Raw genomic sequence first — 72,089 nt, 5'->3', positions numbered from 1 at the left:
CACGGATCTTGAGCAATTGGGGATCTGTTGGGAACATAGGCGCGTGTTCATAGAACCACGTGGCCTCACGCACCGCGGTCTAAGATTACCTTAGCCCGTGGATGAAAATAATTTCTCGTGCTAGATTCCCTTTCCTATTTCTAGGTCACCTATCTAAACTTTCTTCATCTTTGTTCGTTAGGCGACCAGATGGGACCCAGGAAGAACATGCCAAAAAAAAGCGCCGCCGGCTCGTCATCCCAGCAGGCTAGCAAGGGGAAGGAGGTGGTAGCTGAATCCCCGATCCCCCACTTTGGTCCCACCGTGGAGAAAGAGATCGAGGTGGGACCTAACGCCTTCTTCGAGGCTGAGAGGATAGTCTTGAAGGTTACAACTCAGGGGAAGGTCAACAAGATCCTGTTGTCCCATAACATCGAAATAGGGACAGGCGCTCTTGTTGCCTGACCTCCCCTCGAGGGCGAGCGGAGCTGCACACTGCTCGACAAGGAGTTCGCAGCCTGGAGTGACGAACACCTCAAGGCCGGGGCCTTTCTACCTCTGGACCAGTACTTCGCGGACTTTCTGAACTACGTGAAGCTGGGCCCCTTTCAACTCCCCCCTAACTCCTACCGCCTGTTAGCGGGGCTGAGGTATCTGTTCTTGAAGCAGGAATGGGAGGTCCCTACACCAGCAGACATTCTCTATTTCTTCTGCCTCAAAGCCAACTCGGATCAACGGGGGCGAGGTGACGGGTTCTACTGCTTGACCCGTTTTCCCAACTCTGCTACAGTCATCGAGCTGCCCAGCCACCCCAACGACTTCAAGGACCAGTTCTTTATGTCGACGTGGTTTCGCAACTGTGAACACCACTACTTCAACCGTCCTCGTAAGTTCTTTCTATCCTCAGCTCGCAAAATCATCATTGATTTGTTTCTTTCCATGCGTATTGAATTGAATACCATCGTGCAGCTATTTTTGCGAGGATGGCTAAATCGGTAACCCTCGGGGGTCAATATGAAACCTTGGCGGGGCTCCCTCCGAGTGAAAAAGACTACCGCCAGCTCGTGTCTAATGAGACGATGTTGGCGTGTAAGTTAATTTCTCTGGGCCAGACCCTGGCCTTGAGGAGGCCGCGGGCCGTCCCAGCAGCTTGCGAACTGGCGCCCATCCCCTAGGGGGGTGCTTCGGATGACGACGAGCAGGATTAGGAAGACGAGGTGTCGCTCGTGCATCGGAAGTGGGCTCTCGAGATCGCCTAAGGGGTCGACGCAGAGCGGATCCAGTCCGGGGCAGTAGCCGACCCCTCCGGCCAAGGTAACCCATACTTGTTTAAGGACTTAGACAGGGCTGCCACAGACCTACGGCTTGCTAGGTTTAACCCCATCCATCTCGTGCATCGTCATCAAAATGACCCAAACCATAACATAACTTTACTCCAGTGCGTTGATCAACTAGTTTTACGCCATGACATGGGCTGCTGTAGGGGCACTGTAGTAGTAGACAACACCCTGGCTTTTAGGTCAGCCTTTTTTGAGGAGTATGGGACCGACCTTAGGTCGTGGCCCTCCCTCCTGGAGGGTGTAGTAGCTCTGGGGCTTAGGCAGTATGTAGAGGAGTCCAGTCCTAAGGCAGATCTGGACCCAGAGCCCCCTCTCATTCGTGAAGTTATAATCTTAGACTCCCCCGTAGAAGCTCCACGGCTGGAGGTCGTGGCAATAGATTCCTACTTTAGCTCGGAGGGTAGGACCTTTTCAATACATTCTTAGTTTTGTTTTTGTGATCAAGTATTTTTACATGTATATTAATGCTTCCTTGTCTTTGTTTCAGGCGAGGAGATGTCACAACCCGGGGACAACGTCATGCGATCCATTTTCCAGGGGGGGAATCCTCCCTCCGGGTCGTCTGGACCATTGGTAAAGAAGCCCCTGCTGACCAAGAAAACTCCCCCTCCCGGGACCACCTCCAAGTCTCCCACCAAGGGGAGGGGCCAAGTCCCTCCCGCCGCAGAGAAGATGCCCCCACCTCCCCCGCGACCTCCGGTCTCTAATCGGGAACTGGAGGTACCAACTGGGACCTTGCCAGCTTCGACTCCCACTGTGCGCATCCCGGTCAACACTCAGGCCCTGGAGAAGATCCCCGAGGCCTTTCGAGGGACGGTTTACAAAACCATGAGCTATACGGTGGATCATTACTACAATGCCACCCCAAGGGACTTGTGGGAGATTGAGACGAGGAGCCCCGAGAACGTTATGGAGTCTTCATTGGGGATGACCATCACGGTAAGTTTGCTTAATCAATGGTTCTCTTTGCTTTTTCTAAAGCACATGTCTTATTATCTTTTGACCTTGCAGACAGCTTTGGCTCTACACCGAAGCATAGCTCGGTCCAGGGCCAGGTTTGACGAGATCAGGGGCAAGTTCCAAACTGCTTAGGTCGCTCTCGCGTCTGCTCAAAAATAAGAGCGAGATGCCAAGGCTGCCCTGGTGGCTGCCAAGGAAAGCGAGAAGGTCACGCATGCCGCCTTGGTCGCTGCGCAGGCTGATCTGGAGGCAAACCGGGCTAAGCTACTGGAGGCTGAGGCTACACAGGTCGCCTTGGATGCCGCGAAGGTCGAGCTTGAGGAGGCCAAGGCCGCCCTTATGGTAGAGAGGGCATCTTCCAGCTCCTCCATGGAGGCCATGCTTTATCATTGCTGGGCCTTCAACCAGGATGGCGATTTTTCCTTCCTGGCGCCGAAGGTGTGGGAGCCCTTCCTCGAGAAGTTCAAGGTTCGACTTCAACAGGAGGCACCCTCTGAGACTGGGGAGACTTCCGCTGCAGGCGAGCAGGATGCCGAAGGAGTGACTTCGTCGGAGCGGCCCGGGGGGGCCTAGGACTTTTGATCCTTCTTTTATTTTTATTTTTTTGTAATCTTCTACCACGAGGTTTTTTCTCCTCCAGACAATTGGTTTCCCCACATTTCACTTTAATATTTTTTTTTTACCTTTGTTGTTATTCATTTTCAACGCATTTGGTAAGAACTTAGTTCCTATTAGTGTTTTTATTGATATCGTGCTTTTTAAGAAAAACATCGATCAATCAATTTAAACCAACTTCTAAATGTTAGGACCTGGTCGTACCCAGGACATTAACTTTAAAAACTTAGTTCGCGTTAATTTTTTATTGATATCTCGCACTTTTTAAGAAAAACATCGATTAATCAATTTAAACCAACTTCTAAGTTTTAGGACCTGGTCGTATCCAGGACATTAACTTTAAAAACTTAGTTTGCATTAATTTTTTTATTGATATCTTGCGCTTTTTAAGAAAAACATCGATCAATCAATTTAAACCAACTTCTAAGTTTTAGGACCTGGTCGTATCCAAGACATTAACTTTGAAAACTTATTTCGTGTTAATTCTTTATTGATATCTCGTGCTTTTTAAGAAAAACATTGATTAACCAATTTGAATCAACTTCCAAGTTTTAGGACCTGGTCGTATCCAGGACATTAACTTTGAAAACTTAGTTCGCGTTAATTCTTTACTGATATCTCGTGCTTTTTAAGAAAAACATCGATTAACCAATTTGAATCAACTTCCAAGTTTTAGGATCTGGTTGTATCCAGGATATATGCCCCCCAAGTAACCAGGAAAGGACCTTTCGTGGTTACTTGAAACGTGCTTTTTTTTTTTTAACATTACATCCACAAACATACACGACAAAACGAAAAGACTATCTCTCATTATCTAATAAACAAAGGTGGCTTTTATAATTAAGCCTTACAAAAGTAATACTGATAATATTTCTTTAGGTGTATAGCGTTACAAGTCCGTGGGACCGCTTCTCCATTAAGTCGAGCTAGCTTAAAGGTTCCTTCTTTCACGACCTCTATTATTTGATAGGGCCCTTCCCAGTTTGGTCCTAACACTCCGTCCTTGGGATCCTTACCGGCCAAGAAAACTCTTCTGAGTACCAGGTCACCTACGCTAAAGATGTGTTTCTTGACCCTTTGAGTTAAAATAACGAGTAATCTTCTGTTGATAATGCGTGAGCTGTAGCTGTGAAGCTTCTCGTATTTCATCAATTAGGTTGAGGGACGCGCAGAGCAATTTGTCGTTCTGGTCTTGGTCAAATGTCTGGACTCTATGCGAGGCTACCTTTACTTCGACAGGAAGGACGACCTCACTCCCGAAAGCCAGGGAGAAAGGAGTGTGACCCGTCGAAGTTCGGTGCTAGGTCCGGTATGCCCACAGTACCTGGGGGAGCTGTTCGGGCCAAACTCCCTTGGCTTCATCCAGCCTCTTCTTAAGGCTTGCTTTTAGCGTCTTGTTGACAACCTCGACTTGCCCATTGGCCTGGGGATAGGCCACGGAGGAGAAGATTTTAACTATGTCGTGCCTCTCGCAGAATTCGGTGAAGAGATCGCTATCGAACTGTGTTCCATTATCTGACACGATCTTCTTTGGCAGCCCGAATCGGCAGACAATATTCTTGACCACGAAGTTGAGGACCCTCTTTGAAGTGATAGTCGCCAGGGGCTCTGCTTCTGCCCACTTTGTGAAGTAGTCGATAGCCACCACTGCGAAGTGAACTCCTCCTTTTCCTGCGGGAAGGGCACCAATTAAGTCAATCCCCTAAACCACAAACGGCCACGGGGATGAGATCATCCTCAGCTCGACTGGAGGAGCTCGGGCAATTGTGGCGAATCGCTGGCACTTGTTACACTTTCGGACGTAGGAGATCGAGTCCTTTGATAGAGTGGGCCAATAATACCCTTTCCTCAATATCTTCAAGGCCAAGTTTTGCCCCCCAGCATGATCTCCGCAAAAGCCCTCATGCACCTCCTGCAAAATGGTCTTCGCCTGGCCTGGCAGAACACATCGCAGAAGAGGTAAAGAGAGGCCACGCTGGTACAATATCCCATATATTATTATATACCTCGGAGCCTGGTATCCTTGCGTCGTTCTGTTCCTCGGGTAACTTCCCTGTTGTGAGGTACTCGAGGATGGGAGTCATCTAGGTTGGTCTGGTGTCAATCATCTCAACCTCCGCCCCGATTTCCTCTACGCTTGGTCTTTCCAAGAACTCTACCGGTACCAGCCCCAAAGTTTCTGCCTCCCCGGAGGTGGCGAGCTTTGTCAGGGCGTCAGCGTTGGCATTCTGCTCTCGAGGTATCTGCTCAATTAAGCCGTGCTCAAAGGCGGATAACTCTTTCTTTACCTTGGCTAGGTAAGCAGCCATCTTGATTCCCCGTGCTTGGTATTCTCCCAATACTTGGTTTACCATGAGCTGGGAATCGCTGTAACACTGGACGGAGCTGGCCTTCAGCTCCTGGGCCACCCTTAGCCCATCCAATAAAGCTTCGTATTCGGCCTCGTTGTTTGTCGCTTTGAATCCGAATCGCAATACAGAGTGGAATCGATGTCCCTCTGGGGATATCAATATGATTCTAGCCCCGGAGCCGTTCTCGTTAGACGAGCCATCTACGAAGACTTTCCATGAGGCCCGAGCTGGTTCTTCCACTGGGTCTTCTCGGAATCCTGTGCATTTTGCCACAAAATCAGCCAGGGCTTGGCTTTTTATAGCAGTTCACGGCACGTACAGTATCTCAAATTGGCTGAACTCGATAGCCCATTTCAACAGATGTCCCGATGCTTCAGGTTTCTGCAAAACCTGCCTTAAAGGATGATCGGTTATGACGTGTATTGAATGGGATTGGAAATACGGTCTGAGCTTTTGGGAGGCCGTAATAAGGCAGAAGGCCATATTTTCCATCAACGGGTATCAAGATTCAGCTCCGAAGAGCCTCTTGCTGATGTAATAGACTAGCTTTTGAGATCGATCTTCTTCTCAGGCTAGTACAGCGCTAGCCGCATCTTCCGTGACAACTAGGTAAAGGAAAAGAGGTTCTCCTGCTGTTGGTTTGGACAATACGGGCGGCTCGGCTAAATGTGCTTTCAGGTCGAGGAAGGCACGTTCGCACTCGTCGGTCCACTCGAATTTTTTATTTCCCCGGAGCAGGTTGTAGAATGGCAAACACTTGTCGGTAGATTTGGAAATAAACCGATTAAGGGCTGCCACCCTTCCTGTCAGACTTTGAACGTCTTTTCGCGACCGGGGTGAGGGCATCTTGAGTAGCGACCTAATCTTATCAGGGTTCGCCTCTATTCCTCTGGTATTGACAATGTAACCCAGGAATTTTCCTGATGCAACCCCGAAAGTACACTTTTGGGGGTTTAGCCTCATGCCGTATTCTCTCAAAATCTTAAAGCATTCCTTCAGATTGGATACATGGTTATCGGTAGTTTTTGACTTGACCAACATGTCGTCAACATACACTTCCATATTTTTTCCGATCTGATAGGTAAACATCCTATTTACCAACCTCTGGTATGTAGCTCCCGCGTTTTTTAGCCCGAAAGGCATGACCTTGTAATAATAAACGTTAGTTGGGGTCATGAAGCTAGTGTGTTCCTGGTCTGCCGGATTCATGGAGATCTGGTTATAGCCTGAGTACGCATCCATAAAAGACATGAGTTCGTGCTCCGCCGTGGCATCTACCAATTGGTCAATCCTTGGCAAAGGGAAGCAATCTTTGGGGCAGGCTTTATTTAGATTGGAAAAGTCGATGCAGGTCCGCCACTTCCCGTTGGGCTTCGGGACCAACACAGGATTGGCGACCCAGATCGGGAACTTTGCCTCGCGAATAAAGCCGCACTTTAAGAGCCAGGCTACTTCCTCCTCTAGGGCCTCAACTCGGGTCGTTCCCAGGCGCCTTTGTTTCTAGGACTTTGCAGGCACGTTTTTATCCAAGTGGAGGGCGTGCATGATGACGCTCGGGATGATCCCTACCATGTCTCCATGAGACCAGGCGAACACATCTAGATTTTCTTATAGAAACCTAATCAACTCTGCCTTCCTTTCGCTACATAGGTTTTTCCCGAGCTTTACCACCTTCGAGGGATCTTATGGGTTGATATTTACCTCCTCGAGCTCTTCGATGGACTGGAGCTCGAAACTATCCTCGCCTATTCTGGGGTTGATATCATTATGTAAGATGATACTCTCCCCCTGGTACTCTAAGATTTTTCTATCTCAGGAATAGGTACTATTTCCTGGGATTCCTCATTCCCGCCTGGATGGTCATCATCTGTTGCCCTGGTCGTGAATTTCCCTTCATGGAAATGCTATAACATTCCCTGGCAGTGAGCTGATCACCTCAGACCATGCATATCCCCGTGGAAGAGGGGAATTTTAGTGCGAGGTGGTGGATGGGGGTTATGGCTTCAAATGCTATCAATGTAGGTCGGCCCAGGATGGCGTTGTATGCGGCAGGACAATCGATGACCACAAACTCGAGGAGTTTAGAGACAGTCCGGGGTCCCTCTCCTAAGGTAATCACCAGCTCGATTGTTCCTATTGCTGCTGACCCTTCTCCGGAAAATCCATACAACATCATGGAGGTGGCTTTCAACCCGGTGACAGATAAACCCATCTTTTCCAGTGTAGACCAGAACAGCAGGTTCACCGAACTCCCATTATCGACCAGTATCCTCCTAACTCTTCGGTTGGTGAGCTGGGCGACTATGACCAGAGGGTCGTTATGGGGGAACTGGACGTGACTAGCATCTTCCTCGGTGAATATGATTGGTTGCCTCTCTAGTCGTTGCTGTTTGGGTAGATGCTGCTCTGGGACGAACTCCACTCCGTTATGAGCCTTCAACTCATTCACATATCTCTTCTGGGCACCCCTACTCGTGCCGGCCAAATGGGGGCCTCCGGAGATCATGGATATCTCTCCTCCTATCACAGGAGGAGGGGTGTCCTGATTTATCCGGGACCCGGGCTGACTTGCCGGAGCTTCTGGAGCTGGTTGACCGGCGGGAACTCTATTCTGCGCATATTGGACCAAGGGTCCGACTCTGATGAGAGTCTCGATCTCATCCTTCAAATGCCTACAATCGTCAGTGTTATGGCCAATGTCATTGTGGAATCGACAAAACTTGGAGGGGTCCCTCTTGGCCTTCTGGTGCTTCAAAGGCTTCGGCTTTTTCCAGGGAAGGCAGGCAGAGTTTGCTAGGAAAATGTTCTCCCTAGTGTTTGTGAGCTCGGTGTAAGTCGCGTAGACTGGCTTAAATTTTTCCACGGGCTTGTTCTTCTTTGGGCTGTGCTGGCCGCCCTCGCCGCTCCCTTTTCTCTTGCCTCCACCCAATTGGTTATTTTGTGTAATGGTTTGAGTCATTTTCACGACATCCGTTCCCACTCCAACGGGCTGATCAGGGGCTTGGCTGGTTCCCACGACCAATGCTCGCACCTCTTCCAGGTTTATCCATCCCTGGGCCTTGTTTAGGAATTCGTCCACGGTGCTGACACCTTTTCTTTGTATCTCTTTCCATAGTCTGCCTCCAACGAGGATTCCAGTCCTCAAGGCCATAAGCTTGGAACTATCGTCCACGTCCCTGACTCGAGCCGCGACGTTTGTGAACCTGCTCAGGTAAGCTTTCAAAGGTTCCTCGGGCTGCTGCTTTACGTTTGCCAGGGTGTCAGCTTTGACGCGGGCAGCCTGAGAAGCTCGGAATGCCCTCTTGAAGTCAGCAGAAAAGGTTTTCCACAAGCTAATGGACTGCTTTTTATTCTGCTTGAACCATTGCCTGGCCGGCCCAGTCAAGGTGGAAGGAAATATCAAACACCTTAGCTCGGGACTGATGTTGTGGGCCATCATCAGGGTGTTGAACATACCCAAATGATCCGACGGGTCTCCGTCTCCCTCGAACTTGGACAAGTGGGGCAAACGGAAACCGGGTGGATACGCCATGGCTGCTATACTGGGGGCGAAGAGCTCGAGTTCGTCCCCCAAATCGTACTCATCTTTTCCCTTTTCTGATAAGAGCTTCTTCATCAGCTCCTCCATCTGAGCTAGGCGCTCTAGGATTTGGTCCTTACTTCCTTGGTTGTTCTGGGGCTTTTCAACAGCTCCAGTTCCATTGTAAGCGTTAGGCGGGTTATTGTCCCTCCAATCTTGAGCTTGGTTAGGTGGGACATTCCTACTATCACGTACTTTCGACAGACCCTCCCCTTGGTGAGCATGACTACCATTTCTACCTGGATCTCCTCTCTGTGAGTTGAGGCGATCTCAAAGGTCGGCCCTCGGGGTGGCCGAGGGCTTTGTGCCGAGCTCAAACGATGGCGCAGGTCTTCACCGGACATGCCACTTCGATGACTCCCGGTCCAGTAACTCCCGTTTGAAAAACTTGGAGCCCGCTGCTGAGGGTGAGGATCCGGGATTTCCCCGTGTGCTCAGCTGCGACGGGAAGGACCGGCGGAAGGAGGATTTCTCCTGCTGCTCCTATGAGCCGGAATGTCCCGAACTGGACGGGGAGGAGATGGGTATCTTATTGGTGACGGGGGATGCCTAACTGGTGACGCGATCCTGGTCCTATCTGGTCGGATCAAGCTAGGTCGAGGCCGCTCCACTCTACCATTCCTCACGTCCTGCGCTCGGTGGTCTTACAGTGGTGCGTTGGTTGTAAGAGGGGGTAACCGAGCCAATACCTCTTCGATTTGCTTGTTCGCTTTTGACAGCTGACTTCTCAACTGTGCGTTCTCCATTTCTATTGCCGTGTAGAAATCCGGGTTCGGATTTGGCGGCCGGGGTGCCGAACTTCCGGTGTCGCCCTGGCCCATTGGCTACTTTCCTGGTCGCTGCTGAACCTCGGGGTTTTGTTCATCGAATATGGCGACATGGTGGGCCTCCTTCCCATCACGTTGATCCGCTTCATTACCATGCCTCGAATGAGTAACCACCATGGTCAGGTTTCTACAATAGCACCAATCTAAATCCTCTCAATGAAAGCGCCAAACTGTTGACGCGGTTCTTCGGCAACAGATAATTATACGAATAAACGGGATGGATTAGTGCTAAATAATGAACCGTAATATGAAAATATTTATATTCCACATTGGCGAAATTAGTATTGTGGGAAGGTTATCACTCCTTTCCTTTTGGGTGGTTCGAAGGTTAAAATCCCTCTAGTCCACCAGTCAATATTATTGATATCTCTTGAGTATTCCTTACAGAGTGTTTCTTTACAATAAAAATGCCAACCCCTTGCAACGTCCAGGGTCTCGGTATTTATAGGGAGAGGATATCTGGGTGTTGGTAAAGGGGGTCATCCCGTGACCTTCTTACCCATCATGTCATGTCTGTGACACTTATGATTAATTCCTAAAACCTGACAATGAGGTGTTGTCTAATCAATAGGTAAGGGGAGATAATAGGCCGCATGGCCCAAACCAGTCGTGGGGTGCCTGAACACGCACGTTTATGCTGCATGTTCAAGAATTCCGGAATGGAATAGACACGTGATGTCTGATATGTGCACGTTTACATTGCGTGGTTGACTTCACAAATAGTCGGGGATGCCAGATCTACGCCGCACCTCGAGCTTGTTGTAGCACCAACTCGTGATATCCATACCGCTGACCCGTTGCCTTCGAGTATGCTGCCAACTCTTTGATTAGCTCGAGCTAAAGAGGTGCAGACTTGTAACAGCAACTCCAGGTGGACGGTTTACACGTGACAGACTGAATTAGGCGCTTTTCCAGCTCGCTAATAACTCATGGATATTTAGGGCGTACAATAGTCAAGGGATGTAATTTTCGTTTTGCTACTTGGACAACATTGTGATTCAAAAACTAACAACTCTCCTTTAGGAATAACAATAACCGCATTTCTTTCTGGACAATTAAATTTAGTCTCTATGCCCTGAAGATATTGCGAACAAAAAGTCAAAGTTTCATTAGCAACATAACCCTCCACTATAGAACATTCAGGGCGCACCTTATTCTTGACATAATTTTTCAACTTCTTCATATATCGTTGAAACGAATACATCCACCTCATGTAAATTGGTCCTCTGAGGATAGCTTCTTGCGGTAAATGAAGAATTAAATGAATCATTATGTTAGAAAAGGCTGGAGTAAAAATTAACTCCAACTTGCACAAAATTTGTATCACTTGATCTTTTGCATTCTCCATATCATTAACAACCAATGTACGAGCACAAATTTGCTTAAAGAAATTGCAAAGCTCAATGATTGTCTTCGAAATAGACTTATCCAAGTAACCTCAAACTTCTACCTGCAACAGACGTTGCATAAGAATGTGACAATCATGGGATTTTGTTATACCCAGATTTCGAGCCATGTTAATTATGACCTCGAAAGTTAGATTCGCAAATAAGTGGACTCATAAGGTTGGAAACAAGCTCCAGGATCATATGTCGAGCTTGCAGGATATGGACGATCTCGAGTATGGTGGCCTCGAAGAGTTCATGATCTCGAAAGATAGCTCCGGGAACACATTCATCTTCGGGGACAACTTCGGATCAGGGTTCCCGAGCTCGACGCGCATACGATCTCGAACAGGTTGAGTGACCTCGGAAGATGTCTCCAGCTCGAAAGGTGACAGGAAACCTGGGAGATTAAAGCCTTAGAGATACGTGATAACCACCTTGAATATCTACAAGTATTATAAATATGAGATGTAATCCTCATTTATTATTGTAAATCCCCTATAATCGTGGGATATTATTTGGTCAGTTATACGTCTCCTGGTCTTCAGGGGACGTTTCCTTTTATATCTGATTATAGGCATTAAAGCCATTTATTTTATTCACAAAAAGAGTAACTACCCAAAATATGTGGGATAGTATTCTGCAGCTTTCTCTATAAATAGAGAGGCCATGCATCACTGTAAAGGACCGAAATTCTTATCCTTGAGAGAAAACTCTGAAGAATTCATGCTTAAGAATTTTCAGAGATAATCTTGAGATTAATAACAGAGACTCGTGGACTAGGCAGATTTAACTGCTGAACCACGTAAAAATCATGTGTTTGATTTGTTTTATTTCATTCGGTCATTGTCATTCATTGTTTATGTGCTCTTCTTTTACTGTTTGACGAAAAACGGCGTCAACAGTTTTGTGCTTTCATTGAGAGCCTTAAGCATTCATCCCTGAAAAAGCCATGGCCACAAACAATCAGAACACCCGTGATGAAAGCTACCCAAGGCGTCCTGGAAAACAACCAATGGAGAACCCGGATGCTGAGGAGAGAAGTGGGTCCTCTGATTCCCGGGGACCACCGCCTCCACCAAGGGATGAGGATATGTACTACAATCCCGAACGTTACGTTCCTATTGTAGAACTGGAAAACCGGAAATTGAAACAGCTGTTGGCAGAGGCCAACAAACGGAATGAGGAGTTGACTAGGATGGCCGCAGAGGCGCAGGTGGCTCAGCCCCCGCCTCCGCGCGAAAACCAAGTCCCTCCTCCAAGGGACGTGCATGTTCCTCCCCGAAGACCCCGTGGACGTCCACGAAAAAATGCTGCCACAAGGAGGCCGACTCAACCTCCGGCACCAGCGGAGCCATCTGCTCCTCCTAGGCCACAGAGGAGTACCCGAGCTCGGGTCCCGCCTAACCCACCTGTGGAAATGCCTGTAGGAACTGAGAATAACCAAACCCCTGCAGAGGCTCGGACTCAGGTACCTGGGAGTGCACCGAATGCAACTGACCCATCTCGGGCAAATTCTGGCCCCTCTAGGCCGCGACAAGGGCGGCAGCCACCGTCGCCTATACGGTTCCCTCCGTCGCCCATAAGATATCCTTCACCTCCCCGCAGAAACGCTCAACCTGTTCGAGATCAGGATCAAGGGCGTACAGGGGAAAGACAAGGAAACAGGGAGACATTCCAGGAGCGGAGAGGCGCACCATCTGAGAAAAGTCAGACGTCTCGGTCTCGCATTGCGGAGACGAGGCGACATGGGAAGAATCCATCGCGAAATGACCGATCAATGAGTTTCACTAGTGACGAGTCCAGAGAGACCAGGTCCGTCAGTAAGCACGACCGAGGTCGTAAAAATACTGGAAGTCGCAAGAATCGTCCTGACCTGCGAAGTCATCTGAATCAGAGTAGAGGGAAGGGAGATTAGACAAATCCAGACTTGAGGGATCGCTTGAATAGGCGTAGAGATCCCTCGCGGAGACGCGAGCCTGGAATTATGATCAATGACAGTCAATTCCAGACAACACCTCCTACTGACCCAGTCCAAGAAAGAATCGATCAGCTCGAAAGAGCCTTTAGGCTTTTGAAGAATGAACGGGGAAATGGTCGATACGAGGACTCTGATGAGGAGCTCGAGCCGTTTGCTCCCCATATTTCTGACACTCAATTTCCTCAAGGGTTTCGCATTCCTCACGTCCCTACATTTGAAGGAAAGACCGACCCGTGTAGTCACCTGAGCACGTTCAACACGATCACGAGAGCCAGTAACGTGGGTTACGAGCTCAGGTGCATGTTGTTTCCAACATCATTGGCAGGTCCTGCCAAAAGTTGGTTCGAAAAGTACAAGAGACACTCGATAACCTCATGGGAGCAGTTGTCCAAAGACTTTAAGAAGCAGTTCAGAGCAATGGTAGGGGTCAGACCAGAAGCATCCACTTTGACTAACGTCCGACAACAGCCAGGCGAAACACTGAAAAGCTACCTGACAAGATTTAATCTGGAGGTCGCCTGAGCTCGAGATGTGGATGACAGTGGGCACCTTATGGCTATCCGAGCTGGTGTTTTACCCAGAAGTGCCCTTTGGGATGACATGCAAGGGAAACCGGTGAGGTCAATAACCGAGTTTAACAGACGAGCGCAGAGGTTTGTCAATGTAGAGGAGGCGAGGTCAACGCTCAAGGCGACCTCGCAGATCGAAACTACAACGATAAACATTAACTCCGCCTCAACCTCGGCTGACCCAGCAGCTCCACAGCCTACCTCGGAGAATCCCTCCAAGAGGAAAAAGAGCGAGGGAAATAACCCCAAAGCTGAGGGAGGAAAGAAAAAGAAAGGAGAAAGGTATTTCTCCGTATATAAAGTGCACACCGAGCTCAACGAGTCTCGGGAAAACATATACCTGGCTAATGAAAACCAGGTCCCCTTCAGGCGTCCGGACCCAATGAGAAATCAAAAATCCAAGAGGGATTCCAGTAAGTATTGCCGGTTCCACAGAGACACCGGACACACAACTGATGAATGTCGACAACTGAAGGAAGAGATCGAAGGGTTGATATCGAGAGGCTACTTCCGGCAGTACGTCAAAAACCAGAGTACTGGACAGACTACTGCAAGCCAGAAAGTATCCGCGCCTTCGACGGCACAAAATAATAACTCCCGACCTCGGGAAGAAGACAGGCCCCTGCCGATAGATGGAGAGGACGTGATAACCATCTCGGGAGGGCCTCACCTCGCAGGAGGGGGCATAAATGCTCAAAAGAGATATGTTAACGAGCTGAAGACAGGGGACGGGTCTCCTTATGAACCCGAACCTAGGGCACCGAAAAGCCAAAGGATTGAAACACAACCAAGAACCTTCACTGAGGAGGACGCCTCCCATGTTCAGTTCCCTCATCATGATCCGTTGGTTATTACCCTTCAGCTTGCTAACAAAAGAGTGCGCCGAGTTCTCATAGATAATGGGAGCTCAGTCAACATTCTTTATAAAGCGACCCTCGAGAAAATGGGACTCTCCCTTCGCGACCTGAAGGCGTGTGCAACTACTTTGTACGGATTTTCAGGAGAAAGAACTACCTGTATGGGATCCATTGAACTCCCTATGACCTTGGGAGACTATCCAGTCTCGGTGACCAAGATAATGGAGTTCGTGGTAGTAGATTTACCATCTGCCTACAATGTACTGCTCGGGAGACCCGCCTTGGTCGGGCTGGGGGCAGTTTCATCTGTAAGGCATCTGGCCCTTAAGTTCCCAACCCCAAGCGGGGTCAGGACATTAAAAGGAGATCAATTAGCAGGAAGGGAGTGCTATAGCATTTCTTTGAGGGGAAAGAAACAAACGAGCGCTCAAACACTCGTTATCATACAAAATAAAGACGGAACAGTCTTAGAAATTGACGAGGAGATCGATCCAAGGATTGAGGAGAAAGTTGACCTCGAACCTTTAGAGGAGCTCGAAGAAATTCAGCTCGAGGAAGTTGATCCCTCGAAGAAGGTGAAGGTCGGAAAACACCTCCAAGACGAGGCAAAATAGCAATTAATTTGCTTTCTGAAGAAAAACCAGGATGTCTTCGCGTGGTCACACTCATACATGGTGGGGATAAGCCCGAATGTTGTGAGCCACGCATTAAACATAGACAAAAGCTTTCCCCCGAAGCAACAAAAGCGAAGACAGCTGGACGAAGACAGAAAGAAAGCATTAAAGGAGGAAGTTGACAGGTTAAAAGCAAACCATTTCATTAGGGATGCCTTTTACCCTGACTGGGTAGCCAATCCAGTGTTGGTCCCAAAGCCCAATGGGACGTGGAGAACCTGTATTGACTACTCGGATCTCAACAAAGCTTGCCCAAAAAACTGTTTTCCGCTGCCAAGAATTGATCAGCTCGTGGATGCCACGGCGGGGCATGGCCTGATGTCATTCATGGATGCATATTCTGGATATAACCAGATTCCCATGCATGCCCCCGACCAAGAACATACGAGCTTCATCACAGATAAAGGGCTATACTGCTATAATGTTATGCCATTTGGGCTCAAGAATGCTGGAGCTACATATCAGCGGCTCGTAAACATGATGTTTTCAGAGCAAATAGGGAACAACATGGAAGTTTATGTTGATGACATGCTTGTAAAGTCTCAACTTAACAAGAACCATGTTGATGACCTCGAAGAGTGCTTTGGCGTGCTCAGGAAATACAACATGAAGCTAAATCCTCAGAAGTGCACTTTTGGGGTATCTTCGGGAAAATTTCTGGGCTTTATTGTAAACTCTCGTGGAATCGAGGCTAACCCCGACAAGATCAAGGCCCTGATTGACATGCCTTCACCTCGGAAGCACAAAGATGTTCAAAGCTTGACCGGCAAGATGGCAGCCCTAAGCAGATTCATCTCGAAGTCAACGGATCGTGGCCTTCCATTCTTCAACTTATTGAGAGGAAGTAAGAAGTTTGAATGGACAGAGGAGTGCGAGCTGGCCTTTCAGGAGCTCAAAAAGCACCTAGCTGAACCACCCATCCTGTCAAAACCCGAAACGGGAGAAGTATTGTACCTATACCTCTCAACCACCGAACACGCGATAAGCGCGGTGCTCATTCGAGAATAAGAAAGGGTGCAAAAACCCGTCTATTACATCAGTAAGAGATTACTGGGGGCAGAGTCAAGGTATCCATTGATGGAGAAACTCGCCCTCAGTCTAATTCATTCATCTCGTAAGCTCCGCCCCTATTTTCAGGCACATCCCATCCATGTACTGACATATCAACCACTTAGGCAGGTCTTGTCTAAACCAGAGGCTTCAGGACGACTTCTTAAATGGGCTGTTGAGCTCGGACAGTTCGAGATCACCTACCATCCAAGAACGACCATTAAGGCACAGGCATTGGCGGACTTTATAGTGGAATGTACTGGTATGGCCGACAACGAAGTAATAACCATGGCCCACGAGCTGTGGAAACTTTACGTCGATGGCTCATCAAATGAAAATGGAGCGGGGGCAGGGGTCATTCTGATCACCCCCGCAGGGAGCAAATTTCACTCCGCTTTGAGATTTGGCTTTAAAGCATCGAATAATGAGGCCGAGTACGAGGCTCTACTCGCAGGACTACGAATAGCAAAGGAGCTCAAGGCTAAAGCCATACATTGCTACAGTGACTCCCAGCTCGTGGTTAATCAAATCTTGGGAGAATACTAGGCTCATGGCACAAAAATGGCAGCTTATTTGGAGAAGGCGAAATCCGCATTAGAGAATTTTGAATTTTATGCAATCGAACAGGTTCCCCGAGAACGAAACTCAAATGCAGATGCCTTAGCTCGACTCGCCACCTCCACCGAAAACGAAGAGCTGAATGTTGTACCCATAGAACACCTATCAACACCCAGCATTAACGAGCCAGAAGATGTCTGTATGATCGAGACGGAGCCGACCTGGATGAGTCCGATAGTTGACTATCTCGAAAATGGAATTCTTCCAAAAGATCGAAATCAGGCTCGAAAGTTGATGTATCAACTTCCTCGTTACACCATTTTGGACGGAAAGCTATACAGAAGAGGATATTCCATGCCACTACTCAAGTGTGTAACCCCTCCCGAAGCAAAGAAGATCATTGAAGAAATTCATGAAGGATTCTGCGGAGACCACACCAGGGGGCATAGCCTGTCCAAGAAGATCATACGCCAAGGATATTTCTGGCCAACCATTAAAACAGATTCTTTCGAGTATGTAAAGAAGTGCGACAAATGCCAGAGATTCGCCACGATACCCCGAGCTCCACCATCTGAACTGACCATGTTGACATCCCCATGGCCTTTCGCAGTATGGGGCGTCGACCTCATAGGCTCTCTCCCGACTGGAAAATGTGGAGTGAAATATGCTGTAGTCGCCGTCAATTACTTCACGAAATGGACGGAGGCTGAACCATTGGCGACCATAACTTCGAAAAAGATCCTTGATTTCATGGTAAAGAACATCGTATGCCGATACGGAGTACCGAGGAAGATCGTATCCGATAACGGAACTCAGTTCGATTGCGACTTGTTCACCAGCTTTTGCGAAAAGAACGGCATAATAAAGAGTTTTTCATCTGTGGCTCACCCTCAGGCGAATGGTCAGGTCGAGGCCGTTAACAAAACTCTCAAGAGTTCTCTGAAGAAAAATTTGGAAGAAGCAAAGGGACGATGGCCCGAGGAATTACCTCAAGTCCTTTGGGGGTATAGGACCACAGCTCGGACCTTAACAGGGCATACCCCGTTCTCTCTAGCATACGGCTGCGAGGCAATGTTGCCCATCGAGGTCGAAATCCCAACGGTTCGAACTCAGATTTACGATCAAAGTTCCAATCACGCTCAGCTCGAAGAAACCCTAGATTTGATTGAAGAAAAAAGAGAAGAGGCTCAGCTGAGAAATGCTGCTTACCAGCAACGAACTACAAGATATTTCAATAAGAGGGTTCGAGATCGAAAGTTCGGAATGGGAGATCTGGTGTTGAGATGTGTATTCTTGGCAACCCGAGATCCAGCAGCTGGAGTGCTCGGACCGAACTGGGAAGGACCATACCAGATAGAGTCAGTCATCCGACCTGGTGTATACAAACTTGCGAGATTGGACGGAAGCCTAGTACCCCGAGCATGGAATGGCGAACACCTTAGACCTTACTATCAGTAGTGTAGGAAGTGTGTTGCCTGTAACCATGATTTTCTGTCTGTATTAGCTTGTCTGTTTTTTAATTCCATCAAATAAAAGGTCTATTTTGTTCACTATGTAATTTCTTTTTATTTTTGCAATCTCTCTTAATTTAATAACCTATGGTCACACTCATAGGATACTAAGGGGGCATCATTGGTATATATACCATCAGCTTAAAAAATAAAAAATATATATATAAAGTATTTGGATGTAACCAAGTACGTGAACATAGATAGTTCGGACATAAACCGAATTATCAAAAATATATAAAGTATTTGGAGGTAACCAAGTACGCGAGCATAGATAGTTCGGACATAAACCGAATTATAAAAAATATATAAAGTATTTGGATGTAACCAAGTACGCGAGCATAGATAGTTCGGACATAAACCGAATTATCAAAAATATATAAAGTATCTGGATGTGACCAGATACGCGAGCTTAGATAGTTCGGACATAACCGGACTATCAAAAACTTAAAACGTTTGGAGTTAACCAGATGTGCAAACTTAACAGGTTTGGAACAAACCAGCCAAAAAATTAATCGGTGATAAGTTGGAACCTAAACCTACTTCGAGATGAGTCAACATCGAGGCTGGAATATCTTAAAGAAAATAGTTTCAAACTCTCAACCTCGGAGCAAAAACTGAGGATGAGGAAAAGTGACTAAGCAAAAAGATATAACCAAATCACTCACATTACATACCATATAAGTACTTTAGGGTTCATGGTTAAAGTAATATCCGACCTTGATACACAACGAGGTCGGAAACGGATAATTCGAACAAACTATGCATGAATGCATCGAGCTTCGAGCCTAAAGAATCCAAACTATGTATGAATTAAATAGACATAACCGATTCATCAACATAAAAATGTGCAAAATATTTCGAGCCAAGAAATGTAAAGCATGTAAAAGAATAGCTAAAGAAATTGTATCAGCCCCGTGGGCATAAGTTAAAATAATTACAAAATAGGGGGACGCAGCCCCAATAAATGATCTCCCCGAGATTAGATTCAAGGAAGAGAAGTCTCCTTGGCCTTTTCAGCATCAGTAGCACCGGACCCCTCAGGACGAATAGCATGACTATCCTCCTGAGCTCCCTCCGAAACGGTGTCCGGAGCAGCCTTCTCCTTCTCAAGCTGTTCAGCCTCTTCCTTCTCAAGCCGAGCATTCCACCGTTCGAGAAGCGGCTCCTCGTGAGGATCTAAGAAGCTGGTGTCCAGATCCTCATTGTAGGCCCACATCCGGTACATAGCAAAGTCAACCGCTTGCTCTTTCTTCTCTTTGTATTCAGCAAGGAGGCGAGTTTTTTCATCCTCCATGATCTCGAAAGTGGAGGCCTTATCCTCTTCGAGCTTCTTATTGGTCTCCCAAAGCTGGGTGTTCTCTTTCTTTTGCTCCTCGAGCTCAGCTCTCAGCTTTCCGAGCTCAGTGGCCATACCCTCACGCCCCTTAACTTCCGCCTCGAGCTTCGCGTTTGCTGCCTTCAGATCATCGCTCGCCTTAAGGTGAAGATCTTTCGCCTCTTGAGCATGAGTCTTGCTCGAATGGATCTCATGGTTTAGCTGGTAATTGAGCTGAGCAGTGAAGGCAAGAGCCTGAAAAAGAAATAAACCACCATTAGCTCCAGGTCAGTATGATCACAAGTAGAAAAGGAAGGAGTATAGAAGAATACTTACCGTGGCAGTGTGCTCGATACTCTTCTCGTAAAGAGCAGTGCAATCTCGGGTACCATTTAAGTACTGCCACTGGGGAGCTTCGAAACTCCCGTAGCTCTGGCCGATCCGGGACATGACATCCGAGATCAGCGTAGATTCGTGGGATCCAGCAGCATTGTCCACCACATATGCGTCCATATGGGTGGAGATTGACAGCTTCTGGACTCGGGAAGCAGAAGGCTTTTTGGAAAACAGAGCAGAGGATGATTGACCCACCACAGGAGGTTGGGCCTCAGCCATAGCGGAGGGGTGGACCAGTGAGGTCGGCACCACTGCCGAGGCGACGACCTGTGAAGAAGGCGCCATCGTGGAAGCGCTGGCTTGGGCAGTCGACGCAGCAACGGAGCTCGAAACCGGCAGAACAAGGGGAGGTGTTTTCTTGGACCTCTTGGGGCCTTTGCCCAGCTGGTCAGCCTTCTGTGCCCCCGCTCTGGGGCGTTTGCTCCTCTTGGCGCCGGCGCCATCAATGATGCTGTCAAGGTCGGAGTCCATCTTGCCTGCACAGGTCACAACACAGCGCGAATAAATAAAAGAGAAGCATACAAGTCATTTCAGTATCACAGACATATAAAGTGGTGATAGAAGAAACCTAACTGGAACTCTCCCCCGAGCTCAAGCTTGGGGACCATGAAATTCCCCCGTCTTCAGAAGAGGCGGGGGGAGTGCCTTCCCTATAAGTAGGTGATAACCTCGAAAGGTCCCTATAATCATTGGTCCCGTACTGCACAGCTATCCCATTCCACACCTCGTCTGTGGTGTACATGGTGTCGTATTCCCCGAGCCCACTATCGAACCTATGGACACAGTCATCTACCCAACTCCATATGTAGAAATGGTATCTATCCTGTGGGCACGAGACTAACCTATTGGGCCTGTGTTTTAGTAAAGTGGGGGACCACATTCTCGAAGTAGGAAGGACTTTACCTTCATCAGAATCCGAGCTCGAGGCTTCGTCATTGGCCTCATTCCCAGATTGCTGACTCCTCAGGCGAACTGGGAGTGATGGCCTCCTCTCTCTCCTCGGAGGAAGGGCGCCTGTCGGAGTGGCACCTCCTCCCAGTGTTCATATTTTTTTACTGGAACAGTCAGAGGTTGACTGGCCCTCTCCCAACAACCCGCAAGCTCGGAGCTTGCCCTCATGTAATAGGTACGAGAGAGACCTCCTGCCATAAGGGAGTTGGAGCAAGGCCTCTCTGTGCCTCATCATTGCTTCATTAGGGGTGGGACGCTTAAAATTAGCTGGAAAACGAAACACATTTCGTCTAAATATGGATTTAAGAACTAAAGTCTCGAGCACAGAGATAAAGGTAACAAGAATACTTACGAATCCACCTGAACGAATAATGTCGAGACGGGGACAGACCATCAGTCCAAAAGAAGGCTCTTTTGAAATCAGGCGGGTGGTTGGGAAGGTCCCCAAAAACTTTCGTCTCCTTGGGGTAGCTCGAGAGGTAGTAAAATCCATCCCCTCCCCGAGCTCGGGAGGGGTTACTTTTTAAACAAAAGAGATATAAAATCTCTTGAGGTGAAGGTCCTTCCCACCCCAGCTCGTGGTACAAGGACCTCAGGGCAGACAACACCCTGTACGAATTGGTGTTGAGTTGGAACGGTGCCAACCCAATGAAATCAGTAAAGTCTTTGAAAAAAGACTTCAAGGGCAGCAAGGCTCCTGCCCTCATATGTTCTTGGCTCCATACCGCATATTTCACTGTGGCGTCACGGCCGCCAGGGGCGAAGCAGCTCCGTTCTTGACCAGTCGGAGGTCGACACTTCAAGGTGCCTGACAAACCAAGGCCATGGAAGGCCAGGATTTCAGATATTTGACTGGTTGTGGTAACCGTGCTCCAATAAAGTTCGGCCTCGAACATCTCTCTCCTCGGCTGTGAGGAGGAAGGTTCCCCCGTTAATGAAAATTTGAGCTCTCCGGGGGGGTATGCGACAGTAACCTTTAGAGCAGGATCGAGAGGAATCGGCCTAGGGCCTGAATTAGATTCCGGATAGATGGCCTCCCGAAGAACTCTCCTCTTCCCCTCGATGACTTCGTCTATCTGACGGCGGTAGTGAGCTCGAATGTCTTCTTGCTCGCGTGCAAGCTCGTATTCTCTTATCCGACGTTGGCTCCGGGCGAAGAGCGATTCTGGGCTCGGAGATTTTGGCTCGTAAGGGATTGCCAACAATGACCCCCACCGTCTTTCCAGATTCTGTGACATCTAACGAGAAAGAAAAAATGGTGAGGGCCATGCATACAAGAATCACGAGCTCGATGGAATGAGCTCGGAGATTTAGGAACGAGACACTAAATACTAAGACCCTTATTGAGGAGTCAGGGGCATGTATTCCACGAAAAAGAAAAGGAGCGTGGATAATTTTTTGAAAATCCCGAAATTCAAGGGAAAGAAGAGTGGCGGTTAGCCAGGAAAAATGTTTATGGGTTTCGTGCATTTGTCAAGACTCATGTTTTTATCCGAAAACTTAATGTACAAGAAACGCTGCCTAAAAATTTCAAAACCCAGAAAATGGGAACCACACTCAAACGTCAAAACTGGGTATAAACCAGAGACGAAAATCCAGAATGAAAGTCTAAAAAGCCTAAAATCCTATCGGGTTAAAACTTCCTATCGTATTAGGCTAAGGATGCAAACCAGTATATACATATACACAGCAAGAACAGTTTAAATAAAAACTGGCAAAATGGAAAACAAAAATTGCTTACTTACACAACAATGGCGACTGCAGGGAGATTGTCGATTGAAGAAGAGGTTGCAGGAAAGAACTCACTGACTCGAACAGACCAGGATTCCTTTACTTCTTTGGTCAAGAAAACATGCACAGAATAGGAACTTTGCAAAGAGGTCTCTGAGTTTGTTTTTCTTCTTACTTATGGAGAATGAAGGTAAAAGTGAAGAAGAAGATGAAGAGTAGGGTCTTGTATATATAGGTGGGGAAAAGAATTAATCAGGAGCGTCGAATGAAATCCTCACTAGATCGAACGGATGGGGATCAATGACAAGAAGGCGCCGAAAAGTTGTCAGACGGACGATCGTGGGCGTGTTTTCAAGGCACTCAAGTACCAAAAGTGAGCAATACCCAGCTGACGTGTGTCCATTTTCAAAGGTGTGACGGTACAGTTCTCAAGGAAAGTAGTTCAAAAGTTTCCTTCTCTTAGGATTCGAACAAATACTTTTGAGGGGGCAAAATGTTATACCCAGATTTCGAGCCATGTTAATTATGACCTCGAAAGTTGGATTCGCAAATAAGTGGACTCATAAGGTTGGAAACAAGCTCCAGGATCATATGTCGAGCTTGCAGGATATGGACGATCTCGAGTATGGTGGCCTTGAATAGTTCATGATCTCGAAAGATAGCTCCGGGAACACATTCATCTTCGGGGACAACTTCGGATCAGGGTTCTCGAGCTCGACGCGCATACGATCTCGAACAGGTTGAGTGACCTCGGAAGATGTCTCCAGCTTGAAAGGTGACAGGAAACCTGGGAGATTAAAGCCTTAGAGATACGTGATAACCACCTTGAATATCTACAAGTATTATAAATATGAGATGTAATCCTCATTTATTATTGTAAATCCTCTAGAATCGTGGGATATTATTTGGTCAGTTATACGTCTCCTGGTCTTCAGGGGACGTTTCCTTTTATATCTGATTATAGGCATTTAAAGCCATTTATTTTATTCACAAAAAGAGTAACTACCCAAAATATGTGGGATAATATTCTGCAGCCTTCTCTATAAATAGAGAGGCCATGCATCATTGTAAAGGACCGAAATTCTGATCCTTGAGAGAAAACTCTGAAGAATTCATGCTTAAGAATTTTCAGAGATAATCTTGAGATTAATAACAGAGACTCGTGGACTAGGCAGATTTAACTGCTGAACCACGTAAAAATCGTGTGTTTGATTTGTTTTATTTCATCCGGCCATTGTCATTCATTGTTTATGTGCTCTTCTTTTACTGTTTGACGAAAAACGGCGTCAACAGATTTCAACCCAACAATGTTGTCATCATTGTCAGTTACTTTCTTAGAGAAATTTGAACTAAAGCCATCAGGAAGTCTAACTCATTTTATGAGATGACAAAAAAAACGCTTTCATCCAGTGTGGAAGAGTACATAGGATGTGGTTTGATCAACTTTGTACCGTCTTCCTTGAGGTGCAGCTCTTCTCGGATACTCCAATTCTTTAAGTCTACTCGTGTGTTGGTGGTGTCTTTAGATTTCTCATTAATAAGAAAAGTACCGAGTAAACTGTCACAAACATTTTTCTCTACATGCATCACATCTAAATTTTTCTTCAGTTCAAGTTCAGGCCAGTAATCAAGTTAAAAGAAAATACTATTTTTACTCAAATTAAGCACTTTTGGATCTCGCTTTCTTTTCACACCTTCGAAACTAACATGTTTACCCGAAAAATGATCTGAAACATGCGCTAATTGTTCGAGTATGTCATCACTACTGAATTTTCTTGGAGGATGTCCTTTTTCATAATTCCCATCAAACAAGCGACTCTTCCTCCACTTATGTGTAGAAGATAAGAATCTTCTATGACCAGCATAAGTCGTCTTCCCAATTACCCAACATGAAGGAGTGTCTTTGTTGCATGAAGGACATGCCATATATTCATGGTCACTCCAACTAGACAAACTACTACGGGCCGAAAAATCATTGATAGTACATAATAGTGTTGCACACATTCTGAATACACTGTTCGTTGCGACGACTCTGATTTGAACTCCTTCATCTCACAACTCCTTTTATTCGTCTACCACAGCCTCAAAAAGACATCCATGTCCTTCCTAGGTGATTTTGGACTTGGAATCAATAAGGTTATCATGAATGATGACTCTTTCATGCACAACTAAGGAGGCATATTGTACGTGCAAAATATTACCTGCTACATGTTGTAAGATAGACTTATGTTACCAAGTGAATTAAAACCATCATCATCCAAACCCAATCGAACGCTTCTGGGTTCTTTGGAAAAATCTGGATATTTGGAATCAAATTGTTTCCAAGCACCCCCATCAACAGGATGGTGCATCACATTATCTCTTTCGATTGTCCCGTACTATGCCAGGTCATATCATTTGTTGTATGTCTTGAACCATAAAGACGCTTCAGCCTAGGAGTCAAAGGGAAGTACTGCAACACCTTTGTGTCTTTGTCAACCCATCAACTCTCACCACATACAGGACAACTCTGTTTTTGGGAATTCTCCTTCCAGAACAAACAATAGTCGTACTTGCAAGCATGAATTGATTGATAACCTAACCCTAACTTCCTCATTTTTTTCTTAGACTCATAAAATGAAGCCGGAATCTTATTCTCCTTCGGGAATACAAATTTCATAAACTTCAAAAGTTCATAAAAGGAACTATTTGTCCATTTATTCATAACCTTCATGTGTATCATCTTCGCCAAGAAGTTCAAGGAAGACAACCAAGTACAACTCAGCTTCGACCTCTTGAAACAGGTCATCAAATTGATTCTCCGTACTATTGCCACCACCATCTGAAATTCTTTCATTTACTCCTTCTTCGTTAGTGTCTTGTTGACCAATAACATCATTGATGATGTTAATCATCTCATCAATCACTGGAGCCCCGTCGTCCACTACTGGAGGCATATCAACTTCACCGTGGTAGGTCCACTTCACATATCGTTGCAGAAACCCATATCTGTGTATGTGAGCCTCCACCACATCCAGTTTCTGATTCAGCATATTGACATACTGAATGCATGAGTAGAGCTGTAAATATGGGCCGGGCTTTCTAGCACGGCACGAAACTGGCACGAGCCCGGGAGGCACGAGCACGACACGACACAAAAAAATATGGGCTTGGGCCAGACACGACATGAATTAAAAATTGGCACAGCACGACACGGCATGACATGGGCCTGAGCACGACAAGCCCGAAAGCACGACACGTAAGCACGAACAAACTAGCCCGAAAACACGACACGATAAAAAGCCTGATATTTCTGACATTAATAATGATAATAATTTTTTATTTGTCAATTATCTATAAATTAAAATGATAATAAAAGTCTATTATTTTTCTCAATGTTTATATTTTTATAATTATATTAATTTATTTTAAGATTTGTGAGTTAAATTTTTTAGCATTTATCAGTAAGTATTCAAATTCTAATAATTATCTTTGATATAATTTTGGGTAAAGTTTTGTTAAAAAGTATATAAAAATATCTAAAACTATAATTTAAACAAAGAAATGTATTTGGATTGGTTGTGAGTCCATTGATTGTTAAAAAGGAGGTGGAGGGTTCAATTCCTCATTCTCACATTTTTTGGCAATAATAAAATGAGCCCAAATAAGGAAAGTGGGCCAGCCTGACACGGTACGAGCAAGGCACGACGTGGGCTGGGCCTATGGGTCGTGCTGGGCTTCTCTTTCAAATATGGGTCGCCCTGGCCTGGCCCGACCCGACTCGAATTATTCGGAGGCACGAAAATGTGGATCGAGCTAGGTCGACCCGACCCACATTTACAACTCTACGCATGAGCACTTGACTTCTCCAAAGCATTAACACGATTCTTGCCCATTTGTATAAATACTTGAAGACCATGCCAAAACTCATCAGAGTTATGTCGTTTATTAGTTATCAAACTCTTGTCAGTCGTCATAACTGATTCAAGTAGAAAATAAATTATCACAATGCGATAATCATAAAATACTACATTTATTTGCTAATAAATTTTTTATCACCAAAACACTAATTTTTTTAAGTAAATTATGAAATCTTATTGAATCTTATGAGTAAATTATTAAATTTTATGAATTTATATTATTGTTAGTTACGAATGTATTGTAAAGTTTCATTATATAAACACATATTTAATTATAATTATTATTATGTTCTTTAATAATTATCAAATTCTTATTATAATTTTTACTTTTTATTTTAGAAAAAATAACAATAAAGTTTTATTATTTCAATTTTAACTTAATTTTAAGAGTAAAGTTAACTTAATTACCTATTTTATCTACATATATTATCAAACTGTATGAATATATTATAAAATTAATTAAATAAACAAATATTTAATTATAAATTTATTACTTTACCATTAAAGATTATTATTTTAATTTCTACTTATATTATAAGAAAATATTAATAAAGTTTTGTACTTGTAAAATTATTATTTTAATTTATGCTTTATAATTTTTTTAATTAATTTTTATTATTTGCTTTAAAATTTATTAATTAAAAATTTTAATCACAATAACTTTAAAACTATTTTGTAATGTTTAGTTTTTCTAAATCTACAAAAATTTCGGCAGTATAACGGCTATAATCTAGCATATACCAAAATTTAAAATCTGCATAAAAACATATAAACCAGTCCCATAACATACATAAAATTTAATACAATCATTTAAATTCATAAATAAACAACAAAAACATATTATAAACATATTCCCAAATCAACATATTATTTATCTAACCTAACATATATATAATTCAAAATACAAATTTTATTAACCTATCATATATACAATTCAAAACAAAAAATTAATCTAACATAACAATTTTTCATAACTTAATATCAAATTAACTATAAAATTAACAAGCATACAAATTTAATTTAAAAACTATTTATGTATACAAATTAACTATCATTATTTATAAATACACTAATAATAAAAAAACAAAACAAAAAATATTAAAAATTAGAAACAATATCCAAAAGCTAGAAATGATATCCAAAAAGTACTCCACTGCAATTTGAAAATAATAAAAAAACAATAAAAAATTTAACAAACATTTATCAATTAATATACTAATAATTTACAATTTTTTTTTTACAAACAATACCCAAAGGCTCGGGATGATATCAATGAATTGGGCAAAGGCTTGGGATGCTCGAATACAATCTGGAAAAAAAATCAATAAAAAGTTTAACAAACTCATTACAATAACATACAAAATACACACAAATAATCATAAAAAAAACTAAATTTAAAAGAAATAACTACATTATTAGGGTATAAAGGAACTAACCTTAACAATGGAGGGCCAAAAATGGCGTCGGAACTCCTAAGGCGACGTTGGGCAATGCTGGGCGGCGGAGAAAACACAGAGAAAAATGTCTCTATGTTTGAAGAAAAATGAAGAAGAAAGGCTCTGCCTGGAGGGTTATATCGCTGTGACCTATAGCGACAATAAATCGTCGTCGCCGATGTTGAACGCACTGTTTCACTCAAACAGTAAGACCCTACAATGATGATATGTCGTCACTATAGATAAGGGAATAGTACTCGAATTGTTTCGTTTACTATGCGTCTAGTTTATAACAACGACATGTGAAAATTTGACTGAAATTTTTGGCGGTCCACTTTCCCTCTGCTTTTTTTTTTTACCATATAGCGACACTAAAATTCTAACTGCTCACTCGATTAAATGAGTCTCTATAGTGACGACATATGGAGTGAAAATTGACATCCAACTTTTGGCGGTCAAGTTACCTTAGTATCCTATAGTGGCGATATGCTATCACTATAGACAAAGATATTTATCTTTTTTTTTTCGAGGAGGACTCTACAGTTCTTTTCAAATTTCTGGTACCCTACAATGACGACATGTTATCGCTGTAGGGTACAAAAAATTTAGAAAGTTTGATCGTATGTTGTTAATGACCCTACAGCGATATATCGTCACTGTTACCTATTTATTTTAATAAATTAAAAAAAAAAAATTTTTGTGTGGATTTTAATTACATACAACGACAACTTTATAGATATTGTCGCTACAGAGTATGTAGAGAATCTAGTTCGACTAAATAGAGCAAGTTTGGGCCATAACACTTATGTATATCGATATTAAGCCTAAGCTCAATTTTGGCCACTACAGTGACGAAATTAGGATTATAGCAATATTTGGGTATTATTTATCTTTGGAACTTAAATTCGAAGCATCCCCAACTTAAATACTTAACTTTTATTTATTCCAACCAAAGACAATGTTTAATATAATTGCTAGAACTAAGTCCACTCTGTTGAGCTTTTTTTTATTATTAAAAAAAATTAACTATATATAAACAATATTTATTTATTAGAATTTAAAAAAAAACAACACATTGTGCGATTAGAGTATAAAATGCCCATTTTTTTTAAATGGAGTATTAGTGTATTAATTTGGTACGAGTTGAATATGTATAGCACTGTACATGAAGGAGAGATATGACTTGAGCTTTTAAACCAGGGGCTCACATCACATCACATCACAGCTCTAAAAACACATGCATATGTATGATATGATTATGAGCAGAGTAGCTAACGAATATGTGTTTTTTTTGTATTGTTTTGTTTTGTATGAGTGTGTGTACAGTAAATATATAAAATTATATTTTATAAAAAGAAAAAGGAAAAACAAAAAAGGTGTCCAGTTTCGGAACCGCGGGAAATGGTTTGGTTTGGTGTGTTGAGCGGTAAAATTAAAAATAAAGAAAAAAAAATGGAAATGCATGGAATGCATAGGGATACGAGTTTAAAGTAAACAGGAGATAAAACGCACGTGATCTCATCCAACTAAAAATAATATTTATTTAAACGATGTAGGACTAAAGGGAATCTCCTCCTACTTACTACTACACTACTGCTATTTCTCTTTTCATATCATTACGTTCACATGTTCTTCCCTTTCTTATATATTTATATATATATATATATTTTTATTTAATTTTTTGGTTCCTTCTTCTTCAGACACTTCCTCTTCTTGTTATATCTACATGGGGAAGAAGAAAAAAAAAGACTATAAATGAATGGATTGAAAATGAAGAAAATGTTTGATATTATTATTATTAGATCTTAATGCGTATGGTATGGTGTGCACTGTGTACACAGAAAACAACATTTCAACAACGTACTACACTACATTATCTACGTATAGATTTACATATTTTAAAATGAAAATAAAGTAAAATAAGCTATACATATATATATATATACATATTGAGCCGAAAGCTTGCTGCTATAGTTGGTATGTATGTATAAAAAACATGTTTTTAATCTGGCAGAAGAAAAAAAATATAAATGTATATATATATAACAAAGTTATTAATTGTAGCTAGCTAATACCTATACACATATAAAATAGAGCGTGAAAAATGGAAATGGAGATGTGACTTTCAGCAAATGCGATTGTCCCTTTCCGCATAGTGAATCATAATCAGATCGGGTGCCTTTAATTCATCAATATATATAAATAAATAAATAAATAGTATTATTAATTATAATATGAAGACAGATTAATTACATTTACATACATATATATATATACATAGAAATATTTGTAGTTAAGATGTCAAATTCTGATGTTTATGGCTACGCCAACACATCATGTGCAACTCCAACTCCTCACACACAAACACAAATTCAATCACACATTCTCTTTATAATATCTCTTTATTATACGCATACCCAATAATTCATATATATAAATTTATATATTTATATTTTTACTCACACTCTAATTATTACTAAATTACATCCCTATATTATTGTACTCATTTCTCGGGTTTTTTCCTAATTTATAAAGATAATGATTGATAATTCAAAACAGGTGAGGGCATTTTCGTAAATTACCACGTGTCCGACGAATAAAATTAGGGGCACGCGTCCGTCGGAACAGCGGGGTTCACGGTGGTTATATCATTATCCTATTCCTATCATTGGCGCCGCGTACAGACAAGGCATTTCTTCTTCACAACAAGATAAGAAGCTTCGTCCAATCATGTAAGGACACGTGTCAGATTAGATCCAGAAAGTGGGAGATTCCATGTGTTTCGGCAGCACAGGATAGAAACAGCGCACACGTATGTATGTATCTCCATTCTTCACTCCACTTCAAAGTCACTTTCGTTCATTTTGTACAAACAATTACATAAATTTACCTAATAATAACCGTTTCAATGCAGCATGTCCTGTTGTCCTGTGAGGTCATATTCGTCATTTCAATGCCCCAGATAATACTATTTTATTTATTGAACCAACCCTCTCTCTCACAACAAAGCCTTAGCTTGCCAGCGTGGCACTCGGACAAGAGTCTCCTCATCTTTTACCCCTTTTTTTACTTTTGGAAATTACAATGACTTAACGCCGTTAAAACCGTTTTTAACTCCATATTCCGTAATCTAGCTCTTTTCTCGTGTTCGTAGGAGCTAAATATATAAATATTTTCTTTTTTATAATTTAATATTTTTTTTTGTAAAAAAGAGAGATTATTCGGTTATTATTAATTATTATTTTTTATATATATGTTTTGCTTTCTTTCTTCTTTCTTTTTGTTCTGTGTGAGAGTAATTCTAATACAAACCGTCCATTTCTTCTCTCCGTTTGGTTCAAACCCCAAATCAATATCTTCTCTCTGGCGAGGGCTTCGAATCTCGCCGGAGAATCGCGGTGGCTCGCCGGGAATTCCATAGATTCCGACGGAAGCTTCTGAGAATTTGGTCGGAGCTGAAGAAAAAGGAAGAGGAAAGCGTGTGGCTTTGTATGTGAGAAGCAGCAGCAGCAGAAGAAGTATAAATAAATTTGAAGAGAGAAAAAAGAAGAAGAAAAGGATAACTGGTTTTGGTTTTGGGAGAGAAGAGGAAGAAGTTAACGTGCAATGCAGGGAAAAAGGGCATCAAAGAAGCTTTGGAGGATCTTACACGGCACAGATGCCTAGATGATCCCTTCTGCAATTTCCTTGGCGTATGCCGTAATTTATTCTATTTTTTAAAATTATGTTTTAAAGCTCCTTCCTCCTTCTCACCAAGATTACAACTTTCCTTCCAAATTTCCCATTTCTATGTCTTCTCTTCTCTTCACATTTCAATCTACATCGTCCTTCCTCTGATCGCTACCTTCTGCACTTCAAATTTTGCTTTTCCTCAGGTAATTCAGATTCTCCTTTGTTTTTTTGGGTCCTATTTGCTTCTGATCTTTGCTGATCTTGTAGATTTCAGGCTTTTTATGACACTTTAACACCGTTTCCTGCTTTATGCATGTTTAGATTGGAAACCTTTACTTTATGTGTAAATTTTTTAAGATTGTTAATGGTTCTCAATTCTCATAATTGAATTATATATACCCGAGATCTTAAAGTCAATCACTTCATATTTATATGTTGTTTTGTTTTTGGTAGTAATTTTGCTATATGCATGTTTTTCTTTTTCCTTCTCTTGTGGCCATAATTTAAAATTGTCAAGTTTTTGATTATTTTTGCTTTTTCCATGCAGTTATATTTGATTTTTGGCTTTTGAAGTGTTAGTAGAGAGGTGTGCACTTGTTTGTGGATTTGGGAGATAGATAAAATTTCTTTGAAACAGTTTGAGTTTTAGGAATTAGGGTTTGGTTTTAAACTTTATCATCATGCCATCTGAAATAAGAGACCTGCAGGGATTGTCTTCCTCCTACTTCTCTGAGGATTCATGTTTCCCTAATGAGGTTCACTTCTATAGAAATTTAATTTCTTCTTTTGTCTGTTGGTCAATTCAGTTATATAGTTAAGTTTTTACTGTTATGGAGAACGCATGCATTGTCCTAATGCTATATAGAGAAAACAAAATTTATAATATTTATTTCTTTCTTGCAGAGGCAAGTTGGTTTCGGGAAGTCCGAAGGCATGCTCGATAACTATGGTTCGTTTTCTGTTAGACACTGCCATACTGTTTTTCAGTTTATAAAGAGCATGCAATTGTAGTTGGTTTTGTTTGCTATCCTTAAGGCTCAATTTTATTAAATTTTGTTTAGTTAATTGAATTAGATTCGAAGTGTTGTTAAATTTGAGAATCACAGAGATTTGACGATGGACCTGTGAAAATATTAATGAACTTGATGTCATTACAACTGAAAATTAATTTGTTCCTTGCTACCTTGTTTGCAGATGTAGAAAATTATGTTTCGGTCGGTTTCGATTTCTCTTTTGTCTTGAATGTAGTTCTTTTTATGGTTGTTAGTCGAAGTGCATTAATTGAGAAAAATTAGGGAGTTTGACAAGCCGTGTGACATTTTCCAATTTTGACATTGTCATTTAATTGCAAACTTTATAGGTATTATTTATGTTTTTGCCAAATAAAATTGTTTCATATTGGCTTATCACATTATTGTCAAGGCAATGGCAATCTTCCAGATTTTGATTTGTTGATTATTTGAGCAATGGAACTTGAGTAGCTTAATTCTATGAAGCCAAATTTTAAGAATTGTTTGGTATTAAGTACGTTTATGCATAGAAACCGATTACTTCGTTTAGGTTTGATGAATTAGATTTCTGGACATGATTATTATTTAACTTGTATGTTAACGTCATAAATGTGTGAATATGTTATTGATTAGTGACATTCTTTATACGTGAAAGTTGACAGGTGTGATAAGTTATTATATTACATTGCTAGTGAAAGATATTACAATATATATACATATATTAAATTTTCTATGTAGTAACATATTTTGATGGGATGGTAAATTTAGGTTTGCATTGTCGTGGGTGTATATATAGACTAATCACATCTTTATTTTTAGTAAAGGCTTAAGGCTATAGATCTTTATATGTAAATTTCTGAAATTTTGTTACAAGTGTAAAATATCAATGAGCATATAGTTTATTCGTTTAATAAATAATGAGTTTGAGCATCAGCAAGAAGAAAGTACTGTCATATATGAATGTTTGCTTTGCGACATTATAAATAAAGGGCTTTTGGTTATGAGGGTTATTACAAAGAAAAAAATCTGTCATATATGAATGTTTTCTATGAGCAATTTTCTGAAATTTCTAGTTAAGGTGTTTGCTTTTAGGAGTTCAGGGAAGTTATTCAGAATTTATTGGGTTGTTCTGCATTTTAAGATGCTGGATCAATTATAGAGGTCATTAGTGAAGTTTCAGGGATCTACTAAAATGTAGTTGGCTTTTATGTGAATTTCACCTTTCATAATTAACCATAAGATTGAACAAATTTTCTCTATTCTAGCAATATATTAAAGTCACAAGACTCGCAACTAAACCCTGAATCTTTTATATCTTTAAAACTATAGAACTTGTATTTGTATCCCAATAGTTATATTTGTTTTTGGATGGTAATATATGTAGCACTATAAACGGCAATTGATGCGAGTCTTTGTTGTAGCCAGATTTATTCTCTCTTTTCTAGGGAAGGCCTGGTTGAAATGGCTTATGAATTTAAGTTAGGGGCCAAAAGGTAAAATCATAGACTTAAGAAGTTCTCTCCTTTTATTTTCTGAACAGTTTTATCATTATTCCCATATGATTACATATTTTTATATACTTGCTAAGAAAACTTGAACATGCTGTCAGATTATGGTTTCTTTATTTTAGTCGGTAATAATTGGTAGACAGTGGTAATGGTGCATTTAGTAGTACATGAGTGCCAAGCTCTGTAATATAAAATTTAACATTCTCAAATTATTTTCCTGGCTCTCTATGCCATGCTATATTATTTGTTATGCTTACTAAAGTGTTTTTATAAATGTTGATTGTTATGAGCAGCCAATGAAAACTCAATTGCATCATCATCTCTGGATAAACACATACCAGTGGAACGTCTGAACATGAAGCCTATAGAACAACCCAAGTCTTTCCTAATGCGGGACCAGAAAGTGAACGGTAGCTTAAATAGACTTGCTGTTGGAATGGAGAGAGCAGCTAGTCATTCCTTGCCTTCATTGAAACCCACAGACCATCCAGTTGTGCAATCTAGTACAAAGGCAGAAGCAGCGTCATATTTTGTGGAGAGTGGAAAATTCAATGTAATGGGTTCTCAGTATGAGAGCAGCCTTTTCTCAAGTTCAATGACTGAGTTGTTTAGTCAGAAGTGTAAGTTTTCTCCCAAATGCTTATTTAATACACTGATAATATACATGTATATATGTGTGTGTGTAGCTAGTTGCAAGCTTGACCTCTTAATAGTGCTATAATACTGTCTTTTTTGATAATTCGGATTATGATACTGCTTGCTGACTTGCTAGATAATGCCGTTTTATTTACATGATTTTTTTGATGCAGTGAGATTGTCATCAAACAATGGTCTATATGGTCATTCAGTTGACACTATTGCTTCACATTATGAGGAAGAGGAAATAATTGAATCCCTTGAAGAAATAGAGGCTCAAACCATTGGGAACCTTCTTCCTGATGATGATGACTTGCTTTCTGGAGTTACTGATGGGCTTGATTATAATATCCAATCAAATGGTGGGGATGATATGGAGGAGTTAGACCTTTTTAGCAGTGTTGGAGGGATGGATTTGGAAGATGATGGTTTATCTCCTGGACAAAAATGTAGTGATTTCCCTGGAGGACTTTCTAATGGTCAGTTAGGGTTAAGTAATGGTTCAGTAGTTGGAGAACATCCTTATGGAGAACACCCTTCTAGGACATTGTTTGTGAGAAACATAAATAGCAATGTTGAAGATTCTGAGCTGAAAACCCTATTTGAGGTGTGCAATTATTTGCCCTAGTGTTTGATAGCTAGTTAATTGTTACATGTTGTTTAAATATTGACTTTTATAAAAAATGGTTGAATGTGCAGCAATACGGAGATATCCGTACTCTTTATACAGCTTGCAAGCACCGTGGTTTTGTTATGATTTCCTATTACGATCTAAGATCGGCTCGAAATGCAATGAAAGCACTCCAGAACAGGCCACTGAGGCGTCGGAAACTCGACATACATTACTCAATTCCAAAGGTGAGGGTCTTCATTTATGTCTGTCCTAATACAAGTTGTTGTTTTACTATCATTTTACTATTATAATAATGCACTGGTGATCTTTTGTCATTCCATGTCATACTTGAGCTTTCGTGTTATCATTTTAACACTGGTGTACTTTATTTTATCAGGAGAATCCCTCTGAAAAGGATGTTAATCAGGGTACTCTTGTAGTATTTAACCTCGAATCTTCTGTTTCAAATGATGAACTTCGTCAAATTTTTGGTGTTTATGGAGAAATCAAGGAGGTGTGCCTTGTATTTTTTATTGGTTGCACACTGTAAATACTTAGGTGTCCTAATGCATGGTCATTTTTGTAACTTTTGTTTCTGGATGGCAGATCCGTGAAGCCCCACACAGAAGTCATCACAAATTTATTGAATTTTATGATATTAGAGCTGCAGAGACTGCTCTTCGTGCATTGAACAGAAGTGATATTGCTGGAAAGCAAATTAAACTAGAGCCAAGTCGTCTTGGGGGAACAAAACGGTAGTATTTTCCAAGTCCAATTTCTATGCCTTCTTGTGATTGTATTCTCTCATTTTTCATTTTTTGATTTATTCTACTCACTTAAATGCTAATTGTAACTAATATGAATTGAATATATGTAAAGTGCACCTGTACTTTTTTCTTTCATTACAAAATCTCTATGCTTTCTGGATATTGATGGTTGATAAGACCATGGACAAATTACACATCTACATTTTAATTGCTACTTGTGATCTATTTACGAAAATGATTTTTTGTTTTGTTTGTAAATTTCAGTTCGGGGCAGCAGTTACCTTCTGAGTTGGACCAAGATGAATGTAGTGTTTATTTGCAGCAGAGTAGCCCTCCTATTAACTCCATCACTGGTTTTTCTGGTATGGTTTTTCTATTACTAGAAACCATGCTTGACCCAATTTATGGGCAGACAAATTATATTTATCTTGTCTCACATAATCTTTTAATTGGCTCAGTTTCACTTGGAGCAATTACGTCTGCCGTAGATAATGGAACTACTATTGCGGGACAGAGTGCAACACAAACTCCATCCCTGGATGCTGCATTTCATCACGGGATATCTTCCAGTGTTCCTAACAGCTTATCCTCTCTGGTCAGAATTGAATCTCTTGGCAATCAGTCCGGCCTTTCAGAATCCAATCATTCACTGGGGCCTCTAAAATTTGACATCCATGGAACATCACCTTTTCATCCTCATTCACTGCCAGAGTATTATGATGGTTTAGCCAATGGTATCCATTGTAATTCTCCGGGAACTTTGTCTTCTGGCATCAATCCTAGACTACCAGAAAGAATTGACAACAGACAATTTTCCCGAGTAAATTCAAACTCAATGGAACTCAATGAAAGTGGTAAGTTCAATAATTGTTGTTTTACAAGATTTTTCTTATTGATTTATGTATTTTTGTCTTTAGAGTTTAGATGCTTCCCTGAGTACGTGCTACATATGATATTGTAAGCTATCCATGAACCAGCAATTAGATATGTCCCTTGCAAGAAAACAGAGAGATAAGCATTTAAATGAATTTTTTTTATTGATGATTTTGAGCGGGTGGGTGTCTTGTGAGCAAATCCCTAGAATGTAAAAATCTAATTCGCGAGACCTTCCCCTCTCAATTTAAGTCTTTACGAGAGCTTCCCTCTATTTTTTTCTATATGCAACTGTTTCAGTGCCAGCTCAGCACTAACCTCCCTTTACATTCACCACAACTAACCTTCTAGCCTCTAACAAGCGTCAACTAATGTATTCACATACTATGCATAATATAACACACTTTGGAACACTTTTCCCATTGGTTTTCCCTATGTCTTGTATAGGTAAAACGAAAGGGAGGCCTATCACAATTCTTGTTCATAATTTCAAAACTTTTAAATCTTTATTTGCAATTTGAGTCAGTTCTGAATTATACACATTAGATGATTGGACTAATTTTTCAGTAGTGGAAAAAGTATGTTTTGTTCATTTTGGTTTCACATTTCATTTATTTTCTTTTATCTTGATATCCTTTTTGTTCTCTTGCCCAGTTTTTGGGTCTGCTGGTAGCGGTAGCTCTTCACTTCCTGGACATCATTTTACTTGGAGCAACAACTCATATCACCCTCAAGCTCCAGGTATGATGTGGCCGAACTCACCCTCATTTGTCAATGGAGTTTCTGCAGCTCATCCCCAATCAAGGGTTCATGGACTGCCTAGGGCACCATCTCACATGTTGAACCCAGGTTTACCTATAACTAGCCATCCAGTGGGGTCGGCACCAGGGACTAATCCTTCTATCTGGGATAGGCGACACTCCTTTGCAGGGGAATCCCCTGAGGCTTCTGGATTTCATCCTGGTTCCCTTGGGAATATGAGAATGGCCAACTCATCCCATTCTTTAGAATTTGTTTCTCATAACCTCTTTTCTCATGTTGGTGGAAACTGCATGGACTTGCCAATAGCTTCAAAAAGTGTAGGACTCCAGTCCCATCATCAGAGGTGCATGTTGTTTCCAGGCCGAGGCCAAATGATGCCAATTATGAATTCGTTTGATCCTGCTGGTGAGCGTGCTAGAAGTCGTAGAACTGAAGGCAACTCTAATCAGCTTGACAACAAGAAACAATATGAGTTGGATGTTGACCGCATAATGAGAGGAGAAGACAAGCGAACAACACTAATGATAAAGAACATTCCTAACAAGTACGTATCTTTTCACCTTAACTCTGGAAGAATGTTGAAAAGGTCATATATCTAACCAAAAAGGTTGATATTGCTTCTTTCCAAATTAATGGAGTTGGTCCATATGACACCGGATGCAATTGTGCTTTTAACATTTTAATTAATATGAATTAGGATGTCTTCTCAATGGTGCAGCCAAGTCCTTGAAATATTTATAATAAACCAGTTCTCTTTGATTCTTTTCTTGTCCTGAAAATGATTGTGGTTTAATTTTAGGTATACTTCCAAGATGCTTTTGGCTGCAATTGATGAGCGTCATCGAGGAACTTATGATTTTATTTATCTACCTATTGATTTTAAGGCAAGTTCTGATTGATGTTTGGATCACCCCTTGTAATTATTGTGTAGTTGCTATGTTGATGGTTCTTGAACACTTGACTTGCCATACTATTTTAATTTGACGTTGCTATACTGATACTAGTATTAATATGGACTGTATAATACAATTGTGGCAGAATAAATGCAACGTGGGGTATGCATTCATCAACATGACGGATCCAACCATGATTATTCCTTTCTACCAGGTTTGTTTACCATTTGCTCAAATAAATGCAGAAAGACTTGTAAAGAAACTTAGACCAAAAGAATTAATATACCATATAATATTTTTGGTATTTGGCAGTCATTTAATGGAAAGAAATGGGAGAAATTCAATAGTGAGAAGGTTGCTTCATTAGCATATGGTCGCATTCAAGGTAAAGCTGCCCTGATTGCACATTTCCAAAACTCGAGCTTGATGAATGAGGATAAGCGATGCCGACCCATTCTCTTCAACACAGACGGGCCAAATGCCGGTGATCAGGTATGGAAATGAGAACTTTATTCAAACTCACCCAGCACCCAGTAAGATATTGAATTTGATTGATTGATCTTATCCTATATATTGTATGTTATAGGTGCCCTTCCCAATGGGGGTGAATGTTCGCACAAGACCCGGAAAAGCACGAACAAATGCATTTGAAGAGATTCATCAAGGAAGTCCACCCAATATGGGACATGGAGGGGATGATTCTTCTCAAGGAGAGACATCTACTGGTTCTGCAAAGGAGTCAGATTGAGCAAAGCCACTTTTTTTTGTGGGCGCTAGCTAACCTTCTTATAGGGCTGAGTACTACTACTACTACTACTACTAATCTGCGTCCTCGCCGAACACCTGGTGACTTACATAGGGGAGAGTGGCTGATTCAAATTATAGAGGAACACTTGGCTAACTGTGCTAAGTAGTTTTCCAATTTTGTCGGGATATTTCTTACTGAAAATCTGAACTGCTTATAGCCTATCCTATCCTATCCTAATTCTTGAGATTTCTCTTAATGAAAATATGAACAGAAGGGGAGAATCATATCATATCATAGCTTCGGAAATTTTGGATGAGTAAGTACTACTAAACATACATCAAGGAAAAAGAAATTCACTTGTATAGGAGAGTTCATTTCATTGTTTGTCGCAGTTTGAGGATGCTTTGACTGCTGTTATGTTGTTTGTTTGTTTTTTTTTTTCTTTTACTTTATCATATATAATTTTTTTATTGTCGGCGCGTGGAGCATTGGTGCCCATATCATATGTAATAGCTCAGCCTCAGATGCATGTATCTGAGTGGTGGTGATGAGCTCGTCTTGAAAATTTTGATTTGAAATGACGTACTGTTGCTGTTAAGACAATGGGTTTGTCACCTGCATACAGTTTCCTTTTTTTTTAACATGATCTATAAGAGTGATGAATTGTTTGCTAAAATTGTCTCACTCGGATTGATTTTCAAACTTCAACTAACTATATTATTATATATCCTATTTGGCTCAAAACTAAAAGTAATCGGTAACTTGTTAATAAAATGCAATTTGAAAGGTTTCATGTTTTGTCACCAGTACTAAAAAGTATAATCTTGAAAACAGTATTAGCCACTAGCCAGTATTTTTGAAACACCTGAGAGAGTTGAGTTTAAATCACGACTTAACCAACTTTGGCATTTGCATTGCACAGCACTGAATGTCCTTGTCAACCTGTTATCTTCAAAACCTTATTCACTAACCTGTGATATGGATGTATGCAAACAATTATTAGTATCACCTACCAATAACAAAATTTCCAAATATAAAAATCCAACTATAAGAAGAGTCAATGGATGAAGCAATCTACAAGGTTATTATTAGCTTTCTCTCGTTTCAGTAACAAAACATAAAAGGTTGCTTTCTCTCTCATACTGAAATCAATTGTGTAAGGTGCACTGCTCCCATGGTTAAAGAAAAGAAGAAGAGAAAGGGGGAAATGCAGACTAACTTACAAGAAAAGGTGAGAGCATCACTTCTGATAGAGAATATCGTAATGACCAGGGCGGTACAGCAAGGTGATAAAAGGACTAGTTGTCTCAGAGCTACTACTAGCAACTGGCTTATCACCAACAACAGTAGGACGAAAATCATGATGATTTACGCTTACACCACCTGTGTCACATGAGCTGCGGTCTAGGTACACAACACGGATGGGCACACCCAGTGCATCTGAAAGAGCTGTAATATGAACATGATCGCTCTCTTCCCCCATAGGTTCCACTGATGACTTGCAAAACTGTACCAAATATCATAATTAAAAGGGAGAAAGAGACTTGTAGCGTGGAAAATAACATTGATATTAATGATAACAGCCTTTCAAATAAAGCTGTTGCTATTGAATTAACTGTTTGAGGATCAGGATATCAAACAGACCTGTTCCACTGTTCCATTGCTTAATCCCAATATAAATGGCTCAAAAAACTCTGAGCGCTTGCGTATTTCACCAGAAGTAACAAATCTGAAAAACATTACGACTAACCAACCAAATCTGTCAGGAAATTTAATTAAGAGGCAAATCACAACTATTGTTAATTTACAAGCCACTCACCATAGTCTGAGATTGATTGATCCCGACTCCTGGATAGTAGCTCATCATGGCTGTGCAAAAAAATTATATCAATATACACAAACTCAAAATCTAGCATTACTTAGGTTTTTATTTTGCTCAATCCAGCATATGCTAGTTTATCACTGTAAAATAGAACTGCCACCATGAACAAAGAAGTAACCAATACCTTATAGAAGATTCAGTTCCTTGAAGAACACTATCTAGTTGCTCAAGAAAGAGCTGAAAAAAATTCACATGTATTAAAGGCAAAATAGATTATAAACCAGGAAAAATGTCAAAAGCTTCTGTCATTGTCTCAAACAATGAGAAAATCCAAATGAGGAAAACATGTCCAGTTATATATGTCCCAATAAACCTCCTAAATCCTTTCCACAAATGACTCAAGAAATAGAAATCTTAAAAAACTCTTGGCCATTGGGACTATATGATGAATTTTGTTCGACAAACACTAACAAGATTGACATTCTCTTAAGCAATGGTCGTTCCATTTCTTTTCTACCAAAAAAAAAGTTTGGCTTTGATTATCTTTTATGGTTAGTGAGAACACATCCTTGCTTATTATTACACTTGCAAAGTATATAATTTATTATGAAATTGATACACTGAAACAAAATAATATGGTTCGTGAACCACTAGTATAAAAAGCATGCAAATACAAGATGCAGACTTGTACATAATTCATCGGTCATTTCCAATTACTGATTCCAATGATTGATCATGTAATTATTTATTTTTTTGACATGGAGTATCTGTGGCTTACTTCTTGTGAATTCCTTAAAAAAAACCTGAAATGAAATAATGGTAAATACAGATAAAAACTTACCCCAAAAAAATCCTCAAAAGTAAATTCCGCATAACCCAAGCTCTGGAGTGTTTTCCTACATTGTTCAACATTGGCTTTGATGCGTTCGACTTCGACCCGATCTTGCGACTCCAAAATGTGCTCCTGTTTGAGCAGAGAAATTAGTAGCAGCAGTTATTTTCAACTTATCCGCCTCCATCAGTAAAGAAGCTCAGAGACTTATAATTGTACAGAAACACAGAATCTTAGCAGTAGACAAACATCCAATGTAAAAAGAAGCAGAGTGCACAATGATCTTCTTATACTAATACATACAAGATATGAAAACATAAAGCTTCGGTAGAAGCAATTCCCATCGCCCCGTGTTCTCCGAATGGCAGCATATTGTTCACTAAGCACCTGAGAAAATGGAAATGTAGCATTTTAATCTCTGCATCCCAATAACATCAATTACAACCATAGAAAATATACAGCACTAAACCAAAAAGAAAAACACCTTGATTTTTTCCAACAAGATAGTGCTGCCCGATTGATATTCTGTGGCTAATGAAGAAAGGGGTTCCTGCAGTTGTACTCATCATCAATATGGATATCCAAAACAAGAATGTGAACTACTTAGACAAGTTGAGAATGGGCAAAAACCAAGATGATTATAGAAGTAGCGTCCAGTGAAATTGAATGTGATCAAAATTGAAGAGGCATTGATGGTATTGGTCTTGCCTTGTTACCAACAAATGGGATTTTGTCGGCCTCATCAGACTGGATTAGGGATTTTTGGTTCATGATATCCTCATCAGGAAAAGCATCCCATTCACCGAAGTCGGAATTGGAAAAAGACGACTCTACTTCCCCATCCGCTGGTAGCCCTTCCTGATTGTGCATTGTCTTCTCGAGGGATATAGCATAGCACAGCATAGAACAAACAATTAAGACGTGTTCTTTGGCTAAAAAAAGCCTACATAAATATATTTTAAATATTTAACAAAATAATCAAGATGTGATGTGACCTAGCTGGTTTCCCCCCATCTTGAGTTTTCTTCGTACAGATACAATTGAATAGAAAGATGATTCGTTCCGCATAGAATTCAAAATTGAAATACGTTTGATCGTAATGGAATTGAATGGAAGCCCTAAAGAGAAGAAAAGATATCAAAAATTGCATACCAGAAGAGAGAGGTGGTGATCTCTGATCTGAGAAAAACGCCAAATGAGTAAACAATCGTCTCCGTCTCTGTGCTCGTCGTCTTCACTCTTGCTTACTACTGATACTGGCAAATGCAAAATACTTTCTTTCTTTAATCCCTCTTTCTATTTATACTTACAATTATTTGTAAATATAATATCTTTTTTCCTTTTTAAGAAATAAATTTTTTTTTATTAATTTAGTACCAATTATTGTAAATCTACTTAGCACAATTTTTTTACCATTTACAATTAGAGAAATATTAAAGGGGCACTGGTACAATCTATTGTTATTGGTGCAAAAATAACATGTGCCACGTAATTTAAATTAATAATTAATAAGGTGTACGACTAATGGTGAAAAATCATCTCATATAGTATTGGTGGATAGTTGACACCTCAAAATATATCTAACTACATACTTTGGAGAGAGCAGTTTGTTACCACTTAAATTTTTTTATTTAATTAATTAAAAATTTGAAAATTAAATATAAAATAGTATTTAATAACTCTATTTTTATTTATTATTTTTACAAATTTTAATTAAAATTTATTAAATTTTGAAAATAATTTTTTTTTTCAATCATTTTCAAATCAACATTTTTATATTGTTAAAAAAAAAAAAAAAATTATTAAAAGCATTTATTATTTTCTGTTTCTAAAAACAAAAAATAATAATAATTACCGAACATATTTTTTTAATATTGAAACAAAAATAAAAATAATATTTTTATTTTAGTGTTTAAAAAATTCAAATTTTTTTTTTTACCAAACAGAATCATTATTTATTTTATTTACTAAACTTACTTTTAATTAAATTATTTAGATTACTCTTTGGGTATGACTATGGCAGGATAATACTTTTTTACCCTATCGGTATAATATACTCCTTAAATGGACAGGTAGGTTATTTAACTTAATTTTTGTTTACGATGATGTTTATTGTAATTATCATGAATCCCTTTTAAGTTTTAAAAAAAAAAATTTATAATTACAGAAATAAAATTCAAAGAGTTGCTTTTATTGACAAAATTCAAGTTCAAGTTTTCAACCATTTTTTTACTGAAAAAATTGTTTTCTAGTGTATAAACATTCTCTTTTATTTGCCGCCGGAATGAAGAACAAAGTTAGTTTTCAACCATTTTTTTACTGAAAAAAATTGTTTTCTAGTGTATAAAAATTATCTTTTTTTTTCCTGGATGAGTCATGAGAAAAAGACAGGGACGGTAATAAACATTAAAATTAGGAGTATTGTAAAAATAAAATTGAAAAAAATATTAAACTAATGAATCGTTCTAGCAAGGCCACGTGGACCCTCTAATTGGATTATTGTTTATTGGAGTAATTTGGTCTGTCACTGACTGTAAAAGTTAGTTGCTTTGTTTTTGTGCCCTAATTCGGATTTGATTTGGTAACTCTTGTCCCCAAGAAAATGAGAAAGAAAATGAAGAAATCACAAGAAGAAGAAGAAAATTGTGGTGTCATATTCATGTGCAATGGCTCAACCAAACCCCAATGTTATCTTTACCGTGTTTTCGGGCTACCCATGGCGCAACAACAAGTTGTCCTTCAGATCAAACCGGGTGCCAAGCTTTTTCTTTACGACTTTGGTGTCAAGCTTCTTTATGGTGTTTACGAGGCCACTTCAGTTGGGGCTCTCAACTTGGAACCCACTGCCTTTCATGGCAAATTCCCTGCCCAGGTACCTACCACCTCTTCTTCTTCTTCTTCTTTAACGGGTGGGTTTTATATTGATTTCTTGTTCTTTCGTTCGTTTAGGTCAAGTTTAAGATTTTCAAGGAATGTTTACCTCTTCCCGAGTGGGTTTTCAAAGCCGCAATTAGAGACAACTACCAGGGTTCAAGGTTTAACCAACTACTTAGCAGTGCACAGGTAAGGTAGTACTTCATTTGTAGTCTCATTTATCATTCTTATTATCTTGATTGATTTTGATTCTTTGGCAATTCAATGAAGGTGAATGCTCTCATCTCATTGTTCCGCCCACTCCATTCCACACCCCCTACTTATAATGGGCCGCTTCTTTCCAATGTGGCAACACCCCAAGAAAGGTTCCACCAACAAACAACCATTCTGCCTCGCTTACCTGGTGTTGCGGTGCACCATGTTCCTCCATCCCAGATGCCTGCCGATACTCGACTGAAACAAGTAGTTGCACCTCCACCGCATGCTCAATATGTACCCCTCACAACCGTTCAACCTCCAATGCAGCAGCATAGACATGTGGTGGAGCCGCCTGCTCTACCTCATAACGCTGCTCTATATCACGAAGCAAGCGGACAAGTGTCATACTTGCCTGAAAAGTCTTCTTCGGATTTGCAAGATCCATATCTGAGGTAAAATTCTTTAACCCTCAAGAATAAAGATGTCGTACGTTGACAGCAGAAGAAGAAGATTTTATGCCCCATTTAAGAATGAAACAAGTTTTGTTGGGGTTTCTTGATCTTGGTATTGCGTGGATTGGTGGTTTATGTTTGGAGCTGTCTCCTTTATAGTCTTTTAGCCTCAAGGTGACCATCAAGTTTTAATCCAATCTACAAATTCTAATTTTGTCACACGCCTTTTTGATCAGGTATAATCGTGAACTTGAGATGGTTCATAGGCATTCTGTTGTAGAATATGCAAGTGACTACGGGATTCCTCAGTTGCCAAAGCAGGGAGAGAATGAGAATATCCCTCGTTCTAATTATGTGGCTGAATATGGTGGTCAACATTTGCCAACTACGACCTCACATATTACTTTACACTCGCATTCTTTGCCCCAATCCTACGCACCAATGACACCATCACTTCCCGCTCATCCACAAGTGGAGTTGCCAGTGTTTCATGAACCTTATTATCCTACCTCAACCCATGGGAATCCGAGCCAGGTGTATAATGATCCTCTGCAAAGGCTCTTACCTGGAAGTTCTGAGGCAAATGTTGCAGCCCCTTCCCATGTTTCATTTGTTGGAGCAGCTCCAACTTACCTTTGAGTGGAAAGTGGAAATTGTAACAGAACTGGTATGGTTTTTTTTTTCTTTTTCTCTTGTATGATTCACAAAACACACACCTCATGCATGTAGTTATGTACATATGGTAGGCATGCCCTATGCTCAGTGCCATTTTTTATTCTCGCTGGAATATAAACTTCAAGAATTTTAGTGAGGCAGAGTAGAGATACCCTTACTGGTATGAATACGGCATTGCTAAGCTTCCATGACCTGTTTTATCAGTATGCATACACTCACTGCTGCAACTGTGTATAGCTATGACCTATGTGGACTTTGGCCTCGTGATCCTAAGAAATGTGTTACAAACCATCTTAACATCTTGGTTGATGATTTGAATTCGTAATACCTGTATCTCCATCTTTGATGGTTATTAAGAGTTGGATTCTATTGACTAATAATTTGATGATGGATACTAGAATAAACTATTTTCTTTGCCTTTATCCCGTTGTTGTATCTCTTCGGTTCCTATTTCTCTATCTTTTAATTGAAGATTATACATCTAAATATATATGTAGATTAGTAGAGTGCTGTTAGCATGCAAGCGGGAGAGTTTTAAGTGTTAAAACTCACGATTCTATTGAAGAGAGTGAGCAAACTATAGTGCAAGCAAAGGAAAGAGCAAAAATGAAATCTTAGCACTCACTCAGCAGCATCATCGTGCATATAATGGGCTGGACTCTTCCTGTGGACCTCTAGGCTGAAAATGTGGGCTTGCCTCTTAGGCCTAGATAGTACTAGGGGGGTATCAGAAAAAAAAGGCTAATTAATAAAATCACCAGTTTAGTAAACATCGTTTCAGAAAGGGCGAATAGGACATCAATAGTAGTTTCTTTACCTTGACTTGGTGGGTATTGAGTTTGAATTCAAAACTGAGAACATTAAATATACTTATATATATGCATTATTATTTATTATTGTGTTGATTAGATTAGTGGTGGCAATGGTGACGTTGTAGGGGCCTATTAAGTCAGCGACATACTCCCAGAGAGGCCGGTTTGAAGGTCAGAGTGACTGACCTAAGGCCTGCTACTTGCCTCTCTTTATTAGTATAATAATTATATCATCTTTGGTATTCAATGAGATCTTCTTCTAACAATCTCAAGTTTCATCTAATTGTATTTGACCGTATCGTAAGTGCTTACGTTGAACATTTAGCTTCGGACCCCTGGCCTGAATATGCACGATCCTCGCATGTGCATCTGAATGTGATTTTAAAAAATCTCCCTTTTCTTTTGTTGTTGTTGTTGATGGAACAATAATTGTCTTGCTAAGTTTTCTGACAAAAGAAAGAAAATATTTCAATTCAACTAGCTACTGGCTCACCCTTTTCTTCTTTTTTTTAAAAAAAAATAAATAATAATATAGTCTTTGGCTCTGCTGAATGGTACAGACATCCACCGACCTATTTCTATATAAACTTAAGTCATATTATACTATAATAGGCCTCATGGTCGTGGTGGGTGGTAGGGTTGATATGATTCTCACAATTCCTTAAAATAACATATTGAATTGATACACCCACCCACCTATATTTTTTATTTAAGAATAGAGAATATGGAGATGTCCAGTTTCATTTAATTCAAGTTCCATGGTACGTTTGACATTATATGTAATAATATATCTTTTTTCATATTGTATGTATTATGTAAACTTGTCTTTTTGTTAATAATAATAAAGTCAAGACCCTTCAAGAATCTTTCCAACTTCAGTTTTGTCAAAAAGAAAGACCAGAAGAAACCCATTCTTTTTAGACTGATGAAATTTATGTAGAAATTGATTTAAAAAAAAGATTGATATGTATAGACAGATAAGTAGTAGTAGCAGTGGTGGTGGTAGACTATTGTAGTAGACTAGTAGTAGGGTACAGGGAAAGAGGAGAGGTGGGGCTGAGGGCAGAGGGGCATGTGCACGCGTGAGGATGAGATGACGACAAGGATCACATGGCATTTGACGGCCGAGAACTCAGGACCAGACCATGCCATACCATGCCATGGTTATTTATGTCCCTTTTGTTTTAATGGCCTGACCATCCTTTCCTGACTGTTATTTTTGCTTAATTGCTTTGCACATTATAATATAGTTGGATTCTCATTCACTGTTATTACTTAATTGCTTTGCCTGATATAATTTTCGGCAAGTATTTTAATGACCGTTCTGAAAATAAAATTGAAATATATTACTTTTTATGCGCATAAAAAATAATATAAATTATTTAAATTTAAAATACACATTTATAAAACAAAATTTATCCAAAATACTTCCCAAACCAAAATTTAAGGAGGTGTAGGAAGAACTAAACTATAATATATTATTTATATATAATATAATATAATATAATGAAGAGAGGCAGCAGATGTCAGAGATTTAAAATGATTCTGATATAGACGGTTGAGATGGGAACATGCATGATTTTTTTTTTTTTTTATTTGGCAATCTCACAAAACGCCAACTTTTTTTAAAATGATGTGCCTGCAAATGTTAATGTAAGCACAAGCAGGGACCCAAAGCCAAATCAGATTGCCTCTCACTCATTCGTTGTTGCTGTTTTTTTTTCTTTTTTATGTGCATAGATTCTTAATTAGTCAATTAAAACCTATGTACGCATCTCTATGAGGTGCTGCATGCTAATCATCTATGCTTATTTATGGTAAGAGCTCTTATGCACTCAATCAAACTTGGACTAATTTGTTGTCTCATATATTTTTAGTAAGTATGCTTTCTGGTCAAAACAGATTAATATATATATATATATATATTCCCTTCTCTGCGCTCAAAGTTGTGTGTTCATTCCCTAATAATGGAAGTAATACACCAATGACAAGAATAGAAGCTAATAAGTCATATGTACCGTTCTTGAATGAGTGGGGTTATCCCATGCAAAATAAATGGCTAATATCAATAAATAGTTCCATCAAATTAATTATGTATATCACTCCTTGAAAAAGATTTTATTTTTATCACATAATAATAATAATAAATAAATAAATAAAGGGTTTGATCCTCAGCCACTTGCTCATCAACTGGAGTAATAGTAGTAGACTATTAGTTCTTCTATGCATAAAGCAACTCAACTCAACTCAACTCAACTCGGGGCAATAATCCCCCTATATAAGTCAAATCTCAAATATATACTTTGATTATTTTCTCTTATTTATATATATATATATATATTAAAAAGAAAGAAGGACAGAAAGAAAACTTTAATTTTCACCTCATATATTAGTTACCAAGTCATGTATATATTCTCTAAAGATAAATATATGAGTGGAGGAATAAGGCAATTATAAAAGCCCTGGTACACTACCTAACCCTATTTTTCCTTTTCTAGTGCTTCGTTTTGAGCTCCATACCCTTCTCCAAACACAATAAGCAGCTTCCTTGTTTTTTCATCCCATACATCCATGGTCTCTTCTCTCTTGATGTCTTAATCTCGCCAAAGACAAAAAAATCCAGCCAATAATATAAAAAAGCAGGCACCATATCATCATCAAGACATACACATATATATATTTATATATAATCTGAAGATAGAAAAGGTGGATCGAAGACATGGGAAGCGGCCACTTCCTTCAGAAGCATCGGAGGAGAAAGAGAAAGAGTCATCATATGTGTATGGATATGATGCTGCAGCTAATTACTACGAACCCTCTTGTTGGCCATCCCAAGCTGACTACTTATTATCATCATCGGCCATGGCTGTTTCTGATTACACCACTCACCAACATGTTAATCAACCTTCGATGCAAGTGCAATCCTCTAATACTGATCTTACTACAACAACCACTACTTTCTCTGAATCGGATGTGGTCAAACAAGAATTACCTGACCAATCGTCTCAACCCCCACAAGGTACAACAACTTAACTAGCTACCTAGATTGTATATACTACTGTCGGCAACTATATACATATATAGATATATATTGTGTTTATTTCATCATTGATTTTTGCTTATATTACTACTTGTGGAATCTAGTTATGTAAAAGTCTCGGTTAAAAAAAATCATCTTTCTTGGTTTTTAATCTCTTGTTGATTTTTCATATAAGTGATATGGTGTGGATCGATCCATGCATCTTGATCTCCTTTCTTGGAAAATATTGATAAATAGCATATGTATTATTTATTTAAAATATAATATATGGGGTATATAGTACATTTAAACACTTGTGCGGGGGGTCAAGGTGTTTGTTTTTATGCACATGTGTTTACATTTGTTATTAGATAAGTTCAATGTATCTTTGCTTTCCGTAAAGATCTCTCTCTCTTTGCGGAGCAAAAAATGGTGGTGTGTTTGTTTGATTAGCTATACTAATGTTTTTCCCCCAATTTTCCAAGAGCAACATGTGTGTGTATATGGTACATGTTTGGGGTTGTACTTGTTTTGGCTCGTTTATCTCTATCTTATTAAACATATGTATATATATATATATATATATATATCTTATGGATAAACATTGGTTTGAATGTCACATTTTGCCAATTACTAGATTATATTTAGCGTATGTGTGTACTTTACTAGTCACAACATCAATTCAGAGAATAAAGGGATAACTTAGCTTCCGTGAGCTTCCATCTAACTTGTAATTCTTTCTTTCTGCGACTTTGACTAATATTATTATTGTCCTTATCTTTTGCTTTCAATATATTTTATATATACATACACAAGCACACACGCTTGCCTAATTTATAATCAATAATACTAATATACAAATTTTGAAAATGACCCTTCCCCCTTTGCTTTGATTACAAACTTGAGCAAATTTATAACCTCATGTGTTGCGATCGAGTACATATATTCTGAGTATGACAAACAAAGAGTTATTCCTAGCTAATAGTTACTATATTTATATATTTTATATCAAGAGCGAGCTGCATGAGGATATTTAAGTCATATATATATATAAAAATATGTATATAAATGTGTACTTGGAAGAATGTTTGAGTTTGATCATTATTGGATGGTGAGGGGGGCCGGGATCTGTGGCCCAGAAGAGACACATTTAATCAAATACTTTTTTAAATTAGAAAGTTGGGATCAAGTTAGGCTTTATCATTATTTGTCTTTAATTAAATTAAATCTCTTCGATCGATCGATCTTGATTGATTTAATATATATATTATTATGGTGCCGACACCCCACTTCATGATATTCCCTCTACACTTAATGAGTTAGTGCATGCATTAGTGAAGACATATTAGGCGAGCGTGCGCGCGCGCGCACACAAGCAATATGCATGCATCTTATTATAAACAAGTAGTACTACTATCACCCCCCACATGCACGCACGACAAAAACACAAGTATATATAATATATCTCCATACACACTTGTTGAAAGTATAAGTAATTATATATGTAATGAGATGTTTTGAACGTTGTTGTGCTGTGTTGTGATGTGACAATATGATCAGAAAATGTAGTGAGGAGAAGACACTACCGAGGAGTGAGACAAAGGCCATGGGGAAAATGGGCAGCGGAAATACGCGATCCAAAGAAGGCAGCCAGAGTCTGGCTCGGCACTTTCGACACTGCCGAGGACGCTGCCCTTGCTTACGACAAAGCAGCTCTCAAATTTAAAGGCACCAAAGCCAAGCTTAACTTCCCTGAACGAGTTGTTCAAACCAGTAATAATATTATCAACAAGCAGCCGGAACATCATCATCACCAACATAATCAAGCGGCCTATCTCACCGGTGGCGGCAGTGTCAATGTCAGTGGCAGTGGCGACGCTTACGTGGTCCGGCCACCACAACATGATGTTTATCCGGCTAGTGCGGTAATGCCAACGTCGGAAGCTGCTTTCGGCCGAGACTTCTACCACTACGCACAACTTCTTTCCAGCAATGATGTTGATTTCGATTACCACTCTTCCAACCTTTTCAATCAACCGTTTCCGCCACCCTACTTCTCATCTTCTTCTTCGCCATCATTTTTGTCGACGTCTACCTCCTCCTTCGATCACCAACCAAAAGGACCAGAAGATCACCGTCCCAAAGACTTTGACAGCTAGCTCGATCAACACCTATGTCGTCCATCTTCCATGCACCGATCTTATATATTATCTTATATCAGTATCGTTACGCTTACGTAGTTTGAGGTTGATGATATAATTCATCTCTATATCATCAACATCATCGTCGTCATCTTTTTTTGAGCAATTGTTTACATCAATTGAGCATATTTAAGTAATGACAATATTTTGTTATTTATATCAACCATATATATAAATTTATTATTATTGCATATTATATATACTATGGTCATGCTTTAACTCGGAGTTATTATTTGTTATTATGCCAGTATTTGCATGCATGCTAGTTATTAAGTCTCTTCTCTCTCTCTTTCTATATGATATATATATGGCAGTATAGCTTGATTATCTGTTTTTGTTAAAGCCAGATAGATCAATTCATTGTAAGTACTATATATATATATCAAATATAAACTTATTGGGGAACAAATATGTGAAAAGTTATAACTTCAATAAATTGTTGTCAATATATATTTGTTCTTTCGATCAAATTCAAAGGTAGGTCCAAAGTAGATGTATATACTTTTGACTACTACACTTGACTAATTAATAATAAGCTTATACATACAAATTTCAATACTACTTTGATGATTTAGACATTAGAGTCGCGGTCTCAGTCTCTCAAAGGCATAGTCATCAGTCGATTCATTGAATTCCTTGATGGGAGTGCATGATATGATCATACTACTTAAACACACACAAACAGTATATAAATATACACACTCACAATTAAATATAAACATATAGCTAGTTAGACTAGTCTAAATCTACAAAGGCTTTTCTTTCTTTTTTAGTCCATATTATAGATAGTCAAATTAAATTAGGTTTTATGCGAATGCTGAATCACTTCATCACTTTAGAAAAAGTTGAACACCGGACTGACTTATAACTAATATGCCATATATGTGCATGTAAATATATTTTTTCTTTGCTTCTAAACTAGGATCATTTTTATCTCATGTCAGTCATATTTTTCTTTTAATATAGTTACACATGGTGTTAAATTAGACATTAAACTAATTAGTTCGTTGGAATCTAATGTACTGTTCCTATTCAATCTGATTAAATTATACATACAGGACACATAAAATAATGAGAAATTAAAGATGAAATAAAAAAAAATTATATGTGTGAGAAACCGTTACGAAGAATCCAAAACTTGTACGCTAAGAGTATTGCTAACCAAAATCTTTATTTTCCACAAGAATAATAATTAAATACTATTTATTTTACATCTTTTTCTTTTATTCAAACGAGGTTATATATTTCTTTTTTTTAATTAAAAAAATTATACTTTTTATTGAACAATGAATTTAATGCTATATTGTCCTTTTACTAAATGAGTTTGAGTTTGTTCGGAAAGTGTCACTTCATAAAGTAAATCAACATACAAAAAGTAAAATAAAATATTTGCTTAAGAGTGGCAATATGGGTGGGATTTGCAAATTGAAAAAATATATATAAAACCTAAAGCTCACTAAAGCATATGACCAATCATTTTGTATTTTTTTAATTAGTTGGACATAAAGAAGAGGATAGCTAAGGTTAAGTCAGATAATCAACTCTATTCTTTCAAATATCTCACTCAAATATACATTTTATCACTAACTTTTACATATCACTATATATATATACATCATTTAAATATTATACTTTTAAATATATTTTATTTATGAAAACAAAAAATAAAAATAAAAATATATAATAAAAGAAAGAGGAGTGAGAAATTATTAAAAAACTAATTTGATTAAGCTAATGTTGTAGCTAGATTTAACTATTTCTATGTAAAATAAAAAAACAATAATACCTCATCTAATGGAGGTGTTTTATTTTTTACTCTTTTAGACTTTTTCTTAGCTATTTTAGTTAATTAGTTGTTTTCGCTATTCTATTACGATTACGAGTGCTCTTATTTTAGAGAGACAAATGACTATATTTAAGTAATTAAAAATGAGATTCCTATATATATAATTCCAAAAGCGTATGCATCATTAGATGATTTTGGTTTTGAAAGAAAAACAAATATGTACAAATTAATTAGCGATATATTTTCTTGCTCGTTTTTCATAATTTTTCTAAAGTCCTACATCGTAATGAATAATTTTGGTGAAAAACTCTTGCAAGAATATCATATCATTATCACATCTCTCAATCTTAGTCTATCTCTATATGGACGTCTAATCATTTAAGATTGCATTGCATATATAACAGCACAAAGAATGGAATATTTAGTTGAGATTAATAATGCAATTACAAAAAGTATACTTATATTATAGTCATTATTAGAATAAGAATGGTAAAGAAAAGTGAATTAACTAATTACAACTAATCAAGAGATGTGTGCACGGGTAGTGAAATGATATAAATAAACTTTTTTAGAAGTGGATACAGAAATCATGGCATCTGTGAGTCTCATTATTAAGATTATATATAAGTGACAACAAAGACACATAATCGATTTTTTACACTAAACACTTACATAATTATTTTATAAATAGGATTAGATTGGCCAAATTTTAACTTTCTCTTTTTGATTTGAGAATTGGTGTGTAGTACACGAAAAGGATTACGCATGCTAAATCAGTAGGAGGCGGTTGCCCTACAAAGTTCACTTAAAGGAAGCTCCAAAAGTAAAAAAAGATCTCAGGAAACGACAAAGAAAAATATCAAAAGATTTTTGGCTCAGAGATTATTATTATTATTATTATTTATAGCAAAAGAGAAAGGAAACTTCATTTGGTCTGGCGTGAATCCCTTACACCTTTTCATTACATCAAATGCAAATTGCAAATTGCAAATTGCAATTGGAATGCATGGAAATGAATGAAAATGGCAAATTGTTGTATTGCTGATTTGGACAGGACATCTTGTGCTGCTGCTTTCGGCTTCCTTCAACCTAAATGTCAATTTTTGCGGCTGCTCCTAATTATTACATTTACATACCATTTCGAATTGGATGTACCATATTGTCTCACCTGTCTAAGTAGAACATTTGTAGTTTGGCACCTTAACACTACTATTTGAGGCCTAAGTATAAACCAATATAATTAGTTTTCACATATTTTTTTATTTAAAATTACATCAAGGGAATGTTAAGCACCTTAACATTACTATTTGCGGTTTGTTATACCTTAACATTACTACTTTGAGCCCTAATACTACTTGATATAGCACATCGATATCGGTGTAAATTAATATTAGTTTTCACATATTTTTAATTTAAAATTAAAATATATGAAACTCTCTTATTGATTTCCACCAATAATATTATGCTACTTCAAGTAATATTAATAAACACTTTAAGACATCCCTTAGCAATACTCATAAAATCCTTTCAAAATAGAACATTTGCGGTGTTGGTATAAATCAATATTAGTTTTCACATATTTTTAATTTAAAATAAAATATATGGCACTCGATACATTTACACCAATAACAGTATATTGCATCAAGTGATGTTAGATCATCACCAATGCAATACATAAATTTTGTGTCAAATTTAATACAAAAAATGAGTCAATGTCATATTTGACTTAATATTTGCAATTGTATTCCAATGCACAAGATGCAAATTAACTTTAAAAAGTTATCAATTTATTTAATATTTATTGATAATATACAAGAATTAATATTTTTTTTCATTTTATATTGTAAAAAAGATGAATAAAAAAAAATATGGTTAGTTATTAATTGTTAATTAATAAATTAGTGACAATATGATAAATAAAAAATAAATATTTATTGTTGTGCCAAATTTGGTCCATGCTACATCTTGTATCAAATTTGGCACACTTTTTATAACACTATTGTAATGATAATTTTACTAAAATATGCTAAATATAAGAATGCGCCACCTTTTTCGACTCCATTGAAAATGTTCGTAGTAGGGTTGTGCAAAAAAATTTGCAACCCGCCAAACCCGAAAAGCCCGAGTTAAATTTAAGATTGGGCGGGTTGAAAAATAGGTCCAACTTGCCCAATTAAAACCGACTCGCCCAATCAAACTTTTATTTTTAAAAAATATATTTTTTAAATATTTTCTTGGACTTTAAGCTTTAATATTTTATTTTTATTTTAAGAATTAATGTTTGTTTAACACTTTAATGTTAATTCAATTAATATTTTAAAAGCTACAAAAAGTTTTAAAATTTTGAAGCTTGATATATAACAATTACACTTACAACATATTGTAAAAAAAAAATTATAACGATTTGGGCGGGTTAACCTGACCAACCCACCCAAACCGTTGGACGAGTGAATTTTTTTTTTCTTTATTTGGCCAGAATATAAATTAGGTAACCCAAACAGTTTATAACATAAACCGATTAAAATTCTTATAACCCGCTCTACCGGTCCAATCTCAGTCCTAGTTCTTAGGCACTTTAAGGTATCCCTTAGCAATACTCATAAAATTCTATTAAAATTTTCTATTTTGCACCTTAAAAATAGAGCATTATTATTTGACAATTTAAAGTTTCTAACACCATTTGATAAAACATATTACTATTGGTGCAAATTAATATTAATTTTCACATATTTTTAATTTAAAATAAAATATATCAGACTCCATATTGATTTATACTAATAAAAATTAAGACAAGTTAATTAATAAATATGTTATTTTAATTTATTTGTCTTAATTTGATTAGTAGAAAACATGGTAAATAAAATAGAGTGTTGTTATTTGTTATTTTAAATATCCAACTTAATATGATGCGGCAATACGTAATTGGTGTAATTTATAATTTGATCTTACATATTAAAATTTAAAATAAAATATATGAAAATTAATATTAAATTGTATCAATTATTTTATGTTGCATTATATAGTGCTATAAAGTCATATTTATAAAAAGTAGGATACATAAAAATGAGTTTAATATAATATTTAAGGGGAAACAAATAAAGATTAATGCAATAGATATTCTCTCGCATATTTAAATTATACAAATTATAATTTGTCACATCATCAGTATTAGGTACCATGTAGAGTCCCATATCAATATTTATAAGATTGAAAATTTTGAGTCCCCGTTTCATAAACCATCCGTACAACTTTACTTTCTTCTTTTTTTCTTTTTCTCTTCTACTTCTTATTTTTCCAATTATATATAGAAATGGTTACGTTAGATTTGAGTATGAAATACGCTTACTCTACAGCTCTACTTATTAAAAAAACTTTATGCATAGTTTATTCTATTATTTTATTATCTTAAACGAGTAGGATGTATGTGTATAATTCTACCAGGTATAATTAAAGTACCTACAGATAATTCCACCTTAATTAACTTTAAAAATTAAAATAATCAATATAAAATAATATTGAGTTGTATAAATTAATATACTTTATGGTTTATATATAAATATATTTGAATTACTATGACATGTAGTATAATATGTGATATATATATAATATACATTGATATATAAATGATTATGTGATTCATTTTTAATTTTTTTTTCATGTCAAAGACATGTGTAAGAGTATTGGGCATTAATAGTCGCCAACACCACTGTATGTAACGTAATCCTATTAGTTTAAATTTGTATTGGTTCCTATATATTTTAAATTAATATATAATATATGAGATTTGATATTAAATTACACCAAATAATATATGGTAGGATGTTGGGTACTATATGCATCATATAACAATAATATGTGTAAATAAAGAGTATTGTTAAGGGACACAATTGATGTCTAACACCACACGATATATCATATAGTTATTTATTGGTGCAATTCAATATTGGCTCCCAAATATTTTAATGTAATGACTAAAATTTGAAATTGCTAACCACTTTTAAAATGTTATCTTATGTGGTGTTAGACACCTTAAGGCACATGAGGTAGTTGCCTAAAGCTTCAAAGCATAAAATGTCTCATCTTTTATATATCATTCTATATATGTATATATTACATTTTATATAAGTTTAATGTATATTAATAAATGACTAGTGTATAGTCACGTATAAATATGTGAAAAATATACCAAAAATAATAATAAGAGAAAAACAAAACAATAAAGGAAATGGAACACAAAAAAATGATAAAAAAGATGATTAAATTATAATAGATTGTTTATATGTTAAAATTCTCATTCTCATTGATAGTGTTAGATTATTTTGTATAAAATACCAAAATTTACTGTTTATAGGAAAATAATTAGTTGTAAAAATACATATTTTAAATCCTTGGAAAAAATATATCTAACATAAAATACACATCAAATTCTCAAAAAAAAAAATGCATAAAATTATATTAATATTAAAATTTAAAAGAAAAAAAAAACTTAAAAAGTCTCAATTTTTGTGTTCGTCTACATCTCCAAATTTGCTTGGGCTGGTCCTGTAAATAACAACAACAATAGTAAATAAATGTTGTTTTACTATATGCTAATAAGATATTATATAAGAGTTGAGTAATATGGTTGGGTATCTCTTAGGGCTGTACGCGGTGCGGGTGGTGCGGTTTTTGACCATTTTTTCAAACCAACCCGCGCATGCGGTTTTTCTAATTTTCCAAATCGCACCCGCACTGCGAAACTAAAAAATCGCAGAAACCGCACCGCAAAAAAATGGTGCGATGTGATGCGGTTTGGGTGGTTTGGACTACCGCCAAATAATTAAACTATCATAAATAATCATAAATAATATAAATATATATGTTCACATTCACATCATAATAATGCAAATGAGAAAACAACATTTGGGAAGAATATTACTAATTGAAACATTATATATATATATAGGAACAAATACCATACCTGGAGCGTTCATGGATGAGAGGTGAAATATAGAAGAGAGAAATGGAGAGAGAGAGATGTACAAAACTATGGTGAGAATGAGAGAGAGATGAACAATGGCATGAACATGAACAATTTTTTTTTTCACAGAGCAAAGAAGAAGAACGAGTGGCAAAGGAGGTCCCTACGGCCGAGTGAAAAAAGAGAGTGTTGCCCTAAAATTAGTGGGCTTTGGGTTGGGCTTTAACATATTAGACTTAAATAAATATAAAAAAATAGTATTTTTATAATATGCGGTGCGATGCAGTTTGAACTACATTTTAATAATTCAAAACTGCAAACCGCACCGCACCGCGCGGTTTAGTGAAAATTCAAACCGCGACCGCACCGCGAAGAATTTCAAACCACATTTTTTTTGCGGTGTAGTGCGGTGCGGGCGGTTTGATGAACAGTTCTGGTATCTCTAAACTTTTACTCTTCTTATCTACGAATGAGCTATTAAAGATTGCACTCAGAGATGGAGCTAGTTGGGGGCAAGTGGCGGCTTATGCCCCACTAAATTCTTAGAAAAAAAAAATTACTTTATAAATAATACATAAAATTAGTAAGCAAATGTGTAAACAGTGTAAGAAGCCTCCACTTTTATTAGTTTATTAATAAACTCATCCAAAAAAAGGATCATTCTAAATTTTTAATAAATAAGAATTAATTTATTAAATTAAATAATATTGATTAAAAATTAATGATTTAGGACTTAGGTGGCTCAAATTTATATAGGTATCTCTCAAAAAGAAAAATTATATAGGTAATTATTACTCTATTAAATCTGAACTAAACTTAACATAAACTCAACTAGCTAATATTATTAATTTTTTATTTGAATTTGTAAAAAAAAATAGTCATTTCAAGTAAAATGAACATCTTAAATTTTTATTTTTTTTTTACAAAAAAAAAATACTCAAATTGAAGTTTTGTTAGCTTTTAAACACCACTAATTGAATTATCTAGTTTCATTCCTAATTGAATCCTTACCTTATCGTAATTTAATGGGCCTTCGTGTGGGCTATTTCCAGCAAGATGCATCAATTAGGGAATTTTTAAAATATGAATATAAAAATTATATATTTTTTTAATTTATATGAGAAAATTTATTAAAAAAAGTTAAAATATGAGAAATATAATTATGAACTAACTAAAATATAGAAATGTCATATTTTTTTATTTTAAAAATAATTTTATTTTATTTTTTAAAATTTATATTTTTTCCTTTATTTTCTAATTATTTTTAAGTTATTTTTTCTTTTTTTTCCTTATTTATTTTTTCTTCCATTTTTTTCTTTTTCTTTTTTTTTCTTTCTATTTTTTCATTCTTCTTCTTTTCATTTTTATTTATTTATCTATTTTTTTCTTTCATTTGTATTTTTTTTTTTTGTTCATATTTTTTTAGTTTTCTTTTTTTTTTCCTTCTATTTTTTCTTCATTATTTTCTTATTCCAATTTTTTCTTTCTTTTTTTTCTTCTTCCATTTTTTTTCCTTTTTTTTATTCATATTTTTTTTCCATTTTTCCATTATGTTTCTTCTTCTTCTTTTAACTTTTATTCATTTATATGTTTTTTTTCCTTCATCCATCTCTTTTGTTTAGTTTTTCTTTTCATATTTTTTTTAGTTTTCTTTCCTAAGTTTTTTTTCTTCCTTTTTTTCACACATATTTTAACATTACATAATTATTTTACTATTTTTTTAATTTATAATCTTTTATTATTGTAATTTTTTTTATAGATTTTTCCACTACATGTAAAAAAATTCAAATTAATTTTTTCAGCATTTTCTTTTTACTATAACCCTTATAGGAACACCAAAATTTAGAAATGAAACTAATAAAATATGAAAACGTGAATGGGTAACCAGTTACCCTGATTGGAACATTCAATTCTAGAAAAAAAAAATTATATGAAGAAGATGGGAGAGAAGGGAAAGGGGGTGGATCTGGTTTTTTTTGTCTATCTTCAAATCTGTGATACCTGGTTACCTTATCGTTCTTTGTGTGTATATTTCTGGGGGTAACTGGTTACCTTCACGTTCTTTGTGTGTATATTTCTAGGGGTAATTGGTTACCTTCACGTTCTTTGCATGTATATTTCTGGGGGTAACTGGTTACCTTCACGTTCTGATGTGTGTGTATATTTTTGGATTCTTTATAGTAACTAGTTACCTATGTTACTAAAATCATAATTACTTCTTCTTGCTTTTTTAATGAAGTGTTCTTCCTCTTTTTCTTTCAAATTTGATGTCTTTTTTCATATTTAATATGAGTAACATGTCACCCATCTTATGGTAACTGGTTACTACTCTTATGGCAAAAAGTTACTCCTCTCAAGATAACTAGTTACCCCTCCTGGTACATGTTATTTAACCTATCTCTAGAATTTTTTTACATAACTGTCAAAGATCAATCAAGTAACTGGTTACCTTACCCAAGATTTGAAAAAAGAAACGTACAATCTAAAAAAATGAAAAAAAATGTTTATAATAAATAAAAAATAATTTTAAACACAATTCATATTAAAAAAAAATTGCAAAACAACCAAAGAAAATTTAATATAAAATTAGTAATAAAAAAAATAATATTAAAAAAATAAATAAGCTAAAAAATAATAACCAAATTACAAACATACTCTTCCAAATTAATAAAACTTGATTAAGAGTAAACCAACTTTTATTAAAAAATATGAGAAAATAAACCAATAAAAGTGAAAATTCTTAAAAAAAAGTCATATTTTTGCATACTCTATTAAAAATCTCATATAAAATATAATTTCCTCCATCAATTAAGCCCAACATTAGTGTTGGAACAGAAATGGCTACAAGTGTCTCTTTTCTTATATCACTATAAAATTGCTCATTTTTTATTTTTTCTTAAAAATACCTTTTTTATAGTAAAATTTCTAAAGTATCATTTTTTAATAATTTAATTGTTCTCATCAATTATGTTTCAATTATTTTTAATTTGTTGTTTCAAACTCTCACACTTAGATTTTTTTTTTTTCAAATTTATCAATTCCATATTCTCTCACACTCTCTTAATCTCTTATTCAACTCAATATAATTTATTTATTCACACTTTCAAATATAAATTATTAGTTTTTTTCCAAAAATTATAATGAAAAACTTGATATATCAATTAATACTAATAGTTTCAAATATAATGTTAAGAAAGTTCAGAATTTTTTATTATAAATTATTGAGGAGGAAACTCATTGTTTGAAATTTCATTGAAATAAATAATAAAAGAGTAAATTTATTGTTTACATTTTCATTGAAATAAAAATTTGTGTTGTCTCTACAATAAACTCATAGATATTTTATCTTACTTTATTAAATAGTAAACTCGTTGTTTACAATTTCCTTAAAATATATAATAAAAAGGAAATTTGTTATTTACAATTTCATTAATATATATAGTAAAGAGTAAACTTATTATTTATATTTTCCTTGAAAAAATAAAATTGTTGTCTCCACGAGGCATAGGTTCTATGATAATGTAAACACTTGCTTGCAAGTTCAAATTTAAACATAAATACATTTCGTATGTTTATTTCGATGATTGTGATTAATTTCTAACAAAAATAATAATGATAAAAAGAAAACTCAAACGTAAACGTAAATTAGTTGTTTACAATTTCAAACCAACTTAAACATAAATGTAAACTACTTATTTACTATTTCAAATATAAATATAACAATTTGTTTACAGTTTTATGTTTTTAACAAAATTGTAAAGTACTATTCTTGATTTTTCTTAATATTTTAAATTACTTTTTTTTTTAAATGTAAAAAAAATATTACATTGTAGTTTTCTTTTTGTGATTGTATAAAAAAATTAATATATGTGAAATCTTAATTCTATAAAAATTTATATTTTTTTCATACATTTTTTATACATTACGGTTATTTTAGTCCAATCCTCCTAGAAAAAGGGTATATATCTTGTTTTTTTTTTTTTTAAAAAAAGGTGTAATTATGTGTATAAAGTGTAAAAAAGATATTTTTGTTGTTGTCCCATGTTGGAAAGCAATAAGTTGATCTCTGAAAGACCACTCTTGGCATACGTGTACGCGCGCAAGAGCAGGAGTGGTAACAGTAAGGGAGCAGCAAAGAATGATTAGGCTAGGTTGGGTATTAAGTTGTATGAGAGTGAGTTTAGGGTGTGTGTAGGTACATGGTACCAGCCTAGGCGTCAATATTTAGCAGAGGAGGAGAGCCCATTAGTGGGTGTGTAGTAATTGGTAGGGTGTATTCCTTTGTGGGAGAGATCTAGGCTCTCGAATTCCTAGTTATTCCAATACATAAACTCACCATTTTTGCTTTTATTTCTCTATTTTACTAACCTCTGTGCATGTTCATCCTACCAAAGTGATATCAGAGACATCGACCCTCATGGCACCCAAGAAAGATTCTCAGTTAGAGGTTATGGAGGAAAGGTTTGACAGGGTTCAATCGGAATTCACCCGGGGTTTGGCTGAGGTCAGATCAGAATTCCAACAGCCACCCAAGGAGATTGAGTTGCTTAAATCTGAGGTTCAATGCCTACCAGGGTGGCTCACTTAGCTCAGATTATACAAGCTTCGAGGAAAGCCAACACTGAATCGAAAATAGCTAGTGCGGATCGCCAACGACATGCGGTGGAAGGGGAAGGATCATCAGCTCCGATCCTACAACCTCTTGTTTTATCGCCACCACTGATTAGTGCTCAAAAATGTCAATTTATTAGTTTTAAAGTGTAAAATAGATTAATTTTTAATTAATATTTTCATAAATTTATTGTAATATATTGCATACTTGAAAATATTAATTTTGACTTAATTTGTGTTTCATTTTCAGGAAATAAATTGCATTTGGAAATTAATAAAAAGAAAAGAGAAAGAATGAGTTAAAACTGAAAAAAGAAATGAAGAAACTGATATTTTTTTGAAGTAATGAAACTCATTCCCATTTGGCCAAAGCCCAACAATTGCCACTGCCACTAGCCCTCCTCAGCGCCAGATGGCGCCATCGCAGTGCGCCACGCGGCACCCAAGCCCAGCAACAGCTGCCTCTGACTCACTAGCAACCCGGCCCCTTAACCCGCGCTCCACCTGGCGACCCACGAGCTTCCCACGCCCAGCCTTCTCCAGCAGCCCGAGACCCGGCCCAATCCGAAAGCCCAACTCATGCCCTTCTCCTCTCCCAGCCAGCCTGGACACGTGGCACGCCTCCATTGGTGCGACCTGGTCAAAGTCTTAGCTTTTTGTGGGTTTTGGGCCTTGCACCTTTCCTTTTTGAGCTCTTAAGCTCATATTTTGTGGTGTTTTAGAAAAATGGTAAAATGACCATTCACCAAAATAGCTAGCTTAATATTAATAATAAGATTTGATTTTTCAAAATCATATTTTATTATTAATATTTCATATTTATTTTGTAAACCCCATTTGTTGTGTAATTTCTTTTTAGTTATTTTCTCCCTCTATAAATAGGGACTCTTCTTTCACATTTACCATGTAATTTTTAGGTAGCAAAACTCTACCAAATTTCAGTTTCATTTCCCATATTTTCTCTTTAGAATTTCATGAAAATGTCTAACATAATAGGCCAACCTTCTTCGGAAGGTTAGGATGATCCTATATGCACTATGACTTTGTTTGGTATTTTTGATTCACCACGTGTTTAAAGTTTATATATTTGAGTGATTTATTTTCTTTCATCTCTATTTCTTCATCTTGTTATCTTTATTTATGTTTACTAATAGTATATAGATTTTTTCAAGCACTTTCTATGTATTATCAAATTAGTGAAAATAATATAGATAACATCTTTATCATTTTCTCCATCTCATTCATATATATTTACTTTTACTAAATCTATATAGAATTAGTCATACTCTTTCTATGTATTTTTTAAATAGTTAAAGTAATATTTGTGTTAGGTTTTATGTCCAATCCTTTATTGCATTATTGCCAATGGTATAATGTCATTTTTAGATTTCTCGTAAGATTTATCCCATCCTTCCATGGTAAAGAATAGTAATCACTTGAATACATTTTTGTGAAATATATTTGTGCTTCAATGTTAAATTTTCCAAATGAATAGTGTTTATCCAAAAAACAACTGTTGATGACATGGTAAGAATTTTTGACACGTGGCCAACACGTAGCAGAGATACTGCTCGCCTATCGACCAGAAATATTTCTACATGCGGAGATCAAGTTTTATATACGACCAGACTAGTCGTATACTCCGTTCATTTATGTAAAGATCTGTACAGTTGTAATGATATCCGAGAATATCTCTTCATTATGACCTGAAGATCCGTTTATTAAGGGAAGATATTATTACTTGACTCGTGTAACCCTTCTTGAGCCTATAAATACACAAGAAATAACTCAAGGAGGGAGAGCTTTTTCTCTTTTTCCGTATTATATTACTATTATCCATCGTTTGTATTGTTTTCTTCTTCTAAGGTCTGTGAAACTCAGGAACCCTAGTTCTTTGATCACACATTTGGAGCTCAATACTAATAGTAGTATCAAGTGGACATAGGTTATTACCAATCATTGGGGCCGAACCACTATAATTCTTTGTGTTCTTTATTTTCCATTAGATTTTTTTCTCCAGCTTTATATTATTTTTGTTGTTTTCTTGACTCTGTGTCGTTGAACAAAACGAGGGTCAACATTCTGGTGCTTTCATTGAGAGCTGAACTCAAGAAGATCTAATGGCAAAAACTACCAAGAAGACTGGACAGGCTGCTGCTGCACCATCCCAGCCTCTTCCCCCAAATGTGGCTGAAGACGAACCTCATTTGGAGTTTGATGAGGAGGAGTTGGACTCTGAGACCCTGAAGACAACACTGGGGGTGTTGCAAGATGAGTTGGCCAATCTGAGGGCCAATCAGGAGAATGCTGCCGAGATAATGGTGTCGCAGCAAAGGGAGATAGAGCGCCAGCGCCAGGAGCTGAGCAAGCGGCAGGCGGAGATGGACCGTCAGCAGAGGGATGCTATGGCAGCCCTTGAAGCAGCCATCCAGCTGGCTAGGAATCAGGCTGCACCAGCCTCTCAGCTTGATCAACCCCTAAGCGGGCCACCTCAAAGGGGTCCCAATCCTAGTCCTCCGCTCCAGCCAATAAGCCCTCAGAGGCCGGAGCAGCCACCTATGCCTCAGGATGATATCCCACCTAGGGATCCTGAGACGCAACCTCCATCTCAGGCTGGTTGAGGCAATCCCCCGCACCTGAGGTAGAATAGGGCTGGGCAATAGCTCAGCAACCCTAGACTCCCAGGGGGTGAAGAGCCGAATCCACCGAGCAGGGGGCAGCGTCCTTCTACCAACAGAAGGAACTCAGAGACAGGCTCTGCGGTCAGGGGCCCCCCACGGCATGACAATGCACGGGGACCCACCGACCAACGCAGGCCTCCCCCTAACGCTCGGAAAATGCCAGCCCAAGGAGGCAACATAGGAAATAGTCGGTCGCACCATAGCCAGTCATAGTTCAGAGATGGCCATGGCTACAATGAGGCCGACTCAGGCAGAGGAAATGCTGGTCGGAGGAACGAAGAGAGAGGTGGAGGCAGGAGCCCCCCACCTAGAGAAGACCGACAAGCAAGTCATAACGCTGGGGGGCAGCCCAGACAAAATAACATCTTTAGCCGGCTTGGAGCCAGCGAACAGCAGTGAAGAGACGATGACTTGAGGGGTGTACTCAACGACCGCTGAGGAAGGCACGATGAGTACATTCCCCCGGCACCAGAGGCACCAGCAATTCCGGAAGCCGTTCAGGCTCAAATCGATGCCCTAAACCAGGCTGTGCAGCAGCTAGTCGGGGGGCGGACATCGCACATTGAGTACGATCGGAGGAGAGGCACCCCTTTCGTACAAAGGATTGATGTGGTAGAAACCCCCAGCAAGTTCAAGATGCCGACTCTGCCAAATTTCGACGGGTATGGAGACCCGATATCTCATGTTAACAAGTTTGAGATACAAATGGACATTTCAAAAGTCTCTGAAGATGCTCGCTGCAGGATCTTCCCAGCGACACTTTCTGATGCCGCCGAGGAGTGGTTCTTTAAGTTCCCTCCTACAAGTATAGTATCCTGAGAGATGTTGGTGAAGGAGTTTTACGGACAGTTCTACGCGGGTTGTGTACACCCCACTGAGGCGAACCAACTGGTCGAGATACGCCAGAAAGAGGGGGAGCCCTTGAAAGAATACGTTCAGTGCTTCATGCGAGCTGCAGCAGGAGCCAAGACTGTGGGCGATGAAGGCAAGATGATGGCCCTAACCGCTGGGGTTAGGCGCTATTCTCCCCTTTGGAGTAGCCTCAGGAAGCATGGGGTTAAAAGTACAAGATAGAGCTGATCGGTACATCAAGCTCGAGGACGTGATTGCCAATGAAGGGAAATCGCCAGCAAAAGACAAGGGGCCCAAGGAAGAACCCGCCAAAGCCGCCAACGGGTCTAAGCCCAATGGCAACGGAAAAGGCAACGGGAATGGCAATGGTAAGAATGGTGGAAAGCGGGCGAATGGCAAACCCTCGACCTTCGAGAGTAAGCGCCCCAAAGGTAATCGGTATGAACCGAAATTCACCAATTACACTACCCTTGTTGAAAGCTAAGCTGAGGTTTACCAGGCGACCAGCTCGAGCGTGCCCTACAAACGGCCCGCACCAATAAGGAAAGATATCTCCAAGAGAAATTCAACGAAGTTCAGTCATTATCATAACGACTACAGGCACAACACCAATGAGTGTAACCAGCTGAAGGACGAAATTGAGTTCCTGATAAGACAGGGACATTTAAGAAGATATGTATGAGCCGCGGGAGGTTCTCAATGAGAGGCTCAAGGTGGCAACGAGTCGGCGCCTGCACGCCAACGCTCGCCACCTTTACAGCCAGCTCTCATGGCAGGTACCCTACTCATCATCTGCGGAGGCCCACATCTTGCAGGAGATAGTGGAAAAGTGAGGGAACGATATGCTCGAACCCTACCCAACGACCAAGACATCGAGATGATGAGTGTCGAGGATCGTGCACCAAAAAAGGCTCGAACAGAGGAGGAATTGATCACCTTCTCTGACGACGATACCTAGCATGTGCGATTCCCACACTCTGATCCGCTGGTCGTGGATGTACATATCGCGAATATGATGGTGAAAAGGGTTTTGGTCGATACAGGAAGTTCGGTCAATATCCTTTATAAGTCCTCGCTGAAAAGGATGAAGTTGTCCGTAAAGGACCTGGAGCCATGCAACCAAACCATTTATGGTTTTTCCAAAGAAGGGCTCGCCCCAGTAGGGTCAATTAGACTCCCAGTCACAGTAGGCACTGCACCTACTAACAGGACATTACTCACTACTTTTATAGTAGTTGATTGTCCTTCAGCGTACAATGCTGTGATAGGGAGACCAATTCTGGTCAACCTTCGAGCCATCACTTCTATATGGCACCTCGCCATGAAATTCCCAACGGACACAGGGGTAGGGTGCGTGTTGGGAAACCAAAGGGAAGCGAGGGAGTGATACAACGCCTCGATCACCAAGGCAAGGAAGGGTGTATCGAGAGATGCCACCGGGAAGGAGTTGGAAATGGAAATTGATGTTCAAGCCCGCTCAGGTGATAATCTCACCAAATAAGGCGTTGCCCAAAGTGAGGATAGAGACTTAGATCCTCGCTTTGGGGATGTTGAAGAAGAAGTGGGCCCCATCGAGGACTTTGAAGAGGTCCAACTCGATGAGGAGAATCCGACCAGGGTTGTGAAAGTCAGTAAAAACTTAGAGACAACAACAAAACAAGCACTGGTGGAGTTCTTAAGGAAGAACCAGGATGACTTTGCCTGGTCGCATAAAGACATGGTCAGGATAGATCATGCAGTCATCAGCCATGTCCTGAACATTGACAAAAGCTTTCCATCAGTGCAACAAAAAAGAAGACTGCTCGACAAAGACAGATCAAAGGCCTTGAAAGAGGAAGTCGAGAAGCTGAAGGAGAATGGGTTCATCAGGGTGGCGTTTTATCCATCGTGGGTCTCTAATCCCGTACTCGTGCCCAAGCCAAATGGCAAGTGGCGTACGTGCGTGGATTTTACAGACCTAAATAAAGCCTGCCCCAAAGACTGTTTCCCACTCCCGAGGATCGACCAGCTGGTCGATGCCACTGCAGGACACGAGATCCTCTCATTCATGAATGCATACTCTGGGTATAATCAAATCAGTATGCATCCCTTTGATGAGGATCGCACTAGCTTTTGAATTGATACAGGGCTCTAATGTTACAAGGTGATGCCCTTTGGTTTGAAAAACACTGGTGCGACTTACCAGAGACTCGTCAACCACATGTTGAAGGAGCTGATCGGTACAAACATGGAGGTTTACATCGACGACATGCTGGTTAAGTCGAAGAAAGCAGAAGGGCATGTAAGGGATTTGTAGGAATGCTTCAACGTCCTGAATAAATATAGGATGAAGCTAAATCCCCTTAAATGCTCCTTCGGAGTAGGATCAGGGAAGTTCTTGGGATTTATAGTTAACTCAAGAGGAATTGAAGCTAATCCCGAGAAAATAAAAGCCCTGATCGAGATGAAGTCGCCAGTAAAGATTAAGGATGTCCAAAGCCTGACCGGGAGAATTGCTGCTCTAAGTAGATTTATTTCAAAATCAACAGACAAGTGCGTCCCTTTTTTCAATCTACTCAGAGGCAATAAGAAATTTGAATGGACAGATGAGTGCGAACAGGCCTTTCAAGCACTAAAAACGCATATGGCGCAACCACCCATCCTGTCAAAGCTGGTCGATAAAGAGACTTTGTTCATCTACCTGTCAATCATGGATTACACTGCTAGTGTTGTTCTTGTAAGAGAAGAGGAAGGTGTGTAGAAGGCTGTATATTACGTAAGCAAAAGGCTGATCGGAGCATAATTGAGGTATCCCCCCATCGAAAGGTTAGCCTATTGCTTAGTTTTGGCCTCTAGGAAGCTGCGGCCTTACTTCCAAGCTCATCCGATTACAGTATTGACCGACCAGCCTCTTCGGCAAGTCCTGCAAAATCCAGAGGCTGCCGCATGATTACTAAAGTGGGCAGTCGAACTCGGGCAGTTCGACATATCTTACCTGCCGCGAGCAGCGATAAAAGGACAAGCCTTAGCTGACTTCATCGCCGAATTTACAAAGCCCACGGGTGGCGAGCAGATTGAGGAGCCCAGCGAGCCTGAATGTCAAATCCAAGCACCCTCGTGGAAATTGTTCACAGACGGTTCATCTAACGAATCCCACGCAGGAGCAGGAGTGATGTTGATAACGCCGGAAAGGCATCGATTTCACTGTGTAATTATATTTGACTTCACTGCTTCTAACAATGAGGTTGAATATGAAGCATTACTCGTTGGACTGCGATTAGCCAAGGATATGAATATAAAAGCGCTTGACATCTATAGTGATTCTCAGCTGGTGGTGAATCAAGTCTTGGGAGAGTATCAGGTGCGAGGTTTGAAGATGGTCGCTTATCTGAACAAAGCAAGGGATCTGTTAGCCCAGTTCGACAGATACAGTCTCCAGCAAGTACCTCACGATCAGAATTCCAACGCAGACACTTTGGCGAAGTTGGAAAGTGCAAAAGATGCTGTTACTCTGAACATAGTGCCAGTTGAGCGACTATCAGTACCAAGCATCCAAGCAGTAGAAACCACTCTGGTCATCCAGATGGCGGATAAATGAATGGCACCATATGTAGAGTATCTGTCAAGCGGCGTACTACCAGCGGACAGAAACAAAGCTAGGGCCCTTCAGCGGCAAGCTGCTAGGTATATCCTGGTCGATGGAATCCTGTACCGAAGGGGATACTCATTGCCACTTCTCAGATGTGTTACAAAGGAGAAAGCCAAAGGGTTAATGAAAGAGGTGCACGAAGGTTTTTGCGGGGACCACGCTGGGGGGCAAAGCCTGTCAAAAAAGATCATAAGGTAGGGATATTTCTGGCCAACCATGAATGAAGACTCAATAGATTTCGTGCGAAGATGTGACAAGTGTAAGAGATTTTCTAAAATCCCACGAGCAGCTCCCAACGAGTTAAAGCAGATGCAGAGTCCATGGCCCTTCGCAGTTTGGGGAATATATCTACTCGGATCTTTTCCTACAGGAACGGGTGGTGTAAAGTATGCAGTGGTTGCCATCGACTACTTCACCAAATGGGCCGAAGCTGAGCCGCTCGCGACCATAACGACCGAGAAAGTGCTTGCCTTCGTAGTCAAAAACACCATCTGTCGCTAAGGGTTACCAAAAAAGATAGTCTCAGATAACGGCACCCAATTTGATAGTGATCTATTCATGGACTTCTGCAAACGTCATGATATTATCAAAAGCTTTTCTTCAGTCGCTCATCCCCAGGCGAATGGGCAAGTCGAAGCGGTTAACAAAACGATGAAGGATACCCTAAAGAAAAGACTTGAAGAAGCTAAGGGAGCATGGCCGGAACAGATGCCTGAAGTCCTTTGGTCGTACAGAACTTCCCACCGAACAGCAACAGGTCATACCCCGTTTTCCTTAGCATACGGGTATGAAGCCATGTTGCATGTCGAGTTGGATCCACCATCGCACTGCAGAATAACGTACGACCAAGATTCTAACAGCCAGCTACTGATGGAATCCTTGGACTTGATTGATGAAAGGCGTGAACAAGCCCAGCTTCGAGTAGCTGCATACCAGCAGAAGGTTGCCCGGTATTTCAACTCTAAAGTGCGAGAAAGAAAATTCAATGTTGGAGACCTTGTGCTCCGAAGAGTTTTCCTTAACACCCGCGACCAAGCTGCTGGAGTACTCGGGCTATAACACCCTGGTTACCCCAGAATAGTTACGGTGAATCAGAAATTTGACCCGCTACCCGAGTCCTTTGGTTAAAAACGTGCTCTAAGTGTTATTAACAGGCTAAGGTGGAAAACCAATCAAAAGGAAATGATATATTTTAATAAATACATAAAGCTGTTCATGGGCCCATCAAATCTTTTACAA

The 72,089-nt window shown here is 38.8% G+C and overlaps 4 protein-coding genes across 9 annotated transcripts; 3 read left to right on the top strand and 1 right to left on the bottom strand.

Annotated features, from left to right (window-relative positions):
- Window positions 1–31,236: 31,236 nt before the first annotated feature.
- LOC133822502 (protein MEI2-like 4) lies at window positions 31,237–40,093 on the top strand. 5 transcript variants are annotated; one of them, XM_062254868.1, is made up of 16 exons: window positions 31,238–31,840; window positions 32,185–32,223; window positions 32,345–32,392; window positions 32,541–32,586; window positions 34,449–34,775; window positions 34,965–35,398; window positions 35,491–35,649; window positions 35,802–35,918; window positions 36,011–36,159; window positions 36,436–36,533; window positions 36,630–37,025; window positions 37,699–38,350; window positions 38,606–38,690; window positions 38,845–38,913; window positions 39,012–39,191; window positions 39,286–40,093. In XM_062254868.1, the coding sequence occupies exons 4-16, from the start codon at window positions 32,571–32,573 to the stop codon at window positions 39,445–39,447; spliced, it is 2,844 nt and encodes a 947-aa protein (XP_062110852.1). In that variant the 5' UTR covers window positions 31,238–31,840; window positions 32,185–32,223; window positions 32,345–32,392; window positions 32,541–32,570; the 3' UTR covers window positions 39,448–40,093. The 5 variants fall into 5 exon arrangements, with proteins under 5 accessions (XP_062110849.1, XP_062110852.1, XP_062110851.1 ...); XM_062254865.1 differs by having other exon boundaries at window positions 31,237–31,840; window positions 32,185–32,392; XM_062254867.1 differs by lacking the exon at window positions 32,185–32,223.
- Window positions 40,094–40,192: 99 nt separating this feature from the next.
- On the bottom strand, window positions 40,193–43,407 carry LOC133822503 (OVARIAN TUMOR DOMAIN-containing deubiquitinating enzyme 1). Its single transcript, XM_062254870.1, has 10 exons — window positions 43,254–43,407; window positions 42,810–42,974; window positions 42,586–42,651; window positions 42,405–42,488; window positions 42,111–42,233; window positions 41,454–41,506; window positions 41,267–41,316; window positions 41,092–41,192; window positions 40,671–40,954; window positions 40,193–40,418 (listed from the first exon to the last, which is right to left on the bottom strand). Exons 2-9 carry the CDS (start codon window positions 42,969–42,971, stop codon window positions 40,688–40,690), a joined length of 906 nt encoding a protein of 301 aa, XP_062110854.1. The 5' UTR covers window positions 42,972–42,974; window positions 43,254–43,407; the 3' UTR covers window positions 40,193–40,418; window positions 40,671–40,687.
- Window positions 43,408–44,639: 1,232 nt separating this feature from the next.
- Window positions 44,640–46,722, top strand: LOC133822501 (uncharacterized). The gene is made up of 4 exons (XM_062254864.1): window positions 44,640–44,973; window positions 45,051–45,164; window positions 45,246–45,625; window positions 45,862–46,722. The coding sequence occupies exons 1-4, from the start codon at window positions 44,704–44,706 to the stop codon at window positions 46,262–46,264; spliced, it is 1,167 nt and encodes a 388-aa protein (XP_062110848.1). The 5' UTR covers window positions 44,640–44,703; the 3' UTR covers window positions 46,265–46,722.
- A 2,760-nt stretch (window positions 46,723–49,482) lies between these two features.
- Window positions 49,483–52,530, top strand: LOC133822500 (ethylene-responsive transcription factor ERF113). Of its 2 annotated transcripts, none has more exons than XM_062254863.1 (2): window positions 49,483–50,131; window positions 51,701–52,530. In XM_062254863.1, exons 1-2 carry the CDS (start codon window positions 49,975–49,977, stop codon window positions 52,288–52,290), a joined length of 747 nt encoding a protein of 248 aa, XP_062110847.1. In that variant the 5' UTR covers window positions 49,483–49,974; the 3' UTR covers window positions 52,291–52,530. The 2 variants fall into 2 exon arrangements, with proteins under 2 accessions (XP_062110847.1, XP_062110846.1); XM_062254862.1 differs by having other exon boundaries at window positions 49,488–50,131; window positions 51,692–52,530.
- Window positions 52,531–72,089: the final 19,559 nt, after the last annotated feature.

The sequence above is a fragment of the Humulus lupulus genome, chromosome 3 (genome assembly GCF_963169125.1).
Source record: "Humulus lupulus chromosome 3, drHumLupu1.1, whole genome shotgun sequence".
Taxonomy (NCBI): domain Eukaryota; kingdom Viridiplantae; phylum Streptophyta; class Magnoliopsida; order Rosales; family Cannabaceae; genus Humulus; species Humulus lupulus.
This window is presented reverse-complemented; position numbering and strand designations above follow the sequence as displayed.

Coding starts and splice junctions, on each gene's coding strand:
- LOC133822502 (XM_062254865.1), top strand. CDS start 32,318: ATGCCATCTGAAATAAGAGACCTGCAGGGATTGTCTTCCTCCTACTTC. Junction 32,393..32,540: donor ATTCATGTTTCCCTAATGAG/GTTCACTTCTAT, acceptor TCTTTCTTGCAG/AGGCAAGTTGGTTTCGGGAA. Junction 38,351..38,605: donor ATAAAGAACATTCCTAACAA/GTACGTATCTTT, acceptor GTTTAATTTTAG/GTATACTTCCAAGATGCTTT.
- LOC133822503 (XM_062254870.1), bottom strand. CDS start 42,971: ATGCACAATCAGGAAGGGCTACCAGCGGATGGGGAAGTAGAGTCGTCT. Junction 41,317..41,453: donor GGAACTGAATCTTCTATAAG/GTATTGGTTACT, acceptor TTTTTTGCACAG/CCATGATGAGCTACTATCCA. Junction 40,955..41,091: donor GCAATGGAACAGTGGAACAG/GTCTGTTTGATA, acceptor TATTTGGTACAG/TTTTGCAAGTCATCAGTGGA.
- LOC133822501 (XM_062254864.1), top strand. CDS start 44,704: ATGAGAAAGAAAATGAAGAAATCACAAGAAGAAGAAGAAAATTGTGGT. Junction 45,165..45,245: donor AACTACTTAGCAGTGCACAG/GTAAGGTAGTAC, acceptor AATTCAATGAAG/GTGAATGCTCTCATCTCATT. Junction 45,626..45,861: donor TTGCAAGATCCATATCTGAG/GTAAAATTCTTT, acceptor CTTTTTGATCAG/GTATAATCGTGAACTTGAGA.
- LOC133822500 (XM_062254862.1), top strand. CDS start 49,975: ATGGCTGTTTCTGATTACACCACTCACCAACATGTTAATCAACCTTCG. Junction 50,132..51,691: donor ATCGTCTCAACCCCCACAAG/GTACAACAACTT, acceptor CAATATGATCAG/AAAATGTAGTGAGGAGAAGA.